General features: G+C 47.9%; 2 protein-coding genes across 4 annotated transcripts; one reads left to right on the forward strand and one right to left on the reverse strand.

Annotated features, from left to right (window-relative positions):
• Positions 1 to 16,654: 16,654 nt before the first annotated feature.
• ITM2C (integral membrane protein 2C) lies at positions 16,655 to 46,923 on the forward strand. 3 transcript variants are annotated; one of them, XM_064516956.1, is made up of 6 exons: positions 16,655 to 16,673; positions 36,418 to 36,555; positions 38,465 to 38,653; positions 39,903 to 40,013; positions 42,713 to 42,863; positions 44,435 to 46,923. In XM_064516956.1, the coding sequence occupies exons 2-6, from the start codon at positions 36,481 to 36,483 to the stop codon at positions 44,524 to 44,526; spliced, it is 618 nt and encodes a 205-aa protein (XP_064373026.1). In that variant the 5' UTR covers positions 16,655 to 16,673; positions 36,418 to 36,480; the 3' UTR covers positions 44,527 to 46,923. The 3 variants fall into 3 exon arrangements, with proteins under 3 accessions (XP_064373026.1, XP_064373025.1, XP_064373027.1); XM_064516955.1 differs by lacking the exon at positions 16,655 to 16,673 and adding an exon at positions 20,810 to 20,956; XM_064516957.1 differs by lacking the exon at positions 16,655 to 16,673 and adding an exon at positions 27,533 to 27,551.
• A 13,498-nt stretch (positions 46,924 to 60,421) lies between these two features.
• Positions 60,422 to 63,761, reverse strand: LOC112988899 (G-protein coupled receptor 55-like). Its single transcript, XM_026109730.2, has 2 exons — positions 63,627 to 63,761; positions 60,422 to 61,770 (listed from the first exon to the last, which is right to left on the reverse strand). Exon 2 carries the CDS (start codon positions 61,755 to 61,757, stop codon positions 60,840 to 60,842), a length of 918 nt encoding a protein of 305 aa, XP_025965515.1. The 5' UTR covers positions 61,758 to 61,770; positions 63,627 to 63,761; the 3' UTR covers positions 60,422 to 60,839.
• Positions 63,762 to 69,747: the final 5,986 nt, after the last annotated feature.

The raw sequence follows: 69,747 nt of genomic DNA on the forward strand, positions 1-69,747 counted from the left end.
TTATCTCAACTTCTCAACTATAGGGAATATAGAATTCTGGTTCTTGGCACCCCACTTTTTCCAGGCTTCCCTCATGCTCGGTGATCAGCTAGGATATAGTCATTGTAAACTTACTTCCCAGTGATCTGGACCCCTAACAAGCCTCTGGAATAGTCTGTGACTCCCTTTGCAATGCTGCAGCAAGTAAAACAAGGTGTAAAAAGAGGTACCCAGAGGAGAGAGGGAGCATTCTGGATGTCTGTACTTCCTCCACCAAAAAAGCATGCGTGTGCAATGTGATACTAGGTTTTGATTCTCTTGGGTGATCTTCAACACCATGAGACCAGTTGGCTTTTGAAGCACTATGGAGAGAAATAATTCATATATTTCTTAACAAATATTACAAAGAGACTTGCTGTCATAGTAGATATAATCAGGAAGATTTGCTTTCGCATGATGAGATAGGATAGCTGACTTCTCTAGGTCAATGAGATGGGATAGTCTGGCTGCAGCTGCTGTTGTTCACCAGTGCTGCAGTAATCAACTGGAACCATTATTTCATTTATTTAGGTCATGCATTTGGGTCTTGCTTAGCTTTTTACTTTTCTTTTCTTACTACTACTTTGAAATCTCAAAATATTTTTCCCTTTGTATCTCTGAAACAAGAGAATAAACTGAAAACTAGCATGGGGTAATTTAAACTTCTCTACAAAACCTTAAAAGAGCAATAAGTTGTGAATTCACTTCTTTTGCTGGATGTTTCTTCTGAGCTATATTTTTTCTTTTAGCCTTGACAGGTATAAATTAAATTTCCCATGACTACCTATTGCACTTTTGGTAATTAGTAACACATGACAGCTATGCACAAGTGGTTTTATACTTTGTACTGCACTCTGTTAGTGGGAAGTTTATATGTGAAACAACGAGGTAGGCCAGATTCATGATAGCATTGAGTTTTAGAGTTTTTGACAGATTTAGAAGTCCCTGTTCCAAAAAGAAAAAATCTTTTTTATTTTGTTAAAAAGAGCCTTGCACAACCCAGGATTTGCTAATAAATGTATTAATATATATTTTGGCTGATTGCTCTTCAGAAAGAATGGTAAACCACGATCTATTCTGGAAAAAATCTGCTAGAAAAGTAACACCCCACGGTGCAATACTGTCGTGTGGCTTGTGATTTCAGCTCACTTCCACCAGCTGGGTAGGCTCTGTTGCCAGCTCCTTCCTGGTCAGCAGTGTCAGCGCTGCTGCTGCTGCTGGTGCAGCTGCCCCTTGCTGAGGGATCAGCTTTCTGCTGTCTCCTGGCTGACCTGCTTGTGCCTCATCCCACAGATGCAACTTCTTCCACATCAGACAAAGATCTCCAAGGAAAAAAGAACATGGAGTGAGATAGGGCAGTAATGCAAAGGATCTGAAAAGAACCAGTCTTGCAAAAGAGCTGGCAGCATTCTCACAATGCTGCACTGCAGTATGAACAGTGGTTTTGTTCTACCTATCTTCGACTCAGATAACAGGTGTTAATTCAGCCATGTTAGCTGGACTGTTTCTGTTCTGGGGATATGATGCTTTGTAAATCATCTTTATTTCTTCTGGTGCTCCTGCTCCTTGCTTCTGATCTTCCAAGTCCATTTCAAGGATATTTTCTGCAGCTCTGTTTTCTGTTACGTAGACCCTCTCTTACTGAGTCTGATTCTTTACTTACAAATTCCAGTCCTTGTGACAAATGACTTCTTTCTCCTCGTCTTTCCCTTCCAACTTCTGCCATTTGTCTTTTCAGTTCTCTTCCAGGTGGGAGGTATTTTGAGAAATGTTTTCTAATTGCTGAATCTCATGTGACAAGTGTGGTTATTCGTGTCTAGTCATTTTTTCCAGTTCTAGAGATTTTATCAGTATCGTTGTTTCAGGCAATGTGTGATTCCTGTAGACCACTATCTGAATATCATTAGTAAATAGCAAATAAGCAAAGCAAGAGTAGATGATAGCAACAGCACATAAGGGCACTGTATCAGGCATGACAGCAACAGCACATAAGGGCACTGTATCAGGCACATGAGAATCCTGACAGCGATTTGGAGAGGGGTGGGAGTAGCGCTAGATTAGGCTGACCAGGACAGACTTTACTAATGGTGGAGATGCCACAGCTTTGGGATGAGGGTGGGTTGGCAAGGTACTGTTAGGAAGCCTGGTTCCTTCCCCCCCCCCCCCCCCCCAACTGTGTGAAGCACTAAGTCCCTGGAGTTGATTCAAGATTTATAAAGCAGCCAATATTTCACCTCTGCTTTGGGAATGCTGCCTGTTTGTATAAAGTCTGAGATGGACTTGTTCCTTTTGTATTTGGGTATCTGGTGTCAGTAATGGTTTCTGTCAGTGAGTTTACTTTTGTAATCTTTCTTGTCATTTCTGTACAGTAGGTAGCTGCCTGGGACGGTCTCCTCATGATATAGGGCTAGCCGACACAGTGCTATCACGGATGAACCTTGATCCTCAAATAGTCAGATGGTATCTGTATCATCTTGTGACTGGACAGCAGTCTGCACTGAGTCTTCTGAACTCAGCAGAAGAGATCTGATCTTTGATTTCCTGTTCACTCAGTCCACTAGTCCTAGAAAGACTTGTTTCTGCTGCAGTAGTTTGATTTGCTATGCTACTACCAGAAGTGACAGGTTGTAAGGACTAATCGATGCCCCTGATGCCCAGGTTCAGATTCATCCTTGCTATTTGCGTGCAGCATAAATATTTCAGCCAGGGCCTGTTTCCCTCCACTGCTGTGTGGCTTATTCATTAGCATGCTCAGGATAAGGAAAGGCAATTGCAAATCAAATGAGCGCTTAAATTGATACACTAAAGGGGCAGACGAGTTCAAACGTTTTCCAGACAGCTGGCTTTGTGGCCTGACACAAAGGCTAGTCTCAGGACTGACCTGCAGACCTTGCCATGGAGCCCTGGGTGATGATATCCATGTCACTATTATTTATTGCTTGGCTGAAATTGTCTTTTGTGCCAACAGTTTCACATCTTTCCAACCTCATCTTCTAGCAAGTTTAGAGCTGTTTGAAGGCTGCTGGAAATAATGGTCTCTGGAGTAATCTACTGGAGCAGAGTCCTTCAGCTTTTTGTTGCTGAACCTCTGGGCACGTATGATCATCTTCTGAGAGGTCTGCGGTATCTACAGGTTTATGTTCACTGTACAGGGATGTGTTGTTTCCTTTGGAAATGGAAAAAAAGTTAAGAGTCCACAAATTGAGGTCAAAACTCCTGTCACGGCCAGGGGTTTTAGTTTGATTGTGCCTTCCTTGCAGCGTGACCTTTTCCTTCAGGATGCAGAAGGTATGTGAGAAAGTATCTCTACCAAGTTAGAGGACTGGCTGTTTCTAGTGTTCTTCTTGAAGAAAATTCCTGGGCCCAGTTTGGGTAGTTCTTTGTCTCCTTTTTGCCTCTGTAGCAGCAAAAGGCACAGAAGAACAACTGGACTAGGCACTGTTTGTTCATGGTGACTTCATTAGCTTCAGGTTTTGAAACTTCCTGATCCTATCCAGGAAGTCCTGCTAGACAGGTGTCTGCTGCAGAAACAAAGTACATCCTACATCAGTTGCATCTTATGCATTCAGAGGACCCAATTCCACCCCAGTCAGTGAATCTGACAGACAGCAACTGTCAGCAAAGGACAGCGTGATGAACCTGCTGCAAGGGAAGTCTGCAGCTGCCTTTATTCCTTCTGTTCAGGGCCATGTTTTGAGGTTCTGCTAGGGAGGTGAAGGTGGAAGTAATGAAACCTGGATGACAGAAGCTGCTGCAGAGCTGTATCAGCTTTGCTGCCTCTTATACTGGCCATTTCCTTAAAATGGGATGCTTTTTTCAAAGCTCAAAGCATTAATCAACGTAGAAGACAGACATCAGCCAAATCTGGTTCTCAGATCATTCGCCTCCTCCTTGCATGGAGTGTAAAAGAGTTGGTCTAAATTGAGTTCATTATCCAAGCAGGGCATCATTCCCATTTTGCAGGTGGCCGAGTCTCATGATATGTGTTGTGCTTATGGTTAGGAACCTTTGTGAGCTGGCAGGGTATCTCTTACAGACTGAATATGAGAAGTGGTGACAACATTAGTTCTAATATCCAGGTAGTTTTACTTTAACTATTGCTCTAGAAATACCTCAGATTGTTGTCTACCTGCCTGTTTAGTATTTTCCAAATTCATAGATCCTAAAAACTATTGGCTCTCTTTGCTTGCTAGATTTTCATCTTTCTCCATTCTGCTTTTGGATCTGGCTTTCTTGATGGTGCTATGCATATTGTGGCCTGATCCAGAGCCCCCTGAAACTCCAGGAAGATTGCTGGTGGCTTGGAGGGCTTTGGAGCTGGCCTCTAGGATAGTCCAGGTCTCAAGGCCATTCCCAATCAGTGTTGAGTGGGCGAAGGAGAGCCTCCTTTTAGCCAAGTACAGGAGGTAAGGCATGTTTTTTATTTTATTCATCATGCAAAAAGAAACCAACAAAAATAAGCCTTGGAACGTTCATGGCTGTAAGAGAAACTTTTGCTCCGTGAGCGAAGGAATGAATGAAGCGTGCTTTCCAATGGATTTGTCTCTTGTCTGTGCCATTCGCCGTTTGTGATCCCCGTGACAGGCTTACGGGCAGGAAGCAGCATTGAGGTGACCGCTGCAGCTCTGTGCGTGTACATTTGCAGTCTGCTGTTGCCAAGTGGACTTTTTGCCTCTATGTGCGGAGCCAAAGGATGGGTGAAGGCAGCCAGCAAAAGAAGTGGGATGGGGACAAGGAGATAGCTGCTGTCTTCTTGCCAATATAGAAGCGGAGTTGCTGAGTGGCAGGAGCCAGCAGGTATGTTACTCTGAAGTGGGAACTGGGCAATGAGCACTGAGGGAGCAGCAGTGGGAGCTGAGTGAGGAAGGGGCTGGGAGAAATGAGAATGCTGTGCTGCAGGGTGGCTGGGGCTGAAGGGGATTGGAGAGAAGGGGGGGACAGGGAGCTGGAAACACTAGCTCAGAAATCATTTGGAGATTACCAAGAAATGCCTCCTCCACCTCTAGAGAACTCGATGCTGGGGCTGTGTCTTGCAGGTAGAGATCTGTGCTTGGAGCTGCGGTAACCTTTGCCCTGCTCCGTAAATGCAGAGGGTTATGTAGCACCCGCTGCCCTGCACAGCAGGCACCTGTGGCTGTTGGGTGCTCACTGCTGTGGGTGTCAGAAACGTGGCCATCTTTGTTCACACAGGGCCATGTGGACTGGTAGTCACTGCCCTGGTGTTTGGCTGGGTTTGGGATCTCTGACTGGGCTGTCTCCATCTGAAAGCATCCAGAATTGATGCATTTCCTCTGGGGCATCATGCAGTTTGGTTAAGTCCATCAATTCAAAAAGAAATACTGTGTTTTGATCCTCTTGATGAATCAACAGTTTGAGTGATTTTTGTTTCTTGTTTTTTCTTTTCTTTTCCTTTTTTTTTTTTCCAGAAAGAACCTTTTGCCTCACGGAAAATTTCCATTTTGTCAGAAATGGAATTCTCTTCCAGCAAAACTCACCTATGGAAAATTCCCAACCAACTCTAATTCTAAAGCTCGATGCCAGAAAACATCTAGTAGGCTTTAGCAGAGGGTGACTCAGGGTGTAATGTATCATGTAATCCTAACTAGGGCAACGTATCCACAGAATCTGAGAACATGTGTGCCTGCCCATGCATCCCCAACTCAATGTGCAGTAGGCAATCCACCAAAAACACACATGCAGAAGAGAAAAAACGTGTTGTGATCACTTTTCAATTTTGAAAGCTCAGTTCTACCATGAAAGAGAAACTGGCAAAATGTCCTCAGGTGGCCCAAATCTGCTTCCTCTTAGTGATGTCTAAATCCAAAGTGCTTGCTTTAAAAATAAAAAGATGCAGATTTTTAACAAATAATTTCACCAGCAACCAGTCTGAGAGACAAAAGAGTTCATTCCTTCTTTTATAAAAATTATGTCGTGGAGAAAGTTATCTGGCATTTTTACAGACCCAACAGATTTGAATGTTGAAGTTGATTCTGTAGATGGACAAGAAATAATCCTCTCTAGCCCTTTTCCCACAGCTTTGCTGCTCCTGAGCTGCTACTCAGAAAGAGGCCTGCCAGTGGGGAAAGTGCTGTTACCTTCAGCAGAAAAAGCATTTGGGATTCAAACCCGTCTCAAAAGGTACCTTAAAGCCTGTTCATGGAAACATAGCCCAGTTTAGCAGACATCCTGGGGAAAAAAATGCAGGCTTCTAGACAGGAAACAGCATGGCTTGGCAACTGTAAAGACAATTTCATGCTGCGGAGGGAAAACAAGGGAGAAAGGCAGGTAAAGTGCTTCAAGATGTGGTAATGCTCAAGTATCTTTCCACTGTGTTTTGATGGTTGTCTTTGCTTCTCAGACCAGAGCGTATAGACTCATCTTTTAGGGCTGAGCTCACAGGTTGTGATTAAGCATCTCATGCTTGTGTTCCAAACATGGACTTTAGCATGTGTTAAACCTGTCCAGGTATTGGAGTGCTTTTCCTTTTCTAGCTTCAGTATAACCTGCTGGCTTGCCCACCTGCAAGAGGCGCACACATACATACATAAAAAGGAAAAAGTAATAGAAAATTAAGTCATCTAGGGTGATGTGCAAACTCGAAATGTTCCTTGTTTATCTCGTAGCTTTGCACTGAGTGCAATATTGCATGTCACAAGTGCTGAATATTTTGTCTGTCAAAGCGATGTATTTAATTAAATTTGTTGTTTAAATTCAGTTATTCATGAAAGGGACTCAATTGTCCAGAAAGACATGCTGACCTTAGATATAAAATCCTCTAACTGAAGAGGGCTGTTAAGGATATGGATTAGAAAGATGTTATTTCACATAAATTCACAAAAAAGTGGAAATTTCCTTGGCCAGTTAGCTGCATAGATGTATATTGATCCTGACTTTATTAGTTCATCTAAAAATTTCAAAATGACACTGTTCACCGTGTCTGGTATCAACAATTCAGGGTGTGCATGTGTGTGTCCTTCTGTTACTCCATGGACTCTGGACATCACTGCTGTTATATCTCACAACCAGGACTGAGCCTTAGACCCTCAGGTAGCTTCAGCCTCTGCTTTGACCAGGCGAGAACTCTTGTGGGTTCTTGGTTTGCAGTTGACCCCTTTAAGGGCCTTTTAGTGGTGGAAGCAAACAGAGAGGAAAGCTTTACAAAACTCAAGCTGTTTTTATCTATGACAAAGAATATACAGTGCTCAGCAAACAATAAAACATGTATTCATTTCCATGCTCATATTTTTTGTTTTCCACTGCTAAAGTATTCTCTGTGTTGAGCTTTGAATCTTTCTGTGCCCAGCAGCCCTCTGCCAGCAGATGTCTTCTTTTCTGAAACAGTCTCTCTTTTCTCCTAGCATGTTTTGTCTTTGTCTGGTGTTAGTCTAAAATATTCGTTGCTGTAAAAATATGCTGTTTGTTCCTCTCATCTGCTTAAGGTTCCTTTGTCTCTGAATTTCATCTCTTCTTTGATCTTCTAAGATCTAGGACTAGTTTGACCTTGTTTTCCTCTGTCAGTGTTATCCCATCCTCAGAGAGAGAGAGAGAACGAATATAAAAAGAAAACTTTTTCAAGAACATGGTTAGTCTTTTGTTCTCCAGAATTACATTGGGCTTGGCCTCTAATGGTCTTTGCTTAATCTATGCATGGATAAGCAAGGTAAAGACACTGCGCTTGACCTAAGGTAAGGAACATGAGGCAAGAGGCAGTGAAAGATGGTCAAAAGATAAGGAAGCAAACACTTAGATTTCAGATGAATAAATTAGATTCCAGTGGTTGCCCTACCTGCTGGAGTCAGTGAAGCTGTAACATTTTACACTGCTTATGGAAAATTTAATCTGTGGCACAAAATCCAAGTATGCTTTGGTCAGGGTAAAGGATTGGCTTGAAAGTTACGTCTTACTTTTGTGTTTTTGTCAAGACAGTGTAATCTCTTACTATCTAGGAAAGCGTGATCAAAGAAACCCTGTCTTTTGAGGTTGCAGGTATCTGCAGGGCTAGTGAAGAAGTGATGTTTAAAGATCAGAGCACTCTGATGAGAGAGGTATTGAAAGGGCAAAGAAAACATACAGAGGACTAATTTCAGTTCTTGTTTCATTTCATCAGGTGCTGTATGAAGTTGATAGAATAGTTGAACAAAGCAAGCTACAATAATGACTGGATATTTAAAGCAAAATTGGAAATAAATGAGTCATCTGCTTTTGTTAAAGTGGGGAGGAGTAGATTTCTGCCTCAGTTAATTTCTTTATGGAATATAGAGCCAGCCTTTAACAAAAGGAGAAAAATCCCAATTCCTTTTCCTTCCTTCTAATTCCCTTTAAAATCCGTTTAGACTGTGGAAGTTATCCATAATGTGATGTTATTACCCAAAGAATCCTTATCTGTCAGGAGACTCAAGTTTAATCCTTCTTTGTAATTGAAGTGATGGACTTGGTTGTTAATCAACATATCTGTATTCATGGGTGTATCTCGGGTATCTAGAGTTAAACAGGCATTAGCAAAACCATGTAGTACCTGTCACTGAGGGCATGTCCTCAAGAATACACAGTGCTGTGTGGAGACACCCAGACAGACTTTCTCTGAGTTATGTCGTGAGTCTGGTTACTTAATGCAGCTCTCCTGCTCTGTTTCCTAGCTAGTGTGGTCAGGGCTAGCTCATACATTGCTCTGCTGTGAAGACTCTCTAGTAAGGCCTTAAAATAACATGGACAGAAAGCAAAGGTTTACTTGGAGTAGATTATCCCCATATAATGAATAATGTATTGATTTGGAAATGTATTTTATTGGATTTGGTGTTCTCCAGCGAAAGGCTGAGTTTTCAAAAGGAATGCTTATTGGGGGAAGACCCTGCCACTGCATTTTCCAAGAGATTCCTGCTGTTCTGTGCAGGTTTATACTTCACTCTCCATATTATGTTGAGTGGCCTCTTTGCTCATCAGAAGCATTGCTGAGTAGTTTTTATGCAAGTTCTGTTGCTACTTGTTACCCTGGTAGTAATTCAGACTGCACGTGCTGGATGCCTAAGGTGCCCAGCTCTCAAACAGGTGATGCCTCTCAAAACATCATCCTTAACAATATAGGCTGGTGCTGTCAGGAAAGCTCACTCATAACTGAGATTGTCCATATGGTCTGTTACTATCCAACTGTTGGTATGAAGACAAACGTCTTGTGAGAAATGGAAATCTGATAATGTGCATAGTGTGAGTGTGTGTGCGTGGGGGGGAGGGATAGGCTAATGTTGGTATCATTAGTGCTTGGTCACCTAGGTGATGGATCTTGCTGCTATAGTAACCTGAAGGCTACATTACTCATCAAATATGTATTTTAACAAATAGGAATTCCTTAAGGTGTTTGTATCTTCTGTCTTCCTGTAACTGTCTGCTGCCCTTTTAAAATATTTACAGGAGTTGTAAAACAATACTCTTAAGTAAAGGTTTTATTTATTTATTTATTTATTTGAAACTGTATCCTGGGAAAGACCTGTCTTTTACGCCCAAGTATTCAACTTAGGATATTTTTGAGGAGATCTTTGAAGAAAGGTAATGCTATTGCTTGTTGTAGGCCTTCTGAACTCTTGCCTCATAGGATGTGTCCTTCATGAGGGATGCTGCTGTTCTGGCTAGTATCCAGAGGAGTATGAGCCAACTCGATGCGTCTTTAGGCATCCACACTTGCACCATCGTGCATACCTGCAGCCATGCTGCTGTGTCAGGGTTGTGTCTGGAATGTGGATATTTGCAGGGGAGAGGGGGAGAAGGAAGAGAATGATCCACGTTGGCACTCTGGAGAGCAGAGCCTTTCTGTGACTGGTTTGTGATGGATTGTGGGACGCTGTAACTTCTCATTTGTGATCCAGAAATGAGGTGATGAAGGCAGTCTCTTCTAATCAAGGCACAAGGTGCTTCCAACTCCTTATTACCGTAGCCCCATATATTCACTCAGGGATGCAACCTTATGTGCCACTGGGTAAGAAGCTTTCTTGGATTCAGACACCAGTGTGTTTTGGTGTACCTCACTTTGAGACCTGTGAGAGATGATTCTGAAGTCACAAGTGCGCACAGAGTGGCAAATCAGCTCGTAAGAGGATTGATTTATCTTTTTAAGGATTGTATATACAAATCAGCTTTGTGTGTCAAAGCTTTCAGGAGTAATACTATATATGTCCTCTATTACCTGCTGTGCCTCATCTTTTTCACTTGTCCATTGTAGATAGTAGGTAATTTTAAAATTCCTATATGGAGGGACATTGTCTGTGCAAGAGTGATTTTTAGGTGCCTCTTGACAAAGTAGGAGGGGTAAGGGGAATATGATCTGATGACTTGTGGTGGGACAAACTGGTGTATCCTGCTCAGACTGACCTGGCTGACTGACCGGACTTTCTGCTCTATGGAGAGTTTTACAGGAGATGAATAAACATATGGAGGAACACTGTTAAAACCATGTGTGGTTAAAAACTAGACTGCCAACTTCCCATCCCACTTATCTGGAGCCCTCTATACTTACCATGAAAGGACAAGGTTGGGCCAGTATGTATAAGAAGGACTTCAACAAGATAAAAGACGGTATCTTTGCGCTAATCCCGCCACCCCCTATCGCTGAAGGATATCTTCGGCTCAGTCAAGCCATGTGACCTTTAAGGCTTGGGGAGTATTCGCAGCATCTAGTGTAGGCACCAGGAGGGGCCTGAGCTTCCCCTGTAGTCCGTGAGGAGTGAGATGCAGCTCCAGGATGAACCAGGACTCTCACTATCTACTCCTAACTTAGTGACCCTGACGGGCCCTTGGCAGGTGCTGTTTTTCTGCATTAACTAGCTGTTTGGTACTTTGAGTACTACCTCCCTTCCCATTCCTAACCTGGTAACTGTGACCCTAAGGCTAGATCTGCTGTCCAAACTGATAAAGCAGATCTTCACAAACAAATCCCATAGCAATGAAAAAAAACAGAACGGCCCATTCATCAGGAGTAAATCTGTGGAAAGGATAACTGCATAGAGGGTAACCTGTAGTCATGCTCAAAATGACAAAGAGTGCTCTGATGTCCCATGCTGCAGTTAATGATGTTTTGTCTGCTCCTGACGCAGCCAACTGCATGGCTGTTGGTGTGGCTCTGATAGAGCTTTGGAAAAGCCTGAGAAGAATATATGTTTGTGGCAGTCTAGTTGTAATCGTAACCCTGAAAATCTTTCCTCTGGACATTAACCATACCCTTTAAATGCTTGACTGACCAGTTCTGTCTGAGCGGACATTAACCATACCCTTTAAATGCTTGACTGACCAGTTCTGTCTGAGCATAAGGAAAAACTTCTTTACTGTGAGAGTAACTGAGCACTGGAACAGGCTGCCCAGAGAGGTTGCAGCTTCTCCATCCTTGGAGATACTCAAAAGCCATCTGGACAGGGTTCTGGGCAACGAGCTTTAGGTGACACTGCCTGAGCAGGGGAGTTGGACTAGATGATCTCCAGAAGTCCCTTCCAATCTCAACCGTTCTGTGATTCTGTAAGCTGTGTCCATATAATCTGCTAGCAGCTGATTTCTCAAATTTAGGGTTAAAGTGTTATGCAACTTCCTGGGAATAGGAGAAACTGGGGTGCTAGAATTCAGTAGGCCTTGAAGATAGAAGCACAAGGAAATGTGGGCTGCCAGTGGATGACCCTCTGTACATTAGTTGTCTGGATACACTGCATCCATGCCACAAAGAAAGAATGGAGAGAGAAACAGATTGCAGCTTAGTTTGGTCATCTACTTGTATTCATTTGCGCGGTCTTGCTCCTGGGCAAAAAAAAAAGTGTAAAGGAGTGTGGCTGGACAAGAAAAGAGCGTGCAGGGAGCTTGCTCTAGGTGCATGACTATTGGTCCTGTGTAATTAACTGGTGTGGAGCTAATCTCATTATATTTTTCTTTAGTTATCCATTGGCACTCTTGGCTCCTTGTTGTGGTGATGTTCCGCTTGACCGATGAGGCAGTCTCTTCTAATCAATGAGCAGCTGCCCTGTATGTCATATGAGATTAGGTCAGCTTTAGAAAACACAGCAACAAACAGTGAAGTGTGTGTGTTTGTGTTTGAGAAAAGTTTCATAGCAGCTTACTCTTCTGAATGTTTCACCATGACATGTTATTTCTTCTTCAGTCCCTTAGGAGGGAGACTGCTGCTCTAGTAGAAAGAATTTGCCTCCTGCAGGCCAGCTGAGTAAAGATGAGAGTCCTGGAAAAGCATCTTCCGTGACTGAATGCCGCAAGGGGTCCAGCTCTCAATCCCTGTTCTGTAAGACTGCCAGGCCAAGATGCAGCTGCCATGTTGGTGAAACTGCGAAGCCCTGTCATGTGAGTGTACTAGGCACTGTGAATAGAAGTGAGTTACTACAACAGTCTTTTTCCCCAAAGGAAATCCACCCACATTTCCTTAATCTGTTGGAAGATAAATCCAGCTTCCATGCTGTCAGCTGAATTTCAGATTCTACCTCTCATCTTAAAGCTGGTTAGGATAGTGACTAATAAAATAAGGGAAGAGGGAGCAACTGTCATGGGTAGAGTCTCTAAATTGCTTATACTTTTGTGGAACTGAAGCAAAGGAAAGCTGAAGGTTCCTATAGCAGGTGTTTGCCTTCAGTGCCTTTAAAGCTTGAACAGAAATGTTTCAGCTGGTAAGTGCAAGGAAAAGCAGGCAAATCATTCCCATAAACTAAGAGTAAAAATAAATTTTGGTGCCCTTCCTCCTCTCAGCAATTTTCCTCTCTCAAGGTTGGGAAGCAGTAGCTGACAAAGCAGTCCTATTTGTTCAACAGAAAAGCTAATTGGTGAGTGGGCCAGCCACATCGGTAGGAGGAGTGGTAGGTGAAGGTGGAGCTAATTAGGCTATGCTCAGTGCTATGCAAAGGTAGCTGGCCTCGGAATAAAAATGTCTTCTGAGTTAAAGAAATTTGCCGTCCCAGATCTAGGTGTCCATGCTCAGTGTTTGAATGACAGTTATTTTGGTGAAGGTCTTCTTAGGTCTCGTCTTTGTTCCCTTCTCCTTGAGGTCTTCTGAACAGGAGCATGGCAATTGCTAGATGTGGATGAATTTGCTTGCTTTAGCTTTTATTTCATTTCAGCTGCCAAGCAGAGGACACTTACGTAGCAAAGGCTAGATTGATTTCTGCCAGTTACTGACTCCCAGCTTGCTTGAATTTGTATAATGTGTGCTGATGCTATAAATAAAAGCAGCTCTGTCTCCTGCACTGAAAGCTCTTTGTCAACCACAAAATACTGAGATTTTGTTTGGTATTAGTTACGTTACCAGTATTTATAGGATGCCATGTGTCGCTAGGAGGACACCCTTGGGGACGGCTGGTTCTTCCTGGTTGATCCAATTTGCAGTATTTGGGTACAACAAACAAGGCAAAGGCAATTTCCCAAGTGTGTGAGCAAAAGGGTTGTTCGTTGAGTCTTTTCCCCCAAAGGAGGACAAATCTGAGGATTTTCAAGCAGTCGTTTGGCTTGGTTTCTCAGTGAGACCTTTTTGTCCACATTTCTAACGTGCTGGCCATGGTTTTGCTGTTCTTCTCTTTTTCATCTTTTCTGAGTGTGTTTTCAGTACTGGGTTCAAAGGCAAGAAACCAAAAGAAGGACCAAACCTAAGGAACTGGAGTGAGAAGGCCTGCTAGAAATTTTGCAAATGTTTTGAGCAATGACTTGACATCATGCAAAAATTTCTATAGAGACAGAGGAGATGAAAGGGAAGAGGGGAGATACAGGCTCTGTCTTGCTCAGTCCTACAGCTTATTACCATTGAAGTCTCCATCTCCTAAGCACTGCTAATAGTAATACGGTGTCTTGTGATACTTCATTCCTATTGAGTTCAGGGTAATGGTAATTTTCTAAGCGTGTAACACAAAACCTGGAGATGTTTATCAAGATCTGCTATTTGAAGAGACAGTGATTTAGGAGGATGTGGCTGTCACAAAGCATCGCAGCACTTATCTCTGAACTTTGAAAACCAATTCTTCAACAGCCAAGCTACCGGAGAGAGACCACCTTTTCTCTCCCTCCCTGCCTAAAAATGTGCTGGAGAACTGGTGCTGATACTCAGTTTCATGCCCCTTTCCCTTCATTGTGTTCTGCTCTTGCCAGAAAGCATTTTATTCAAGCTGAGCGTGGTCACTCACTCATAGCAAGCTCTGTAGGGGGAACAGTCATCTCTTCTGCCTCATTGGTTGCTGGCTTTAAAGAGGAGAAAGATCAGGAGATAAGAAAATGAAAATAGGAATCACTAGGTTGGACTGGACCACTGCCTGTTCAGCTTTATGTCTAATGCTTACTGAAGCTGAGCTTACTGCTTCACTTGGGTTTGATGCAGCTAATTGGCCGTACAATGCTGTGGAGGGTAGGGTAAGTTTCTTTTGGCTGTAGTAAGTGATCAGCTCATGTTACAGAGGTAGAGACTCGCTTGCTGCTGCCTTAGCTAGCTGTGGGTACGCAGAGAAGAGAACAGCCCCCAGCCTGTGATTTGCCAGCAGACGCGCCTGAGACTGTGGCAGTGGTTGGTACTGAGGCTGGTGGGTGGGTGGCCCTCGCTCACAGTATGTTCTGTGCTCGATTCATGGGCATGAGCTGGTGAAAACTGGGGCTGCTGGCGTAAGCTTATACGCTCCTCTTGAAACTACCCAGCCCTTCTGTGGCCAACTAAAAAGTGCATTGCACAGAGAACTGTAACTGCAGGCACATTTGCTTGGAGCCAGACATCTAACACCGTAGAAATTGGAGTCAATGGTGCTTTACTCCCCACATTTAAGGCTGATGTTATGCTACATCAGTACTAAATAACTTCGTATGATGGCTCTGTTGGTTCAACCACTACTTTGGCTGAGCTCATTACCAGGGCAACGCTTGCCTGCACTAGGCAGAAGATAGATTTTGCCAGGCCTAATCACTTCATGATACTGGTTGGTCCTTGTGGTGAGTTGAGGTACCAGCCAGCCTCCCAAGATCCCTTCCCACTCTGTTAGTTTGCAGGTCCTTGGCAGGGAGGAGGGGGCTTTGCTTCAACTTGTTGCTTGCAGAGAATATGTATGCCCTGGGGTTTTCCACCTCAGTTGGCCTCTTGCAACATCAGACAAGCAGAACACTATGAAGTGTGTGTGGGTAAAGCAAAAAGTCCAGTTCTTGAATACAGAATGGGAGATGAGGTGCCAGAAGGGAAGAGGAAAGTGTGAGCTCAGTTTTCATCTTCTCTTGTACTTGGGAATTGCTCTTTGGGAACCTTTGGGAGCTGGGGGAGAAGGTAGCTTTTTCTTGGAGCTGAACTCTGGTGTGGGGCCAAGACTCCCACCTGCCTTCTCCCACAGCACTGTTTAAAGCACCAGCCCTCTGAGCTAGTCCTGTGCCTTTTATCTTCCTGAACCAGCATCTCCCCCACATCCCCTTTCTCCTGCTTGTGTTCGTAATATGCATCTTAATATTTGCATTCAGAAAAAAAGGTAAAAAATAGGGCCTCTCTCACTTCCTGGGCCACCTCTGTTTTTATGCTTCTATCCTGTTCTTTGATTAGTGCTTTCGCATTAACTTGAACGCTCTCCCTGCTGGTCACAGCCTTTCTGGAAGTGATACAAAACAGTCTCTGCAGGGGTTTTCAAAATATTTTAATTTGTGGACTCTTTAACATGTTTTGAGTTAAATTGTGCATAACTCTATAGGCAAATGCCCTCTGAATCATAAGGAGTATTAACTATACAGCAATTCTGTTAATTCTGCTGGCTCCAAGATGCTCCCTGTTTTTCCTCACTCACTTTATATGTCATAAAAATATAGATTGGGTATTTAGAGTGCTGTCTCCAAGCTACCTTTTTCCTTCCCTTTCTCGCCATCCCACCCCAATTTTTGCAAGTTAGAGGAGTTTTGGTGCCACGGTGGGCAGCCAAATAAAAAGAAGCATCTTGGCCCTGGGTTCTGACAGTCCCGCCAGCACAGTGGTTCGTTGGACTGAGCGGTTCCTGTCAAATCCATTGTACATCTGGTCTGTGCAGAGCGGTCATGGCAGCGTCTGGTTGCTTCCTACAAGGTGTTACCGTTTGGACTGAGTTTTGCCGCGTGTGGCCAAGCCTGAGCTGTCAGCAGCAGGCAGAGGCAGTTCCTCCACGCCGAGGGGGACTGCGTTGGCTGGGGACCTGCGCGCGCCCGTTTTGCCTCTGCGGTCTGTTGTAGGAATGGTACCCGTAGGTTTCGTCAGTGTTGTGATCTGGGCACGCCGATGTCTTTGCGTGGCCTTTTTTTTAGTTGAAAATACCGCCTAAAGGAGGGTAAGAGTTAGCTTTTGATAGACTAGAGTTTATGAAAGAGACAGATCTAGAGCTTGATAGTTTCCAGGAGCGAGGCTGAGCCAGGATAATTCTTAATATTAGGAGAAAATTGCTGACCTGTTATTTTTGAAGTACCTAATGGTAATAGACTTCCATTCACCCTCTTAGGTGCTTCCTGCTGCTACTTAACCATCAATTTGATTTGAAGAAGAGGAGAGAAGGAACCAAAGACTCCATCTGTGTTAGATCTAGCAGGGATCGAGGTGCTACCCCGGCCGGCCGGAGCGTGCACACCCAGGAGCGGCAGCAAACGCAGCTCGGCCGCAGGCGGACGCGGCTACGTCCCAGGGAACCTGTGGGGCTGTTCTCTGCCCTTGGCTGCAGGTAATTGCTTTGCCTCACGCAATTATATGGGGTAGTTAAAAGTAGATTGCACAAAGCAGAGCAAAACTATCAGTACAACTTCCCCATTTGAGGAGATGGTATAGGAAGATAAAGGTATACTTTTAAACATTATTTAGTTCTGTGCGTTTTTACAGCACAACTAGTACGAGCCACTATTAGAACTGCAGTGGGAAAACAGAATGATTTAAGGGCCATAAAATTCACATTTTCTTCCAGCCTGATATAGTGATGGACTATTAATACACCAGGATGAACTCTGAAATAGATGCAGCTCAGTAGAAAACAAATTCTGGTTGGCTCAGCATATATTAAGGCATTAAGTTTTGGGGGGGCTATTTCTTTAATCATTTGGATTTTTTTTCCCCTACATTAAGTGGGTACATTTTTGAAAGGTGAAAAGTGGTAACATAGTGGGCAGTTTCTGTGATAAAGGTTGATAAAATTTCTACTGGTCCATTACTTTAGAAGTGCTATCATGCTGCTATGCTTAAAGAAAGATCAATCAAGTAAATTGTTCCTGGGATTCAACTTAATTACCTGCAACAGAGAGAAACTTCGTTATCGAGGTCTAATAAAATATCAGGTGGTTTTAATAATGTCAGTAAGGTGGCAGTTTTAAAGTGAAACCTGCTTGCTTAATAATAGAAAAGATAGTAGATTTGAGAAAGGTCTTTAATGAGCAGCATGTCTGTTTTCTACTTCAAGGAAAGAGACACATGTTTTAAGATGTGCTAGTGAGAAACTGTAAATTTGTGTCAGTGTTTATCCTCTGAGCCTCAAACTAAAGGGCCTATAGCTGGAGGATATTTCTTATTGAAAAATTATTTTAGCCTGAAACTTGGTGTATGATGACTAGGGTGATTTTTCTTAATACTTTTAAAGGAAACCATTCTTCCAGATACATAATTGAAATCAGAACATGTTTCAGTGTGACATGGCTGTGACTGATACTACATTTTAAAGCTTTAAATAAGGAATGGAGCTAAAAGTTTTAGATTTGTAACATGACCCACTTTATAATCTTCTGGATGCTTTCCTATAAATTAAAAAAAATGCATTTTGGGTTCTTTGCTTTCTTTTCCTTTTTAATCTGCTACTCTGAGAATAACTTGTCTCCCCCACCAATACTGCAAATTTTTTTGTGATACAGTAAAAATGATACAAATATTCTAGTTGTATTCATAAACACTGCAAACCGGTAGATTACTGTGTGCATTTCCATTAACAGAATCGCAGAAGTGTGTGGGGTTTTGGTTTTGGTTTTTTTTTTTTTTGGAAGTGCATGTTAACATCAGGAGCATCCCACAGGACTCTTGACCTGCCTGGGGAGCAGCATTTGTCAGCTCCACGGTGTGTTTGGGGGCTGCTTTATGGGGTGACGTTAAGCTGTGCCTAGGCAGCAGCAGCCAGGTAGGACAGTGGGGCTTCAGAGGGGCCTTCCTGGGGGAGAACAGCAAGACTGATCTGAGCAAGCTACTGTGTCCGCGCCAGACACAGCGTTCTCCCCCAACACACGCACCCTGATGTCAGTCTCCCACGTTTGATCAATACTGCTTTCCATTTAAAACAGGAAATTAATTGTTTTATTCCGGAGAAGATCCAGGTTGATTCAGTATTTGGCTCTGGCCAGCACCTGCCTTGAGTGAAAAGGGGAGAGATGTCATCACTGCTTCCCGGTGCGGTTGTGCTCACTTGGCCTGGTGTGGTGCTGCCTTTCGTTTGATTTGCCTCTGCGAAAATCAATAGAGTAGCTCTGCCAAGACCCCGATGAACATGGGGAGCCTCGTACTTATTTCTCTCAACGTCTTTCACAAGTAACCCAGGTATTGCCAGAGCGTCTTCGCTCTCCTGAGCGTGCAGGCTTTTCCCACGAGTCCTGCAGACTGACTGATTTTTTGGGGGAAGGCATATTTTCTGCAAATGGAAAGAATGAAACCCAATTTTTGACAACAACTGCCTTTAAACTAAAGATCTTTGTGTCAAGCACTTTCTACCGTTTATCAGAGGTATTGAGAGATTTCACATGATTTTTTCCCACCTGGCATCCCTGGGTTTAGATTTCTTTGCTGTGATGACAGCTGGGTGCTGGATGCCGTTGGATTGGAGACAAACTTTGTAACGTAGTGTTTCTCTTATGGAAAGCTGCATGGCAAGAAGAACATAGCCAAAGCTGCCTAAAATAGGCAGGGACAAAACTATGGCCGAGGTTTATGAATGGGGCAGAGCGCAGGGTAAGCTGGTGGATTGGGTAGACCTGGCCTCGACTCCTCTTCTGGGCACTTCCTTGGCCTGAGATGATAGGCAGCGTCATTTAGGATAAACGTTACTACAGTAGTTAGCACTTTGCTTGTGTTTTTTGTTATGGGAGATTCTGGTGGTGTCTCTTCTTTTGCATCGTGAATTGGAGATGTCTGGATCTGGTTGTAAGCGCTCCTGAGGGCAGAAAGTCAGGACCATAGCGGCTCGGTTTGCTCTGCTCACATCAGTGGCCGTTTTGGAAAGGCTGCTCCGTATTTGCCTGTGAGATAAAATTTGTAATGCTGATGTAACTTTTGCCGCACAGCGGGATGTTGGGAGGATTTAATGGCTCTGAGGACTGAACAATGGTAAGTCAGCACTACGAGCCACTGCTGTTGTGACTCAACTTTGAATCCCTGCCAAAGATGCCTTTTGCAAATAAAATTTAGCACTGATTTATCAATGGGGTTAGTTCATAACATGATGTAAATCACTCAATCACATAATGAATCCTTCTGGATCGAAAGAAAATGTTCCTAACAACTTTATTATAAATAAATAGTATGCTTAAGGGGCCCAAATCAATGTTAGGGTATTGCCGTGTTTCACCACTGACAATTTGCTGCTCTTGCTACTACCTGCTTGTGCCAAAGAGGCAGGGGAGGTTTTGTTAATGGTCTTTCCTCCTTGCTGTGCCGGTGCCGCGGTGAGTCCTGCGTACGGCAGGTAGGGAGCAGCTGCTGCTGCGCCCGGGAGAGGCTCCAGCCCCCGGCAGCCCCCAGCACCTCTGCTCCCTCCTGCTCAAACAGCACAAAGCCAGAATCGGTGGCACAAGAGCAACTCCACAGCCGCCTCCCCTCTTCTCTCCTGCGTGTCACGCTCTCTGCTTTGGTCAGGAAAGGCTTTTTCTAGATCACTGTCCCCATAATGAAGAGAATCCATGTGCTGTTGTGCTGCCCAGAGCCGGGCCTGGGGGAGAGGCCACCTGCATGCTCTGGCTGCTGCCACGGCTTCTGGTCTCTGGCCTTGTAAAGAGCCGCAGCTGGGTTCTTCCCAGTTTCCCCAGCATCGGTTCCTCTCCATGTGCCTCTGCTCCGGTCGTTCCTTGGGCGTCCCTCCCTGGCTGAGCCCCTGGAGGGGGTGGCCTGGCCTCTCGGGGTCCCCCTTGCTCCCAGCCTGGGAGAAGCCTGCAAGCTCTGCAAGAAGCTCGAGGAAGCACCACTTGCCCTTCTACGCCCACCTTCTCCAGGCGGCTTCACTGGGGCAAAACTGGCAGGTCGCGCTGGCTGTCTGGTGCTGCGCGGTAACAGCCGGGGTCGCGGCGCCCTGTGGGAGCTGGTCCTGCGGGCTGGGGCCCGGGAGGGAGGTGCGGCGGCCCCCGGCTCTGTCTGCGGGCTGCGTTAGGCTGCGGTGCCACACAGCTGCGCGGGGAGGCAGTGAGGCCTCCGGGCCAGGCGGCAGCTGCCAACAGGGAGGGCTGCAGGCAGCTTTTCTGTTTCTTTTTCTCCCTCCCCCCTTCCCCCCCTTTTCCCCTTTTTTTGTTTTTTCCCTTTTTTCCCCATTTTCCCCCCTTATTTCTTTCCCCCTTTTTCTTTTTCTTTCCCCCTTTTTCTTTCCCCCCTTTTTTCTTTTTTTCTTTCCCCCTTTTTCCTTTTCCCCCCCTTTTCCCCCCCTTTTCCCCCCCTTTTCCCCCCCTTTTCCCCCCCTTTTCCCTTTATTTGCTCCCTGGATTTCAGTGTCACCATTCGAAAGAAGGGGACTTGGGTGAGACGGACCCTACACCACCAGGCCGCCGCGGCGGGGGCAGCGGAGGGGCTCGCGGGGGCGGGGGCGGCGCGGGGGGCGGGGGGCGGTGCGCGGGGGGCGGCGGCTCCGCCCCGGGGCGTGCGCGGCGGCGGCGGCGGCGGCGGCGGCGGCTGGCGGCGTTGGGGGCCATGGTGCAGATCGGCTTCCAGCAGGCGCCGGCCGCGCTCAAGGCGGAGAAGGCGGCGGCGGCGGCGGGCGATGGGGCGGCGGCGGCGGCCGTGAGTGCGGGGGCCGGGGCGGTCCGGGGGGCCCGAGGGGCCCGCGCCGCCCCCCTGTGCGCTGCCCCCGCGGAGCGGCTCGGTGCGGTGCGGTGCGGCCGGGCAGCGCGGAGCAGAGCGGGGGAAGTTTGGGAAGCGGGGGGCGGGGGGGGGGGAGGCATTTTGCGGTCCTCCGGCGGGAGCAGAAAGCCCCCAGCAGCCCTCCCCCCCCCCCCCCCCGAGCCGTAACGCTGTTCTCACGGCTTTCTCCAAGTTAGACCCTACCAGAGCTTTGAGAAAGGTGCGCGTTTAAGGCTTGATTTATTTTTTACTTATTCTCACTTGGACACCCCGGAGAGGTAAAAAGCGTATGAATTTGTTGATATTCCCGTGTGTCCTAGAGAGTAACTAGACGTGTAACATTTGGGGCAGCAGGGAGGGGATGGGGCAGGGTGGTTGCGGCATTGCGCGGAGCTGCTGTGGTCCTTGGGCACGGCAGCAAGCGCCTGGTGCACGCAAGTGGCTGGGGAAGTCATCCGTCTGCTCTGAGCTTTTGCTTGGGGACTGTAATTTGGCATCTGTCATTCATAGATGACTTTAAAATTATAGCGTCTCTTGAGGTCTGTAGTTTACATAGAGAAGAGAAAAGAGGAACAAAGCTGCCAGGAATGAGATTAGAAGCAAGGGGAAGGAGCTGCTGATAAAGATTATCTAAGAGCGTGACCCGGTTCTCTTGGCAGTTTTCAAGACGGGAACTGACACTCTCAAGTTCAATTTACCATACTGGCTTCAGGTGATGGGTAACCGAGGAAGAAACGGCTGGTCATGCCTGCAGAGACTGGGACCCTGCCAGGCACGAAAGCGGTGGAGCATCCCTGGCCGGTCTAGAGGAGGGCTCAGCTCCTGGGGTAGTCTTGCAAGTCCCCCTTGCAAGATCTTCGCTGCCTGGGTGCTGGCTGGCTGTGCCCCATGCGCACCCGCTGCGGTGCGGCTGGTGCCCTTTCGAGGAGGGAGGAATCGCTCCAAGAAGGAAAAAAAATAGTGCTGTCATGTTTGGCTAGGAGTTGAGGGCTCCCCAAATTTCACAGCCAGTGGGCCCCAGCTTACAAGTCCTTCCGTAAGGATGGACTGGCTGGCGTAAATAAGACAGAGGGAAGGCTTTGTCCATGGATGGCCTGACCCATGGAATTGGGTCTGTCTTGCTAAAACACTTCTATATCAGAGCATGAGATTTAAATGGCGTTTCTGTATTCTTCACTGCTGAGCATCCCTCCTCTTGTGCCTTACCGAGAGGGTGGGAATCGTTTTTAGTAGACTGCTCAATTTTACAGAGAGCTCAAGGAGTTGCTTATATTGTAACGATCTCTAACATCATGCACTGATGTGCTTCTAACTCTATTAAATGTGCTGTCAGGGTCTGAATGTGCTCCGTGTATTGTTATTGCATCTATTAATCTACCTCCCTAGAAACCGTACAGGAACCTATAATGGGAACGTGGCCAACTATGATCCCTCAGTGATTTCCAGACTTTCATCTTTTTTAATTACGGACCAAAGGAGGTGGTTGGTTTCTTCCCATCTTTGATGTCAAACCCTGAAAAGGCAGTCTGAAAGTTAAACATCATGCTGGACTTCTGGCTCACACTGCCATGAAAGCAGCTTTCTGCAAGTGGGAAGTCGTTTATTCTGCTGATCACGCGCTAGCTCAGGCAGGACCTGGCTCCTCCTCATTAGCTCGATGAGAACAAGAGTTAAAAAATTAATAAAAAATGTAACAGAAACTTATTTCCATCATTAATTTTGCCAGACTCCAGCAATCAAAATCATTCCGATTCAGGTCCTGCCAGGTGAATGAAATTGGCTTGAATAGCAAATACTATTTTTGGGGCTCCTTTCATTGCCTTGGGTTTTTTTTTTTTGACTCTGGGGAGTGCTGTGTTGTTCTTTGAAGTCCACGTAGTCTACAAAGGAACTTAAAAAAGTGAATTTCAAACAAATTCTTCAGCGATCTCTGAAGTTTAGCAGGTGGACATGGAAGCAAATTGGTGTAAGATCTGTAATGAAAGGGCAGGAGCAGGCTGCAGTGAGCCAGGGAGACATGCCGGTGTTCAGGGAGTGCACCTGCTGACAAGAAGGTGATCTTTCTGGAGTTATTTTTCAGGATATTTGGGACACTAGATTCTTGGGTAACGGTCTCCTGGGTGTAGTTTGTGCTTCGCTGGGCCAAGCGAGCCTGCACCTTCGTAACGCATCAAGCTCGTGCGGCTGATCTTTCAGCAGCTGGGCCGTCTTGCAGTACGCCCTTGTGCTGCCAGTAATTCCTGTCTGCGTGTGTCTTGCTCTAGCTGCCTTGCAGCAAAATGGCATTGGTGGCATGCAAACAAGATGCTCGGCATTCCTGGCCCTTTTGATCTCTGAACTTCAATCCCAGTGATAGGAGGCAGAGCTGGGAAATGATTCAACTGGGGCTTCCACAGCTTATGAATTTTGGCAGGTTCTCTGTAAGTGCAGTGATGTGGCACGCAGGAGGATGTCTGTGACACTAATGTGTCCCCAAAGGTGGTAGATGAGGAGGTCTGACACAAGATCCCGTGTGAGGTACCTTGCGTCTCTCTGCTGTGCAGCTCAGTTTGAGTTAGCAAGAATAAGCAATTTAAACAATCAGAAAATCCATGTAATTTTGAGGCAATTTCAACATTTTAAGGGCTTGTAATAAAAGCAATCTTCCTGTCATTAGAAGGTGGGAGAATGGAGCAGCCTTGAGTGGAAGACAGTTTGAGGTTATGCAGTCAGCAAAATAATTTTTCATACTTGTTGAAAAATATTTTCTGATGTAAAATAGCATTCAGTGAGTTTTAATTGAATTCCAGGTTTACAGTCTGAAATGGAAATAAATATATGTGCATATGTCCTTCATGGTACGGGGAAATACACTATTTGTATTTGTTAAATCTACAGGAACAGATAAAACTCAGGTGGCGATAGCTCTTCAGTCCAAATTTGGTTTGGGGTTTTTTTTGGGGGTACTTTCTTGTAAACCACTCTAATATTAGTAATTAAATATTCTGTAGTGGTTGCACAGGAGCCAGAGGAGAAGGGGTTTCATTAAAATCTTCTGCTTTCTGAGGGGTAAATGCTAAAATAGGGGGAGAAAGACATCGCTGATTCTCCTGACTTTGTACGCAATGAAGACCAGCTACTCAGTTGTCCTCGTCAAGATCTCTGCTAAACGCTCGTCCCTGCCGACCGGAGGTGAAACGTCTTACGGCGAATGCTCTGGTGCAGCCTGGGCGCCACGTCAGATGTCTGCGGAGATCCAGGGCAGGTTGCCGAGGATGGGAAGATGGCTGTGTACATCGGGAAACACGCTTGCACATAAACCTTTTCAGAGAGAAGCAGGAAGCACAGCCTGTCGTGATGTGCCTGGAGAAGACCGTTCTGAGAACGGCACGTGTGATCGTACTTGTCTGCTGTTTCCCAGAAGGATGAGCACCAGGAGGAGATGGCATCTGCTCAGGGCCTTGACTGCTGGATGTAACCGGTGAGGTTGACGTGCTTTGTGCACAGGTGGGGAGCCGGGGAGGACTCGAGCCGTACCTGCAGAGAGCCGTACCTGCAGGTACCAGCAGCCCAGTAAAAGCCTTGGCAGTGGGTTAAAGGCACAAGCGCTGTGAGGGACTTTCCAGTGCGCACCCAGTGATGTCCTGCACTGTGACTGGTGTTTCGCTGTTGCTTTCAGTGCTGCTGGGCTTTGCTTGCATGCCTTTCATCTCATCCCGCTGCCCCGGGACTCCACGAGACTCCTCCTTTCAATGGGCTTTGGATCGCGCCCTTCCTGTTCGTCTGGGATGCAGCAAATGCATCTCGTAACGACGCGTCTGCTTCTCGCGGCTGGAACGGCGTGACCTTTCCGTCTCGGCAGAGCGGAGCCACAGGGTTGCTTGTTTCGTGCTCAGGGTGTGCTCCCGCCCTCAGAAAAATCCAGCAGCTTTGGTTTTCCTGTGCACCAGCCCTGCCATTTTGCCAGCCTCCTTCGTTTCCTTGGTGATGTGGGTTTCCCTTGCAGGTGACAGCTAATGTGAGCACAACATTTTGTGCCGCTCTGCTTCTGGCCTTCCTGGCTGTACGGGAGGTACTGGGACGTTGTAAGCACCGATGCTGCAGAAAAGCAGTGCCCTGGCCAGGGCTTTGCGTGCCCACGATGTCGACCCTGCGGTATGCACAGGAGCAGCAGCTCCATCGGGCCGCGCAGGGCTCTCTGCTGCCCGTTAAAAGCAGGATGGCCCCAGCGTGGTGCTGGCAGTTGTGCCAGTGTGATCCTAATTCCCTGTGTTCATTTTTATGAGCAACTTCACTGCAGGATGCTATGAGATAAAAGGCAGATGTCTGGGGAAGGGAATATGAGGAAAAATCTTTTAAACAGACCTTTTTTTCAAAGCAAGCTGTAAATGCAGAGAGAAGGAGAAAAACTAGCTGGCAGCTAAGTGCATTGACTATGCCTGTCTTGATTTGTTTACAGGCATCAGAGTCCTGGCTTCATGCTTCTGGGGCATGGGTGTTTTCACCATGTTGAAGTCTTGATTTAAGGATCTGAACACAGTAGGTCTTGATTTCAGGAAACTGACTCCTGTATCAGAAGATTTTTCCTGGCCTTTTCTCAACCCTCCTATGTCCCCGTGGGCTGAAGTGACTTCTCTTTGTGACCTGTATGGGGCCATCAGCTTAAAAAGAAGCATTGTCGCTGGTTCTCTGTGGTTTCAGGGAGTCTTGGAAGGGGAGGAGAAGGACTGAATTGCAGAAGCATTGCTGGAGAGCCTGTCCCTTACAGGGCTCGTTCCAGTGAAATGCTGGACTTGAGTAGCTGCTTGTGTGAAGCACTGGACTCCAGGCATTAATATTTGACGTTCCATCTGAGCATGACAAAGGATCTGGCTAAAACTGGAGGGGCAGCTTAAGAGAGAGAATTACTATTTCTAGCAGAAATGTTAAATGCTACTGAATTTGGAAACACAGAGCTCTCTTTCAGCAAAAAGATGCAGATTAAAGAGCTAGAGACAGGAAATCTTGAACTCTCCATCTAAAGGTGTATATTCTTCAAAAGCTGCAGGGGATCTTAAGTCAATACAGCTTTCAGTGAGTTGAACGTGGGCCAGCAACGTGCCCTTGCGGCAAAGAAGGCCAGTGGTATGCTGGGCTGCATTAGGAAGATCACTGCCAGCAGGTTGAGGGAGGTGGTCTTTCCCCTCTACTCAGCCCTGGTGAGGCCTCATCTGGAGTGCTAGACCCAGTGCTGGCTCCCCAATGCGAGAGAGACATGGACCTGTTCAGCCTGGAGAGAAGTCTAAGGGAGATGTTATTAATCTGTATAAATATCTGATGGGAGGGCGTAAAGAAGATGGAGCCAGACTCTTCTCAGTGGTGTCTGGTGACAGGACGAGAGGCAACGGGCACAAACTGAAACACAGGAAGTTCCACTTGAACTTAAGAAAATGCTTCTTCACTGTGGGGGTGACTGAGCACTGGAACAGGCTGTCCAGAGAGGTTGTGAAGTCTCCTTCCTTGGAGATATTCAAAACCCAGGTGGACACGGTCCTGGGTGACCTGCTGTAGGTGACCAACTTGAGCAGGGAGGCTGGACCAGATGATCTCCACAGGTCCCTGCCAGCCCCAGCGATTCTGTGGTTTGGTGGTTGGTTTGCATGTAGGTGGTGTTTACGGAACGATTTGCTTGCCTGCCTTGAGTGTTGGTGATGCACAGAAACACTGATAACCAAGAAATGTCTTTAAAAGACAGTGGTTTTAAAAGGAACGAATGAACCAGATGAAAGCGAGAGGCAGAAGCTGAGCTGCATGTGCTGAATGTCTTAATACTGTAACACTATGGGCCCTCTGCACGGGACAGGAACCCTCCTTTATCTGCTGGAAGGAGCCCGTCCCTGCGATAAGCAGGACGCCAGCTTTCCGATCTGTCCTTGCACTGTGCTATTCCTGTGACTGTTCGGGGGAGAGATGGGCTGGTAGTTACAGTGCCTTGCTGCTCTGCAAGGGAAGCTCCTGTACCGCAGAGAAAAGCAATTACGGATCTGGAAAAACTGAGCTTTTAAGGAGGATGAGTTGTCCTTGTGTGCATTTTTGCAATCCCTGCTTTTGTGCTACTGAGTCTTTGGGCATCAGTGGGTTTACAGGAGATAGAAAAGGCATTTTCCCTTCTGGTCTGGTGTTTGATTCCCAGGTGATGTGTGGGATCCTTGGCGTTTTTGTAATGCTAGTGCTCTTAGAGTTTGGGGAAGGACAAGCTGGTAGGGTTTGTGGGAGGGGGGTTGTTTTGGTTATTATTATTATTTTTTAATCCATCTTTCTGAATTTGCTTTGCAGAGTTTTCTTCCTTGTTGCTGTGGCCTACCTTCCAAATCAGTTTGAACAATAAAACCAAGAAGAGTTGGCATGGCCTCTCTCTTGCTGTTGTTAAACCAGACGCTGTTTCTTTACGTGGTGAATTTTCAAGTGTAAGGCCGACTCTGTCAGGGTTTTCAGATGCTGCTGCGGGAGGAGTAGAGATAATCGCTGTCACATTTCCAAAAGGGAGCAGTGATTTCATTTTGCGGATTGACATTGTGTAAGTCCTGATTTGTAGGGAGCAGGAAATGTTGTGGCTTGGAAATCTGATTTCTTGTTTAGGTGCCTCAGCTTGAGCTCGGGGAAGCTCCGGACTCTGCCACTCTGGACCTCTTCTTTGAGCAAACCGTGCTGATTCAAGGCACTAATTCCCCTCTCCCATCAGCAGAGCCGTGAAGGCAGCATGTGCCTGTGCCTCAGCTATTCCTGGTCCTGCACGTCGCGGGTGCAGCCGCGTGCTGCTGCCTGCCCGCCCAGGGATCTGTCGCCTCTCGCAGAAGAGTGAGGTGGGCACTAGGGACAGCAAGGGCTTAGTGTGTCACAGCCAGGTCAGCAGAGCTTGCCTGGCCCTTTGGGACAGCCAGAATGGCTAATTTGCTCTTGATCCTCTCAGAAGATGCCCCCTGCCCTCGCTCCATCAGCATTCGCAGCTGTGGGCGGATAGCTTGGCGTGGCATGGTGTGAACCTTTCCACGCGTGCAGGACTCCTCTTTGCCCTGTTTTCTGCTTTCAGATGTGATGAGACAGCACATGATATTTGCTCTTTTTGTAAACTTAGATACTAGCTCTCTTGACTAGTGCCCAGGACTCCCTGCTCTCTTGTGCAGGTCGGTGGGTGTTGCATATCAGAGTGATCGTCCAGTTTGGGTTTGGGAAAAAGCAAGTGTTTGGCTGTGAGAGTGGAGGTGTGTCCAGCTCCTTTCCGAGTGCTCGGTCCTGCTGTCCTGCCACGTGACAGCTTGCTGCTTTGGCAGGATGTCCTGTATTTTAGGCTTCTTACTGTGGAGCCTTAGACCTTTTCATAGCTTGGCACAGACTTGAGCATATGGATAAAACTAGCCCTTTTGCGTCCTTCCCCAGAGCTGTTTCCTGAGCGCGTTGAGCCCAAAGGACCATTGCATCCTCCCGTGAGTGCAGTAACTCAAGCACGAGGAGAGGCCGTGCCGGTACAACGGACACCCAGGCGTGGATGGCTTTCCTAGTGACGCCTGAAAGCGGACTAAAGCAGGGTGGTTTTGTAGACCCTGCAGTAGCAGTCGCTCTTTACTTCACTGGGGATGAGGAAGAAGGCTCAGCTGCGCTAAAAGCAGAGTGGAAGCTGCTGGCGTTTCCTTGCCTTGGTTCCTCGGTGTCTTGAACGTTTTTGTTGCAGGTTGAAGAGGTGTTTTAAGGTGTCAGGGATCTTCCCACATGCACGTGTCTGAATGAAGTCTCCGTGACTTTGCCAGCCCGTTGACTGAAGAGCCCTCTCACCCCCGAGCAGCCGCCCTGCTCCTCTCTGGCTTGCACTGCCTTTTGGCGTTCATTGCTCTGGCTGGTTTCTGAGAGCCGATGCCAGAGCTGAACCTTGCTTGTGCTCCTGAGGAAAACACTCTTTTAATACCACCTCCCACATCGGGGTTGCAAAAAAATGGCTGCGTTTGCTTCTTTGCTCCCCCAGGCGAGGTGCGTTGAGCGCTCACGGGTCTCACACCGGCGGCAGCAGTGCCGCTGCCCTGCCGGGGCTGGGGTGGGTGGGTGGCTTCTGGAAATCAGGCCGCATTTATCACGCTCTGTATTTTGGCATTCAGACTGTGAAACACCTGGGTTGGGACTTTTTTTGCCTCTTCTCACAGCCGTTTATTTCCCCTGTGCCTGCCTGTGCTGTGCGAGGCTCGAGCTATGCGCCTCGTAAGAACGGCCCTTTTCTTACACGGGGCTTTGTTGGCTCTGCTCATGCCCTGAACAGTTTTGCTCCCGGGAGATAGGGGAGGGAGGCTGGAGAAACTGCAGCTGGAAGTTGTCGTGCCTCTGCCAGAAATAAAATAAAAACCTTATGGAAACGAATTCCTCACCTCTGTGCAAAGAGGGAGAAGAAACAGCCCCTTAGTCCCAGAATCAGATGGAAAAAGGCGAAAAGAGGAGGTCCATATCTCTCTTGCTGACCGGGGGGAACGAAAATATGATCACTGAGCACTTGAGAGCTCCCACATGCCAGGCTGTGTTTTTAACATCCTGCTGTCTTTGTCATATAGCGACAAAGCCGTAGTTTTTAATTAGTCAGTGGCTGGTTTTGATATTCTAATTTCCAGCACTGCGAAGTGGCTCCTGGGGCAGGTGGCTTTGTTGCTCGTCACATGTGGCAGCGTCGTTCAGAGATGTAATGAGATTCACTTATTGCAACCTTTTTGTCTTTGGCTGCGATAGTCTCTTAATTACAGCCTTTGTTTTTTGGATTCTGGGCGTCTTTGAGTCCAAAATCCATCGACTGCGTTCCCGTGGCAATGCTGCTGCACGGCCCTGCACAGGCGCTGCTCAGGTCCTGTGCGCTGGAAGTTCGGTTGCCTTGGAAACTGTATGCCCTATTGACTGTATGCCACATACGTGTGTGTGTGTATATATATACATATATACATGCACACACTTTTTTCCCTAAAGCCTCAGAAATGCTTTGCAGTCTGGGATGGCTGTCCTATTTTGTTGCAGGTACCCAGCTTGCTTATAGACCTTTTGTTGCTGGCGCTGAGCGTCGGCCCCTATGAGTCTCTCCCAAGGCAGTAGCCAAGGCACTGTTCCCCACTTAGTGTCACCTGGTATTTCTCCTGATTTCACTCCCTTTCTTCCTCCAAGCTCAACTGCTTTTGGGGCCAGGACTCATTCTTTCTCGTCTAGCAGAGGAGACTTCTTGGAAGGTGGGAGATGCTTGAGTGGGCTCAGGGGTGAGCTGCCTTCTTGTAATAATTCCCCTCTTCCGCTGCCTGTCTTCATGCATCTGCCTTTTCCCTGCACGCAGTCTCTCATTCTCGTCTGCAGAGCTAGAGGTTGGCAATTGCTGCAGTCCTGAGCCCCGACTACCTCTGGTGGGTCCTGGGAGCTGGTAGCCACCAAGCGCCTCTGCGTTTGAACACCTGAAGATGAGAGCGGTCGTCTCTTAGACCTGGGCGTCCTTGTCCTGTGTTTATGCCATGGACTCTCTGGTGCTTCCTGCTGTGCAAAGCAGCAGCGCTGCGCTCGCGGGCCAGCGGTGCCCGGCCCCTGCGTGTGGGGCGCAGCTGGTGGGGTGACGGGAGGGTTTGCGTCACGGGCAGAGAGGAACGTGCGTGTCCCTCTCCCAGGAAAGATTATACTGAAAGCTGAGTCTGGGGCATCAGAGGAGAGGTCAGTGCACACCAGGTTACACCAACTGAGGCAGCATTACAATTTAAGAGTAACCAGTTCTGTGGGTTCCCCTCCTCCATCTAAAGTCAATGGAGGTAGTGTTAATGTAGGTCCTTAAATTCTGTAACTGATTTCGAACCTGAATGTGAGACTGTCCTGGAGATGGAGACCTTGAAGTTCTTTTTATTTTCCCGTTTTGGCCTTTGGTTGCCTGACATTAGTAAAGAGCAAGATCAGTTGCATTTTCTGATGTGCATTTCTCAGAACCTGCTCCCTCTGAGGAAGCTGCGGTTGCCTGCGGTGTGGCTGCAATTACTGAGCGCACCTTCCTCTTCGAGAGCTCGTGCTCTTCCCTTGGAACAACAAGTGGCTTCCTTGAGAGGGATGACTTTCCATTACCATGTTCCTTCCTTTCAATAGCATTCCTCTCAAAACTGTGTCCCACCGAGTATTTACCCTGTATCATATTTCTCTCCTCGCTTGTCAGTCATCGGAATCACGTCTGCTATTTTTAGTTTCCGCAAGCTTCTCGTCGGAGGTGTATATTTAGATACTTGCCAAGCTGTGGCCTCTGTTCATCAGGACCTGCTAGATCTAAAATGAAAGATTGCAAATCTGCATGTTTCATAAATGTAGGCAGAAAATGGTTCATGGAGAACTCGACAAATGCATCTGTTAATCAGCTAGATATGTACAAGCAAATCTGGCTTTAGGCTTATTTGAATACTGTTATTGATATGAATGTATGTGCCTATTTTACACTCATTGCATATAATGCAGAAGTGAAAGGAGAATGGCTCGAATCCCAGAGCGAACAGAAAGTGGCAGATTTTGAGGGAAATGATGAATGTGCTGTTTCTCTGTCGGTGTAATTAGATGTCATCCTGGTGGGAATGGACTACTGAAAACTGATAAGCTCAGAAAAGCTGAATGCACTTAACTCTTTTTCCGGAGGAGTGGTTAGGTGCCCCGTTTGGATCGCCTGGCAGCAGCTGGCAAAGCAAAGCAGACAGGATGGTCTCAGAAGCTGAAGAGAGCCCGTGAACAGGGATGGAGCTGAGCCCCTCTCCGCTGAGGTGGCGTATGGCTTTGGAGGGAGCAAGGCATGGCACAGCACCTTGGATTTCCTCACTTGTGTTTGTCATCTTCAGCCCCAGGTTGGTGAGGAAGCAGCGACCGAGTCAAATGCTTATTTTTTGTAATAGGCCTTTCTAAGCAATGTCAGAGATCCCCGCAGCAGCCGAGGGAACTGGGTGCTGCACCGGGCTTTGCCGACAGCTAGTCCGACACTGAAACTTCCCATCCGTGCGCCGCTCAACCCTGGCTGCTTCTTGGAGAGGAACCCGGTGCAGTCGGATGTCCTCCAGGCGGTGGGACCGCTGGTGCGAGCCTCCCCGGCTTCTCAACAGCAGCACCGGTACCCCGACACCCCCTTCTTGGTGAAACCAGCCTCGCTCCCCAGCGTAATTCCCCCGTCCCCAATGCGCTGTGCGGCTTTGGGGCTGCTTTGCCCAAGGCCTTGCTGGTGGGACCTGGCGGGTGGCACCAGCGGACGGGGTGCTTCCCCTGCTTGGTGTTCCTCTGGCTGCTGGACCTGACGTTCATGCTGGGGACCGGTGGCAGCGCCTGCAGAGCGCGGCCCAGGCGTCTCTCCCCCAGCCTCTCGCAGTAGAGCTGCTGTTCAGCCTTTCGGTAATGCGGGTAACAGCACGCCAGCCGTTATCGTGTCCTCAGAGAGCCCTGAAGTTCTGAAGAAAATCCCCCAGGGCTCAGTCGGCATTTTTTCTTCGCTGGGCTAATTTCCAGCCTGCTCTTCCAAGCGGCCTGCATCACCACTTCCTCCTCTCCCACCGCGTGCCCGCCGCCTGCGAGCCGGCAGGGCACTGGCGCGTCTGGAAGAGGCTGCTTGACCCAGGAAGAGGAGTTCCTAGCTTACCCCTGGGCTGGGACGCCGGCAGAGCGCTGGCGCCCGCGGGCCGCGGCCAAGTTATGTGTCTGGCCGGTCAGGACTGCGCGCTGGGGCCGCCACTGCCCCTCGCCGGCGGCACGAAGCATTTTTGGTGCAGTCAGGAGCCCCGTGAGCGCATGGCATGGGCGTGTGTCCCTGCCGGGTCCCCTCACGTGGAGACAGGGACCCGCGGGGCACCCTCGAGTGACCCTCGCCGTGGAGGAAAGGATGCGGCAGGGTCTCCCCAGCCGACATCGCAGCAGCGGGGAGCTCGGCCGAGCCCCGCGTCTGCCTTTGCTCCCTCCTTGCTGGTGCCGCAGCGGCGCGTGGACGCACTCCCCCGGCAAAAAGCCGCTCGGTTCGCTTGTGGCTGTCGGTTTTATGTCTGGTCAGTCGTGGAGGAACACGTGAATGCTCCTTCTCCACACAGCCCAAGCTGGGGAGGAAGGACTTTATTTTCTCTGTCGTGTTTTTTTTAAGTATGCCCATTTGTTGATATGTCATGTTTGAGAAGAGTTTCCAACAAGGGAGAAGAAAAAGAAAAGCCCATCTGCTGCACTGACGTGCCTGTCCCTGCCTCTGTCCAGTGCCGTTTGTGACCCTGCCCTTTCCCGGCTCTCTTGGCTGGAAATAACAGGGGTAGCTGAGGCACGAAGATTAGTCGGGTGACTTGTTGCAAGAAGAGCGTGTGGTTGATGAATTGTTACGGAATATTGTTAAACATCTGGTGAACGTCGTCAGACAGCATTTTTGCATGTTAATATTTTGGTTTTTATCCTCAATGCAAATGAATGGCTGAAAGGCATAATCGTCGTTCCAGGAGAACCAGGCTGTTGAATATCCTTCTTTTCTCCGTGGCAGAAATGGAGGAAGGATAGCGATGCTGCCAGAGCTGCAAAATCTGCAGGGCAGCCTGCGTGCGGTGGGTGGTTGTGTTTGCCCTTGGCGTCCTGCTTCTTCCTAGTGCATATGTTTTTCCTGCATCCGACTGCTGGCATGGCCTGCTTCCCTTCATCATAAGCTTAGTTTAAGGGAAAACTGCTTCCCTGTAAGGGAGCCAGGCAAGAACAGATGGGAATCAGCTGTGAAGGTGGGGGTTTTTTTGTTTTTGTTTTTTTTTTTTTTTATGTTCACGTTTCGACCGCAGGAAGCGGCCGTCCTGTTGGGAAGGACGTATGTTGTGTCAGGAGCAAGGCAATAGCCTGTGGAAGAAGCTTCATGGGTTTTTCCAGTCTGGTGAAGGTTTCTCATCCTGGGTGAAATGTTGTTAAAAGCAAGTCGTTCCTTCCACAGCTTCTCAGCGTCGGAAGCGCCTCCAGCCTGAAGCTCAGATGCCTATTGACTTTATGATTAGTTGCTTTTAAGTTGCGCTTCATTCGCAGTGGCAAAGGCTGCTCCTTGCCTGGTGGCCTTTTAATCTGGTGGGCTGCGGGGAAGAAAGGCGAATGGTAGTGAAGGTTTTTGCAGGTGATTTTTACACAGTATGTGGTGGGATTGTGGTTAATTGTCCCCCTTAGCCTGGCTGACAGGATTTATAACTTCAGCGCCTTAATCTCTGTTCCATCAGAATGGTTGCTGTTGAGTTTTCCTTTCCTCCCTTAGAATTTGAGGAGTTTTCTTCATTTTTTTCTGGCATTTTCTAGCTTCTCCGAGGACAAAGTTCTGCTTAGCTTCCCTCACCTCTTCCCAAAATGCCAAACTTGGGCATTTCTCCCCAAGTCAGGAATGCTTTGTAGAGACCCGAACTCGTCTGCGTTTGCAGCGAGGGGCAGGAGGCTTCGCTGTGTCTTGGGCTGTGCAAAGAGCACAGACCTGCTCTCGCAAACAGCAAAGAAGTACGGGCTTATTAGCCCTTCCCTCCTGTTCTTCAGACCAGGTTTTTGTTTTTAGCAGGCGTATTTTTTTGATTGCCGTGTCCTCCTGGGCCCCCTCCCTGAATCTCCCCATGGAGCTAGCACTTGCAGTTTGCCGAGGAAGCGAGTGGCACGTTATCCGCCTGGGAATCTGGCGTCTTCTGGGTGTAACTCATCTGTGGAGCGTTTAGTGTTTTCTCAGCCCGGCCTCAGCATTAGCAGCGGGAGCTTTCCTTTCCCTTTCACCTCCGGCGCCTGCACTGCTGCTCTGCTGACAGCCATCGGGGGAAATCTGGTTTCATGGAGCGCTTGATGTGGAGCGTGGCTTTCCCACCCCAGCAGCTCTGGTCAGAGAGCCTTTAAACTTCCTTGATGAATGTGATTTTGTGTGAGTGATCTGTCATAGTTGCTGGCCCTCATCTGTGAAGGGAAGGGAAGGAAAGAGAGAAAGTGAACTTAAAGTAGTGGTATTCTTCACCTTTCTCATGCCCTTATTTGCAGGAGGAGCAGCGAAGCATTGGTTAAGCACTGATGCTTTGGTGTAGGGAGCTGGCAGGGGATCGAGGTGCTGCAGGTCTTTCGAAAGCTGGGATGAAGGGGAAAGAAATATAGATTAATTTCTCCCAGAAGGGTGCTGGGACAGAAGCTCTCCCAAAGCTCTTTGGTCTTTGCAGGTGCCAGTCAGCTTTGGTGGCGTTTTGTTTGCAGCGTGATTTATGCCGCGTGTGAGCTGCAGCTCTGCGGGGGGCAAGGGGGGCTTTGGCCGTGTTACTCTGCAGAAACCCCTCTTCCTTTGCTGATGTTGCGGGTGATAGATCTTAGAAATGAGATCTAGAAATGACAGATCTTAGAAATGAGGGGTGGTTGTTTTCTTTTAAATCAGGTCTTCCATCTTTTAACGTTGCCTAGCTGGCCACCAAGGGACCGTCTGTCTAAGCAAGCGCTTCGGCTCCGGCTGCCGAGCGCGCGGTGGCCCTGCAGGCGTGGTGCTGGGCCATCGCCCCTGTCCGCCGGCGTTGCTCAGGGTAGCTTTGAACTTTTCTGCCTGAAAACGGGGGTTTCTCTGAACCTGTTTCTTTCATCTGCTTCTGAAAGGCCTTACATCTTCCTGCTTCACATTTTGGAGAGTTATTTTGGTTGTAAAAATAAGAGCATCTTAGGCAGGGATGACTGGTCCCCAGGAGGTAAGCTGTCCTTTCCAGGCCCCTCTTTTTGGGGGGTGTAATGAGGTGGTCTGACTCCTGCCCATCAGGCAACACTCTGAAACAGGCAGATTTATTTTCCTGTGATGCTGTGACCGTCCTGCATGTTCCTGGAAGGTGTGCAGGAATCTGGAGCTTGAAAATGAAGCTAAGGCAGTCGACATAGCTGTTTGGGTGGACTCGCACAATCATTCACCATGGCTGATATGTCCCTGTCTGAAACCAGTAATTCCCACCTCAAAAATTTCCCCTGAAAAATGCTGCAGCAGTGGCAGCATTTTAACAAAAATCTTGGTCATAAATAGAAGTGCAAAGACATTCACCAGTCAGTTAACTGTTAGTTCTGCGGACCTGGTCCTCCTCCTTGATTTCCTTTTTTTGGTTGATCCCCATCACCCACAAGAAGAAAGCCTGACTTCATTTTGAGCAGTTGATGGGAAGTAAAGTATGCATATACATGTGTATGTACACAGACAAGCATGCGTGCGCGCACATACACACATGTATATATATATATATATGTACACACACACACAGGAGATAGTGGGAGGCGTAAGTGTATAAAAGTGTCCTTGCCAGAGTGAGCTGTCACATGGGAGGTCACTTTGCAGGACCGTGGCCTGCATTCTCCAGCTGCACACCACAGACTCCTGCAGAGGCTTTGAGTAATAAGTTGTAATACATCACCTGTAGTTAGCTGACTAACGCTCTGTCCTTGTCTGGCAGGAGGAGCCGCCTGCGGCGGTGCAGGGCCGGAGGGCATCGCTCAGCGGGGTGTGCTACCTGACCATGGGCCTCCTCGTGCTGCTCCTTGGCTTGGTCTTCGCATCAATGTATGTGTACAGATACTTCTTCGTCGCCCAGGTATGGGAGCGTCTGCAAGGCCTGAACTACTCCAGCCTTTGAAAGAGGAGGTGCTACTTATTGCTTTACATTGTCGTAATTCGGGACGTCTAGGCCCTGCAGTGCTCTGAGAAATGGGGCATGCCTGAAGCGGTAGGCTCAGGCTCACCTCCGTCTGACTGCCAGGAAGGGTCTCACAGAAATTCTCCTCTTCCCCCCCTTGTTTATAACTCCATAAAAATATACTGCCAGTTCTACCTTGTAAGCCCAACCTTACTGCTGTTAGCTCTAAACCAGTTTTAAAGAGTGGCTTCTTGTGGGGGGAGAGGGAGCCCTGGAGAGAACAGAGCAGTACAGGCAAGACACAGCATCTTTTTGCAACCTATTTTTTGTTTTGAGCCCTAGCACAGCAAAACCCTACGCATAACAAAAATAGGTATCGCTATTAATAAAGCAAGTGGAGAATAGATTTAGAAAACTAGGTCAGAGACTACAGAAGTTGGGCCCTCAACCTAGTTAAATTCAGCAGCTCTTCTTCTGAGCAGTCTTTACAAAGCCTAGCCTAGCCCAAGCACTGCGCAGGCAGCATTGTGAATTTAAGTAGCAGTGGGTCAAAACATTAGGAATGAGACAAGGCAGAGCTTCTTTTTAGGCAGGAAACTACTGAGCTTTGTGGCTTGCCGAGTGATTACCCAAGAAACCCCAGAGCATTGCTTTAAGCCCTCGTTCTGCTGCAGAGCAGCTGTTAGTGAATGAGCTCGCCCAGGTTGGCAAGGTGGGCTCGGTCTGACTGCCAGGGTTTCTGTAGCCAGCACTTAGCCACTCAGCAGTACAGTCTTGTTTTATGTGCTGCCTTGCTTTATAAATTTTATTGCTGTGAAATTAATCTGCAATCTTTGTTTTCAGACCTATAAATTCTTTATTACCCAGGCTTATTTATAACTGATCTTTAAACCCTTTAAGAGAAATGTAGAGCTGTTCATCCCCTCCCGCAAACACGCACACACACACACATTTTCGTGTGATGGGCCCTTTTGCTGTGCCTTTAGTGGAGACGCTCATTTATGAAGAGGTGGCAGTGCCCTGATGTTGAGGTTGGGTTGTTGGCTGGGTGGTGGACAGCCCTTGGTGTTGGTTGTGGTCAAGCAAAAGGTGGTGGGCCAGAACGTGGCATGGTGCTGGAAAGCAGCAGCTGGTCCATTTGGGACCTCCTAGTCTCAGCCTCTCTCTGGCTGCCTGTGATACCAAAGCACAGCTTATATCCAATGGCACAGCAAAGCCTACACACGTGGACAGAGGTGCTTTGGGGACCAAGGCTCTAGGGCCTTTCTGTTCCAGGTCTGCAAAGGCTACCTGTGATCCTAGTGGCCAGACTTCATCCCTCGCCCTGTGCTAGCTCTCCGGCCTGCAGCCTGTGCTCCTGGGCTGCTGGTGAGAGCAGCTCCAGTACTATAGTGAGGCAAAGTTGCTGCTGGTTTTGGTGCCTTTGCAACGTACATGCTATAGGTGCGCTTAGAAATGGTGCTTTGCTCATCACGAGCTTATATACCCTGTGTGGAAAAATGCAGTTGCTGGAAATTATCTATGGAGGGATGTGAATAACCCAGATATAACATCTAAGACTGGCAGTTTGCCTTTCTGAATTACCCCTTGTGGAATCCCACAGGGAATTTAATCCATTTGGATCTGGCTAGTGGGAAGGGAGACAGTGCTGCTTGGATAGGAGGCAGAGGTCCTGGACATGCCACAGGGGGGTTTTGCCCCACCTTCATCACAAACATTTTCTAGCTGATAGGATGATCTTGAAACATTCCCAAGTGTCCGTGGCTGAAATGGGTATGTTTAGCTTTCTCCCAGTGTTTGCTGTGGTTGCAAATGGGATGTGGGGACGTACGTGTGCGGCGTCTGCCCTTCGGTCTCATCCCCACAGCTTCCCCGCGAGAGCGTGTTCCACTGCGGCGTCCTCTACGAGGACTCCCTGTACTCGCCGTTCAAAGGGCAGCTGGAGCTGCACGAAGACGTCAAGATTTACCTTGAGGAGAACTACGAGCAAATCAACGTGCCTGTACCCCAGTTTGGAGGGAGCGACCCTGCAGATATCATCCATGACTTCCAGCGAGTAAGAATATCTCTTGCTGCCTCCATGGGGTGTGAAGCGGAGGGTGGAGGAGGAGGGCAAGAGCTGGGGTGTGCTGGCATGATGGTGCTCATGGTGTGGTGCAGTCGCTAGTGTCACGTAGGTCTCCAGTGATCTCGTTATTGAGTGTCCTCCTTCCCAAGGCCTGTTTGAGATTTTCCAACCTGCTTGCCTTGCCTGTTATGCCTTGGTAGCGAGTTCCTCAGACGGATTTGTTGCTTAAAGCAATTTACAGTCTTCCCTGAATTTCTGTTTTGGCTGTTTAACATTTGAGTGTGAGGCCAGTCCCCATCTAAGAGCTTAGAAATGCTCAAGGCCTGGTGCTTCGGCTGCCCATCGTGGAGGCTCTGCTCTCTGAGCAGCTAACGCAGCAGTGGGAGGGGCAGGTAATCACCAGCCTTCAGCCCAGTGCACGTGCTTCCTCGCCTGGCGGAGGCGGGAAGGTGGCAGTGTGCTCGATTGCAGGGAAGTTTTAGTTTTCCTTCGTAATTCCCGGTGCTGAAGGCCCTCTCCCCAGCCTCCCAGAGACAGCGCGGCTTTGATTACGCTCTGTCATCGTTTCTTTGTGTTGGGGCTTTGCCTTCCTTTTACTGGCTGTTGCAATGAAGAGGCCTCCCTAAGTCTCATGTTGGTGCTATTCCTGTCCCCAGGAATACTGGGAGATTTTTCCAGTTCATTTTTGGGTAGTCCGAAGAGCATCTCGGTGAGCTCTGCAAGGCTAAGAGGGCCAGCTGGAGCCAGAGGCCTCGCTGGTGCCAAACAGCTGCCGTCCTCGGAGCTGCGCTGCTTTACCGTAGCTCGGGGGTCTGGCTGCAGGCTGCCGAGCGTGCCGGTCCTGACGTGGGGGCCGCGTTTCTTTTCCCTGCGCGTCGCCCAGCCCCATCCCTGTGCCGCTGCAGCGCGGGGCTCTGCGGCCCCGTCGCCCCCTGTGTCGCTGTCAGTCCTGCAGCCCTGGACATTTCTTTCTCCGCTGCATCTCTTGCTAGAGCTTTTGAGGGGGGCTGAGCGTGGAGGCGAAGGCGGTTGAAGGGCGTTTTTGATGCCAGGAAGGGGGTAGCACTGTTGGTGAGATCTCGGGGGGATCTGAGGCTGCTGTCCTGGGAGGCACCCTGCTTCGTGAAGGATACCTCTTCCCTGGCCTGTTCCTCACCTCGGCCTCCTTTCACACACCTGCGTGGAAATGTTTCATCGAGAAGTGCTTAACTCCTCGATTTCTGTGCCTGGAACGCAGGGCCTGACGGCTTACCATGACATAACGCTGGATAAATGCTATGTCATCGAGCTGAACACCACGATTGTGATGCCTCCGCGCAACCTGTGGGAGCTGCTGGTTAACGTGAAGGTACAGCTGGCATTGTCTTTATTTTGTATGCTTCTCCTGAACTGGCTCCTGGGTGCTGGTTAGAAACGCCTGGGAAGCAGAAACTGCTGTGTCTGTAGAATAAGCCTTGGCCCTGACGGGGCTAAGTCCTCATGTTCAGCAATGGCTTCAGGGTTTTTAGCTGAAATACTAATTTTGCAGGCAACACACTGGTATGAGGGATGAATCTGGCCAGGGTGACATGGAGAAGCAACAGATTCCTTCTTTCTGGTGTTTACTGATAGTAGGAACCAGGCAAAAAATATTTTCTCTCCCTCTCACCCTAGCCACAATTGCAGCTGCAAGTTTGCCGCTTGCAGAGCTCTCAATATCTCGCAAGGCGCGAGGCCTCTCGGTGCTGCTCCCTGCGCTGCACCGAGGGCTGAAACGCACCGCCTGGTCTAACAATGGTTTTGTTCACAGCAGGCCTTAACTAAGTTTAGTCCCGGCATTTACTTTCAGTTCAGAAGCCTGTGCCGGGGTATTGCAGTGACCCAAAACAGCCCTCTCAAAATAGAGCACAGTTTCATCTTAACAGCAGGAACAAAGCCAGATTTGTGGGAGAAGGGTTTGCAGGATTGCAGAAGGCGCATATCTGTCTCAGGTAGGGTCTTCTGCAGGTCCAGCAAAGCACTGAGAGTCAGCGTCTCTTGCTACCGTCCTTGACGGTCTGTTTAAAACAACAAAAAGATCTAACTCATTCTCACGTTCCCTAGATTGCACTTGCTGCAGCGGGCAGTGTGGTGGACTTTGCAGGGTTAGGCTGAGGGGCAAAACGTTGTGCCTCCAAGGGAACTTTGGTAATCCCTCCTTTGAGAGATGCCTGCTCTCCAGTCCTCGTCACGCTCCCGCTTTGTTTGCCAGCAGTCCTCGCGGTTTCATCCTCTGTGACCATCTGGTAGATGGGCTGGGAACCCCTCTGGGGGACAGCGCACGTTTATCTACAGCTCGTTCCCAGCCAGCCACAGCCTCTGACAGTGGCAGGAGGCCGGTCCCTGGGGCAGAAGAAAATGGAAGAGCCTGGATCACACAGGCTGACAGCAGAGTCTCCGAAAAAAGTGTGAAATTGGGAACGCTGGTTGCACTTAGAATAATAAACATAAGATCACAGTTAACAAAAATAATACTGGTCTTTAACAGGGATTAAATTACTAAGGGGATAAAAATATAGTTAAATTGGTCTTATGTGTCTGATTCTTAAAAGAGTGTAGAAAGCTGATGTGGGTTGAAATGGCTCACTGGTTATTTGGATGGGTAGGTGTCCAACCTGTCTACGCAGTTTTTAACGTGCACCTTGGAGACAATATTTTTAAGTGTTTAGCTTGGTCTCGAGCTTGGAAAAAGTTTTCCACCTTGAGGACAGTCAAGCAGTAGAGAAGGCTGCCCGGAGATGATGTGCTGCCTCCGCCCTTGAAGGTTTTCAAGGCCCGACTGGGTTGAGCCCTGAGTAACCTGTTTAAAGCTCTATTTTTCTTGAAACTCTGCAGAGACTGGACGGTGTCGTGCTTGTCACACAGTCCTGCGATGGAAAAGCAAACTGACTGCTTCAGCTCCCAGAGCTATTTAAATCTAAAAGGCTGAAGGGAATGAATAGATTGTGTCCTCTCTCAACCCCTCCCACCATGCCAAGGATACGGCAAATCCTGAACCCCAGCCCTGTGATGAACCTTCTGATGCGACAGCTTGTGCCGATGACCGCGCATCGTGTGCCCTCTCCTGCAGTTTCCCACAGAGAATCAATGTTCAAACTCTTACAGAGCTGCTGTGTTAGCGTAGTACCAACTTCCACTGATAGACTAGTTCTCCAGCACGAGGGGAGAGTTTCATTGATCCGTAGGTTATGCCAGCCCAGCATCATGGTGCGAAGTTAAGCCAGCCTGTTCCCTGGTGCGTCTGTATGGAGGTAATCAGTCCTGCGGTGGAAGGCAGAGATGATGTTTGCAGTTATGCTATTATTGCCTGCTTTTCCTCCCAGTGATATTTATATTGACCTCTTTTTCATAGTCTGTTAATTCTTTTATTTCTTTGAATCTTCTTAAGTGGAAGGGACCATAAATGAGTCTTCACTTTTGTGGGGGTGATTGAGAAGTGCAAAATTCTGCCTTTTCCCCGATTGCTCAGCACTCCCCAGCAGAGCGTCATTGCTCAGTGTGGTGCCCAAAGGACATTTCTAGTCCCCATTCCTGCAAGCCAGGGTAGGAAACTGTTATATTCATGATTGGGCTGAACCAGTCAAGGAATAGGGGGAAATGTGGAAAACTTGTGCCACTGTTGGAGTCTGAGCAGGGTTGGGGGGGGGGTTGTCTTTTGAAGCAAATGTAAAATGCACATTTTTGATGGAGTTTCTGGCATGTTGGTTGAACCCCGATCCCTTTCCAGATGGGTTCATTTTGCTCTCAGCCTAGCCTTCCCTCCTGTGAAACATGGTTTAGTTTATAACGATGGTGATCCTGCAATGACTTTGCCCCCTACATGTGAGTATTCGATTTTTGGATCCAGTGTGTTTTGTGTGCCCCGTCTGGGCGCTCACTGCATTGGGCGGTTACAGCACGGGGACAGGGAAGCAGGTTAGCCAGCCTCGGCAAGGGGAGTTTGAGCCTTCCAGTAATTTAATGAATGGGAGATCACGTCACATCGCTGCAATGACTGCACTTTATTTTGACGGAACGGTGTCATTTCAGAAGGGGACGTACCTGCCTCAGACATACATAATCCAGGAGGAGATGATCGCGACAGAGCACGTCCGGGACATGGAGCAGCTCGGCTCCTTCATCTACCGCCTCTGCAGCGGCAAGGAGACTTACCGGCTGAAGCGGAGGAGTGCGAGGCGACGTAAGAGCCTTGCCATGTTTGGCCATCCGCAACCCACCTCCCCAGTGCACCGCAGTCATTATCTGCTGTTTACAGCCGTGCTGGCCTCTTCATGGCCAGAGAGGAGGTTTCCCTGGGAGTATAAGCCCATGGGAGACCGTTTAAGATGTTTCCCCACTAATCCAGCTGTGCCCACATCTGTGGCAATGCTACTGCAAGCGAGTGCTGGCTATTTTAAGTATTTCTATTGCTGTGTCTATCAGCCTAATAGAAACATTGATAAAAGTGCTTGCAGGAGCCAGCAATTCATTTACACGTGGGCCTCTGGGGCTGAACTAATGGCAGTGCTGTTGGGAACTGCTTGGAAAATTTCCCTGATGGAGACACCCGCCTCAGTGGCAGCTATTCAGAGTAGATTAGATCTGCAAATTGCCTTTAATTAATTGGGTTCCTAGTAATATTGAAAAAGTGGTGAAGAGGGAGCCTTAGACTACCTGATAGCAATTTCATGAAAATCAGCAATATGCATCTTATATACAGATGTCAATGTTGCTGCAAAAACTCTTTAATCTCAGTATTTGTGTGTATTTGTTTTTAGATACTGGGGTGTTTAAAGCCTCATTGGAGATGTTAACCTGTGCTCAGTTTGAAACTCTGGGGAAGCTGCAGGGTGCTGAGAGCCTGTGGGTGCCGGAGTCACCATGGTTGTACTGCCTGGTGGCTTTTCCAGTGGGAGACACAGACTTTTGGGTTTTGCCTCCCTCTGCGCCACCTCCATGCAAGCGCTCAGTGGCAAACATGTGGCATGCAAGCTGTGCGTCCGGCTCGGGGGAATCGCCCTGCCTGCCTTCCTCTCTCGACCTGTTTGCACTTCCCCGGGTATCGAGAAGACGCTGTAGCTGCGAGATGCTGATAGGTGTCGGTAGGGAGTGGAAGGGTTTCTGCCTGCCAGCTGTGTGTGCCACCTCGCCCTGCCTCTGGCCGGCCTGCTGCGCTACGCGTAGCTCTGGGGCGCATATGGTGTTAGCTGCTCCCGTGCATCAGACCCCCTGGGTGGTGGATGGACGTCCCCTGCCACGTGCAGCCGTGCCGGCTGGAGTTGCTGCCCTCTCCCATCCGCTCATCTGAATGTCCTGTAGACCCTTCGTCAAAACAGGATGGATCGGTACACTGAGTGGAAGGCTTCAGTTAGCTGCACTCGTCGTTTTTGACTAAAACTGACTGAAGAACCTGAGTGGCTCTGGCTGCAAATCCGAGGGTGCTTTGGTGGTAACAAGGGGCGCAGGGGACGATGCGGTTTCTTGCCTCCACAAGTGCAACGCTGAGGTGCTGTCAATTGACATCAGCCGTTTCCATGTGGCTCCATTAGCTCATGGTGGTTCTCACTGCAGGCCGGTGGCCTCTGGAAGAACAGCCATGTTATCTAGGAGACTAGAGTTTGCTGCTTTCTATAGGGGCTGTGTTGTTTCTGCATCTCGGTGTTCAGTGGTTGCGTCTCCTCTGCTTTCCTTCCTCCACTTCATGCAGCTCTTGTAAATTAGTACTTGTTGAATTTCCCCCCCCACACACTCTCTTTTTTTAATCTCTTCTAGGTATAAGTCGACGTGAGGCTGGAAGCTGTCATCGCATTCGTCACTTTGAAAACACTTTTGTGGTTGAAACTGTTATCTGCAAGAAGTCGTGAAGCCCCTGTCCAGCTGTACTTTTCCTTGGCTTTGCTTGCACACACACGCACACAAATGCTCTCAGCCCTCTCGTTAGACACAATAACCCCTATTACTCTTTTTTTTTTTTTTACTCCCTCTCCTGCTTGTGCAGCTCTAACTTCTTGGGTCCGCTGTGGCCTTGCAGTGGATTCTCTTCTCTCTGTACTACCTACTTGAGATGTTTTGCTGGGCTTAAATTTATGCAGTGATCAAAGATGACCTGTGAGTAGAAGCAACCTCCTCAGCACCGCAGGGGTAGCAGGGGAGGCCGAGGGACAGGAGCACTGGAAATGGCTGCTCTTTTCCTGGCTGGCGTAATGCTTTGACGCTGCCGTGGCGCAGAGACGCGAGGTGCACCACAGAAGGAGGGCTACCGTTTCGATGCTGCTGTAATGACTAGAAACATGTAATCAGATGTGCTGAGGAAACATGTAGTTGTGAGGCTACAATCAGTGTGATTTGGAAAGCTCAGCAGATGAGAGGGTTTCTGCCCAAACCACGTAATGGTGGTCCTAGCCTGCAGTGTGCTCTCTCCCCAAAGACCAGGTCCCCACCGTGGGAAGCAGCCTCTGCCTGCTCTTTCCGTGACCGTCTCCTGGACTCCTCCCTTGCCGCCGGGTGGTCTCCCCCTGTGCGTGGGTCACCCACCGACTGTGGTGGGCCCCTCTTGAGCTCCGCACCTGGCTGGTGTCAGGGGAGGCAGGAGGCCAGGGCACAGGGCGAGGAGATGGAGCGGGAATGACACGAATGAACGTCCTTGCACCCTGGCCATGAAGCAGAGGACGAGGTGCAAGTCCTTCTCCATGTCCTCGCTGTGAAGGGACCCAAATCCTGGCTGACTGGGGTGGCGTTACCTGGAGAATACGATTCCTCAGCCTTTCTTCTAACACACATCGCATCTGTGGGTCCCCGGCAGATCTGCCGTCACTTGCCCAACCACACAGGTGAATCTCTGAGGGATGAGAGTTGCCAAAACTCCACCGATGTCCCTTGTCTCAGCCGGTGGAGCAGCAGTTCCCTCTAGCCGGGGTGTGTGCTGGCCACCTCCAGTTCCAGGGAAGGTCAGAGGAGGGAGGACCAGCTACGTTCACACAGGTCTTTCTTCCTGGGCTGTCGAGATCCCACGTGCAGGTAGATGGGCACGATACGTACGTACGAAGCTGTGTCAGCAGCAGCGCTGGTAGTTAGCGGCATGTGCAGAAGCAGATTTTTTTGTTTGTTTTTAGAGAGAGAGAAGTAGTGTATTCTTGTGTAACCCCTCTGTTGAAAGCTGTTTTGATGGTAATTACTGTAGCCATGTTCGCACTGTCTGCAGGCACTGTTGTAGTGCAGATATGTGTATAAGGCCAGGATTCAGCAGATCAATACACTGCAGAGAAATTGTGTGAACAAAACTGCATTTCTATTGATCATCAGAGGGAGAAACTGTAGAGCAATTATATATTCTTCCCTCTGTTCCATAAATGTAGTTAAAATTAATTAGGCTCTTGAAATGCAGGCATTTTTTTGGCTTGAAAGAACAGGGTGAATTTCAAATTGGCACGTTCTTGTTAATTGGTTTCCAGCAAATCTGGACTTGTTCACCATCTGTTGAAATGAGTTTATTGTTTCAGAAAGAGAAAGGAAAAGGAAACGCAAGTACAATCATTAACTCAGCAGAACCAAAAAAGTGAATATACTTTAGTATAAAATTTTTAAGTAATAACGATGTGAGCTAAGATATGAAAAACAGAACGGGATCTCAAAATGATCATCTAATACAACAGGATTACATCCTTAGAGGCTGAGAATTGATTTTTGTATAATGTATAGTCAACCATAAACTTTAAATTTAAACAGAGAGAGGAGGCGGCTTTGGTCTTGTTCTGCCTTAAGCTTAATGTAAAATGAAGAATCACAAGTGCTTCATTCAGGTTGGTAAGGAAAATTTCTCGCTGCCAGAGGGGCATTTGCTTTTCTATAGTACCGTTGTGCTTTTCCAGATATAACTTGCTCTTAGCTCTAACCTTCCGTTGCAAAGTGGGTGGCAACAAGTGAGATGGAGGCTTGGTTCTTGTAGTGGAAGTACAGGAAACTGGTAAATTTAAGCCCTGCATTTGTTTTGTTTCTGGGAGGGGAAGCCTGCGCCCGGGCGAGCACACGGACCGTCTCCCCTTCCTTCCAGCTCTGCATGAATTTGCTGGCATTGAGTACGCTAGCTGTGCAATCCCCAGCGGTCAGGGTGGGCCGTAGCTCTGCGCGAGGAGCTAACGTTTCACGGGACGAGGACGCGACTGTCTAGAAAGAGAACGTACAAATGCTCTGTGTATTTTGTCTGGTAGGTCTCTTACCTCTTAGGAAACATCGATGGGATAAATAAAATCTTTTACCTCTGTTGTGCGGAGTGTGTGCTCATTCGGGGTGGAAAGTGAGGGTGCTCCGGGTGGCAGCGGGACGGCCACGGAGGAGGCAGGGGAGCCATGACCGGTGCACCCCGAGGTCTGCTTTTCTGGTGTCCCTGCGCTTCCTCGGGAGACCCAGGAGCGGGAAGTCGCTGAGAAACTGAGGTTTGTGAAGGGGCATGTTATCCCTGCTCCTAGGGCTGGCTAGCTGTCCGGGGCTTGCAAGCCCCTTCAGAGGACTTCCCTCCTCTGACCGCTGCGTTCAGGGACGTGGCCGATTTAAGGATGTTCCCAGGGCTCTTTCCTGCACTTTCTCTCCCCTTCCTTCATCGTTCTGGTAATGTCAAGAATATTCTTCCTAAACTGGAGGTATTTTCTAAAATTGGATTCTAGTTGATTAGCGAGGAGGCTAACCTGAGAAATTTAGGTTGTTATAGTCATTTTTATTCCACTTTATGTAGGTTCTACCACTGGATTTACCTCTTCAGCATCCTCATGCTTTTTCCATTATTCGGTTCTGCAGAAGAGATCTGCATCTTACGGTAGCTGCATTTGCCAAAGCCGGTTCTGGAGCTGAAGCTAAGTATTTGTACAGACATAAAGGCGGGAACGCTGTGCTGGCAAAGGTGCTTTTTGGAGCTGTGTCTGGAAAATGCACTGTTCCTCTGTGTCTGTCCCTTGGGAAATTCCTGTGGCTCTTCCAGAAGAGAGGACAGTGAGTAGGAAGCTGTGATTGATTGTGCACTGCCATGAGATTTACTATAAAAATTAAAACATGTTGTCCTAAGAAATAAATATTAAATGCTGAGGAGGTGATTTCAATATGTACCTCACAGGACCATATATCACGCTATTAGTCAAAACAAGAAATATCCAGGTATATTTTGCCTGTTGACTACCATTGTCTGCAATATTCTTCATCACAGCTACTGATTTCTTGTTCTTACATTTAGATCAACACTTGAAGGATAAAATGATTATGTGAGATACTACTCTGAGCTTAAAATTCATTCGTTATGACCACACATGACTAAAAGTTTGCAAGATAACCGTTTTAGATGATAATTTCAGGCAGTGTCGCTGTCGAGGGACGTGAGCAGCCCGTCCCAATGCCCTGAACACCTTCCCTGGAGGTGCGTTTGAGCACGTGCGTCCTGCGGGTCAGCCCTAAACGCGCTGGGTGCGAACCCATGGGTGATGCCTGGCCAAGCTGGTTTTGGCGCTGTTACTCAGCCGGGCGCTGGGCTGGTAAGTGGTGCCGCTCTTGCTGCGGGGCACGTGCCGCAGGGCCTTGTTAGCCGGCCAGAGGGACTCGTGGCAGGTTTTTATGAATTGTCTGTGAGTACAGTTTGGGGCTTGTTTAGCTTTGCCAGGCAATGCTGAGTCAGTCAAAATTTTGGTTTAAGCTGAGCAGCATCAGCTTCCAGGCTCTGGTAGATGTTTTTTTAAAATGTACTGGAAACCTGTGAACTTAGCAACTGAGGGGAATTTTTAAATGCGGTAATGACGTTGGTGTCACTTCTAAAGTGCAGATGAGCTCTTGGTCTTTCACAGGTCTCCCAGGGCTACGTTGGGTGCAGTCCCCCTGATGAAGAGCAGCCCCTGGGGATTTCTGCAGACCTGAGACAAGGCGTGTTTGGGTCAGGGTGGGCCGTGCGGCGTCTGGCAGAGACACTGAAGGTCGGTTTGTTCCCCCATGCTGTAGAGAGCCTGTTTTTGGGGGGGAACACATGGTGGGAATGCCGTTCAAAGCGGTGGTGTCCATGCCACAGGGAAGCAAAGGAGATGCTGCCGCTCCACCGGAGGGAAACGTCACCGGGTGAACGGAGCAGAACGGCGGAGCACAGGGCAGAGAGTCGCCCCCGAAACTGGGCTGTGTTCGGTGAAAAGAAGCATAACAAGGTGGGAGGAAGCAGCTTAAACTTCCTGATGTTAGGTTGAAAATTTTGTTTTAATACTTCAGTAAAGGAAGTTACTGTTTTTTTGTTTTGAAGCAGTTTTTATCTAATTAATGCTGAATTAACATGATCAGGTAAATGGGAATAGAACAAACGCCTTTCATTTCGTGTTAAATGAAACATTTTTGTTGACCAAAAAACTTTCTTTTTTTCTGCTGAAAAACCTGAGATAATGTAATTTTGGTTTTGATCTGAATCTTTTTTCTTAATCGGGTTCAGTCACTGATAGGACACGTCCATGGTTATGTATGTAGTATCCAGCTTTACTTGCAGCAGGGCCCAGCGAGACCGAAGAGGGAGTCTGAGCTTGAAGTGTCATCGGGACCATCCAGCTTGTGATGTTGAAGTCAGGAGCCTTAGCTTCCTAGAGAGGAAGGGACCTCGCTAGAGGGTGATTTTGAATGCTCAGTTTAGGAGTTTCTGCATAGCCTAGTCTCCTGAATTAGGCAGCGCGAACACTGCTGCGTGCCATAACGGACCACCCTTCGTGGTGCAAAGCGGGAGCTGCTGCGCTTGGGTCTTCCCCGATTGCCCCAGCCTGCTGTGATAAACATCAGATTAGCCCGGCAGTTTGGCTGCACACGTTTTTAGTAAGATGCCCAGTATTTTATATAACAGGACTGACTTTAGGACAGGGAGATACTGGCCACTGCTTTTTCTGGCAGCTGTGTGCGTAGGACATGCGCGTTTCCCTCTGCGTGAGAGTTAGGGCTGCTCGGTCCGACTCGTTTTCTCTGCAGGTAGGTGCTGAGCAGAGAGATAAATAGGGCTTCACCAACCGCTGGCTTGTGGCTGTCAGGTCTGGTGCCACGGGCTCAGTGAATAATGCGGTAGTGGATGTGGGATTTGGTTGTGCCAGCTCTAATTAACCGTCCTTGCTAACAGAAATACGTTCTCCCGTGGAAGCCAGTAAGTTACTCTATTTGTTTGGATTAATTAATCTGCAAAGGCCAAGTATGTAATTTTATACTCGAACTTTTAGATCTGTATTTGAATTGAATTGAAATCACACCATGCAATGCTTGAAACATTGTCTGGCTGGGGAAAGAAGTTTTGGAAAAGGAGACAACCGATGGGAGCACGTCGAAGGAAACCTCTCAAATTAAAGTTCATCTGCTTTTGAACAGATTTCTCTAGGATGTCACTCTGTTCCCCCATCTGTTATTCACGAAGCAAATTGTTTTTATCCTGCTGTCGTGCTGTTTTTCCTCTCCTCCCTCGTAAGGCAGTGACGGCCGACGGCTTTGGACCCCCACTAATTTCCCGCGGGTTTCACAGGATGATATCCGCGTTGCCGCTGCTGCGGCAAAAGCCCATCAGCACGGGATGTTCTCCCTTCTTCATAAATTGTCATCTGTTAAAACTTAAGCTAAAGAAGGTACAAGCTTGCTGTCTTTGGCACCGTAAATACACGGGGCCTGTCTGCTGCAAGCGCCCCGGTGCCGGGCACGGAGGTGTCCAGCGCGCGGGGAGCGGCAGTGCGGGGGCTGCAGTCCCGGCCGCGCCGTGGCGGTGCCGGCTGCCCCGGCCCCCTCTCCTGGCAGCGGAGCCGCGTCCAACGGCACGGACGAGGCCGGGCAGGCGTTTGTTGGCGAGGGGCAGGTCACCTTGCAATGCACGCCGTTAAGAAAAGTGCAAGCTGGATTTGAGAAATGAAAGAAAATCACCACTCTGTTTTTGAGCAGTAATGGTAATGCTCTTTGCAGCTTCAAATCGCCACCCCCGGCGTGACCGAGCCCTCCTGTCGTGCACCTGCTGCCCCTTCCCACATCGGCCGCTGGTTTATCCTGGGGGCTGACGCGGTGGTGGTGAGCACCCGGCTCGTCCAAAGCCTCCCGAGACTCTGCTGTCTGTGTCCTGGTAAAGCACTGGAAGAAGAATCGCCTAATAAAGAGCCTCGAGAAGCGTTTTAGAGTGTTTGGGAAGGAGACACTTAAAGCTGATGGTAGTTCATCTCTTCAAGGAGACCGAGCCCTATGAAAGCGCAACCAGTAGCGATGTAACTCGGGAACGTTCAAAACATGAGGCATGTTTGCAATAAGCCTTTTGGACTATCTCACTCTGAGCTTTATAACAGCTTTAAAAGATTCAATTAAGATGTCACGGATATAAATGTTTCCCCATGCTACTCTTTCCCCCACAACCCCCCGCAGTATTTTTAGTGCTTGGCCAGGAAAGGTACAAGCAAACACCAGACAAAATCAAACCTAGTTGCCTTTATAATAGCAGGTACCAAATAACAAATCTGCTCTAGCTGAAATGTTAAAGTGGGGAGAGGAAGGCATGTCAATTCGGTAATGAGGTTTGCAAAGGAAATGCACTTTGCTTTCATTCAGCACTTTTGATGAAGTTGTTTAATGGCACTAAAAGGTAAATATTTGGTATTAATCTCCTTGGCAATTTGAATGCATTCAGCATTAAGTGTAGCTGTACCTGAAATGCTGCTTCTCCGCAGAGGCAATGCTTTGTGCTTGCCCACAGGGACTTCAGGCCTCTTTATGTGTGCAGTTTATTTTTTGCCCCAAGTTCTTCATGAAGTGCTCGAGTATTTTAGTGTTACGACTACTGGAAAAGTCATTCCACCTGAGACTGCAGAAGTTGCAGCTCAGACTTTAAACTCATTAACGCATTTTAGTATTAGTGACCTCTGAGTGCATTCAGTTTATATGCTGTAAAAATGTAGGAAGGGTAACAGCCCAGGCATCCCTTGCCACAGCTTTTGCCTATGCTGCAGTGGCCTGCTTTCCCCAGCTCGGGCTGTTTTACCCCCAGCCGGGTCACGAGGGCTGTGCAGGAGGTGCGGCACGGGCAGCCGAGCCAGGGCTGCATGGGAAGGTGCATGGAGGAAAAATGCTGGTCCTAGCGTCTTGTTGTCATTCAAACAGGTTTGTTGATTTTTTTTGCCACCCAAAACCACCCTCTCCTGAAGCTATGTAAATACTGAGCGAAACAAGAAACTCGTATGCGTCTTGGTTGTACAAATAGAGATGGTGTGGGCTATCCTCAAAAGTTGGGACCTGACTGTGGCCAGGGATGCCAGCGGTCCCGGCAGGGCCTCCACCCAGGGAAGCTCCTCAGTGTGGGACAGGGGTCACGATGCAGGGGCCGGCTGCTGTTTTATCTCATCGGGGCTGATATATAAAAAATTGTGATGCCACTGAGAGAAATACATGCAAAATTCATGATTAATCCTAAGAACTGTCATTGCATATACCTGTTATTGACATTCTCCCTCTGCAGCAATTTAAAGGCTGGAGTTTTCCCCACCTATTTAAGAGAGCATTTAAGGCCACGTTCAAAGTACTCTTTCTGCTGCAGGCTTTGCTGGTTATTAGCTCGTTGTTCGCAGTTGCTTTGGCTCTGAGACATTTCCTTATTCCCGTCTGGTTCCCCACGTTCAGCCTTTGCCAGGCAGCGGCTTGCGCTAAGGCAAAGATGCTCTTGTCATGAGCTGCCCCAAGGACCTTTTCAGAGCTGGGCATCTGCCTTGGAGATCTGCTGTTATTTGCTACCACTGTTCTTTTTAGTTCGTTATCTTTCCCTCTTTCTTTTTTCTTTTTAAAATTTGCTTTCTGCTTTAAAAATTTGGTAATAGATGTTAAAACTTGCTCCACCTCAGGGTGTGAATAGGAGTTAAGTGACAAAAAGAAAGTTAAAGCAAATCTGACACTTGCTTTTGGCTACATCTGCTGACTCTCACCTAAGGATGCAAAAGCACATCTAAAAAAACTTTAAAATTTTTGTTTACTGTTCAAAAAGCAGCTGATGCCTCTTTAGAAACATTCAGCTGAGAGGCATTCTGCTGCTTTGTCTCTTTGTCCTTTATTTCTCCTTCATTATTCTGCCCCATGAATGATATTTGCACGAAAACAAGACCTTTTGTTTCTCAAGAGCTGATCTATCTCTATTACTTTTTCCTCATTTGGACGCTGCGCATTGAAGTCTGAGTCTGTCTGGGGAGTGCAATGTGTGAAATCAGACCCTTCAAACGCTAATCCGCCGGGACGCTAGCCTCATTTCCACAGCAACTAATCGTGGCAGAGAAAAGGGGTTCCAACTTCAGGTGGATTAACTGTGCAGCAGAAGTTGAGGGAACGTGGCTGTAATAAGAGCAGGGTGCAGCAATACAGATGTAAGTTATATTAGTGAGCTGTCTTTCAAACTGAGATGTTTTCCCAGACTCCAGGGGGCAAATGTAGCTGTTAAGAATTAAAATTTGCATGTGCTATTTCGTATCATGCTTGAAACCCTACTTTCCCCCTAAGACTGTCCATCTGTTGGGCCACTGGTGCCTGCTCTGCTGCCCGGCTGCTGCAGTGGTCAGCTTGCACCCGCTGCTGGTCTCTCTCTCGCTCGTGACTGTCTGTGGGCTCGCGGCACCACTTCTTCAACTCCAGCTTCTGGAAACTTGCCTCATGCTACTTTGTGCTGAGTTCATTAATACTCCAAATGTCCCAAGACTTTTCTAGGTCCCCTCGAGCTGACCCGCAACATGCTTCCTTCCTCGCAGCTCTGCCAGGGTCACACGCAAGCTCTGCTGCTTTGCCTGACATTTTTTATTTATCAGAGAAAATATTTGTATCCTAAACAATTTTGCAATACTTTGCAAAGAGAGATGGTTATTTATGGGGGTTCTGTTCACAGCTGTGTTTAAAGGACATGCAAATGTTAGCTGAAAGCTGGATTGTAGATGCAATGTGCTTAGTAAGAACACTGAAAATAGGATTCTTAGAAGTATGTAGCCGAGTCCTGGAAAAAACACCACTTCATCTGATGCAAACAAAATAGATTTCAGCTGTCATGTTGCAAAAGTTAGACAACCTGATAGACTAAGCAGGGAAGAAATGTTAGCAGGGGTATAACTTACCCGCAGTATCAGATCTTTGTAAGAAAGAGGGAGAGAGATTTGGGACTTCTTTTAAAGATGGTTTTAAAGATGCCACATAACAAGCATATGTGGGCAACCCATGGCGAGTGAGTGACACAGGCTGATTTAAGAGAGAATATTACATAATAGCATGGAGTAAAATAATGATGTGAAAGGCATGATTATGTCCAAAGATGACATCTAGGATAAGACTGAGTGAGATTGATTTCTGCCCTGTTGGTCCAAACCAAGGGAACGTGTTATTCAGGCATCTGTATTTCATGCTGCAAACGTGGGAGGCATTGAAGGTCTCGCTACTGCTAGCAAGAGCTGTAGCTGCATGTGTCGCGTTGAATTTTGTCTTGCAGCCATAAATCCGGGCTGGCTCTTCTCATACAATTTTTGTGTTCATTTTTGTCATTGATCTGGATGATCTCACTGATGATATATGAGACTGTTCAAAGTTCCCCCCCATGGCAGCCAGGGCAGACCAGCCCCTTCTGTGTGGTGACAGGGGACCGGGGCGCAGAGCAGTGGGGACGTGGCGTGGGTGGGAGGGGGCATCCCCCGCTGGCTATTGCTGCAGGAGGGGGGTTGTCTTAGCAATTTTAGTCTGCAGGAAGGCAACAAATCCATCTGCGGGGTTTTTACAGCCGTGTTGACCTTTGCCTGTGGAAGGTCCCCGTCATTTATTTCGCCCTCCTTCCACCCGTGATGTTTTCGAGCCACTGCACTTCCCATTAGCATGGACGCAGTCAAGCTGGACTCTGCTGTCCAGCTTCTCCTCATGCTTTTCTAAGCTCCTCTTCAAACTGAATAAAGGTGAAACTGAATCTGAAACTCAGATACTACAGCTGACCAGGGGAGATCAGGTCAGATGCTGGTCTGTAGGAGATGGTTTTGCTTATAGTCACAAAGTGAAAACTTAACAGGGAACAGTTGGGATTGCTTTGGCGTATGCGGAAGTGAAATCTAAACCGGATTTCCTGGGTTTCTCATGCTTAGTTTTGGATTAACAATTGTCTTGTAGTGTTTATAACTAAACAGCTGATACTTGCTCTCAGGTATAATCACAGCTCAATGCCTATTTGTCTTGGAATAGAGAGAAGAATTAACAGGAATCCGTGGAGTAGAGCAGACATGAGGTTTTACATCCTTTGGTACCTGTAAATGGCAGTGATTCAGCTTTTCTTCATGGGAAACAGTTGTGATTCTTTACAGTTTTTTGGATTTTTATGATCTTGGAGAAGGGACTGTTGTATCCTGGCCCAAGTCCTGCCCTTCGGCTCCACCTGATCTGTTCAGGATCGTAGCAGGGACCTTCTCTCAAAGCAGCGATGGATTTGGCAGGCTGTTCCTTCTCCTTTCTTCATCTCAAGAGGACGTTATGGGTCAGGCCAGACCTTGTTAAAGCCGATGGCCATTGTGGCCGCTTTACATTCTGTCTGATGGTAAATGGAATTAGTTGTCTTTCTGGAAAAAAGTGCTCATTTGGCAATGTCCCAGAGCAGCTGCTTTATCTCACTGAGAGTGATGTTTGCCACATCTTCAATAGAATGGCAGTGCATAAAAATTAAAAGAATAATAAATGAGATAAAAATGAAGCAGCATTAACAGGGAGGTAGTAGGTGTCCTTTGCATGTGTCACACTAGCTAAAAGACACTGATTCACTGGCATTTGTTGCCACGGTGGAAATTTATTAGCGAGCAAGAAACCCAATGGAGGGGAAGGTCTTCCTTTTTCCAGAGAATTCAGTGCCTGTAAATAACTGAAGACAGAGCCGTGGCAAAGGAAAGGGAGTGTGAAGATGGGCCTGTGCCAGGAGGGCTGCAGCACTCAGAGCTGTGGTTGTACGCTGGCCGGTGACAATAGACCTGTTACAATTACTCTGAGAGGAGCTTCTGCTTGTGAAATTTTCTGGACAGGTCTACACAATCCTCTTGAGACTTGCTTCCCCCTGGGCTCTTTTCCTCATTATCACTGACCATAGATGCAGCATCAATAATTGTAAATACGTTGTTCTGTTCATTGTATGTGGATGTCTTTCCTAAAACATAAAAGGCAGTAGTAAAATCCGTAGGAGATGCTGCATGCCTGGGACCTGCACTGATTCTTTCTTTTGGGGGCATAAACTCTTTGGCTGGGATGTTCTTGGTCACATGCAAATATTATCAGCAATGTTTTCTTATAACCTTTCTACTTCCCAATCCCAGTAGGGCCTGAAGCATGAGTTGATAACTGTACTAGAAAAAAATTAATTTGGAAAGCATAGGACAGATGCCCGGAGTTGACAGGTGAGTCGGAGTCGCACTGCTTTCCCAGCTGAGCGAGGACGTTTGGGTTGTTTCATGTGTGAAATGCTGAAGACGTGGGTGAGTTTGAAACTGAAACGCAACAGCCTGCCTTTCGGTGAAGCATGCAAATAAGTGAGTAGGAAAGCTGCTTGGGTGAATGAAGCACTTAAGTGGACGAGTGTTTGCAAAGCTGGGGTCTTGGCAAGCAACTGGCAGCTGCCAAAAGCATTTTGTGAAAGGCCTCTCAAGCAAAGTGGCTTGGTGAGCCTGGAAAGCTACGGCTGAGAAGAACCGTATTGAACGCTGTAGCTACACCTGAGGGATGACATTAGGGAAAGGAAACATCTATTTCAGCTACCAGAAACACTGAAGTAAGAGAAAATGGGTAGGAACTGTGTGAGGGGCTTTGTCACAACTGCAGGTTGTCTGGCCCCCGCACACCAGGAGCTCCCTTCGGGTGCATCCACACTGCCTGAAGTCCCGGGACACAGGTGAGGCTCCCAGCAGCCCATCCCAGATGTGGTGACCCACTGCACTTTCAGCGCTGGCTTCACTTCCCTGCCCCGGCCCCAGTGAGTGTCTCCATGCAAAAGGAAAGTGCAAGGCGGGGCAGGGAGGAGGAGGAAGAAGAAAAGGTCTAAAAGAGCTATCCCTCCCATTGCCATTCTTTCAGAATAAACTAACTTGGACTGTGGCTAAGAACTGTGTTTGTTAGGAATGAATCTCCAGTTCTTGGGGAGTGAGATTTGCTTTCTTTTTCTTTCGGTGATTTTGTTGCCTGTATTCTGGAAAGCCTGTGAGCGCTTTAGGTTGAAGTTTTCAGTTTCTTTTTCTGTTATTTCCAAGCACTGCATGTCTTTAATGTGCTTTTTGTGCAAAGAGAAGTCACTATAGTCTCACTAGGTACCCAGTGTCATGCTTTGGATATAATGCTCCACCAAGTGAATAAGCTGTTGCAGCTTTGCTGTTGCTTTACCCTACATTGATAATCATGCTTGATCTCTGATTCCTGATTTGAAACATTTTGGGGAAGGAAGATGTTTCCATTTTCATAGACAGGTTTAATAATGATGATGTCCAGCCATTCTTTTCAAAAGGTCCCTTTGTAATCCTTGGCAAAACTGATAAAAAAAAAAAAAACAAAAACAAAAAAAACCCCACCATGTTAGGCAGCTAGATACTGCTTTGGTGGACTGAATTCTAACACCACAGTCCCCACCTCACAAAAAACAGCGAAAAGGCTTGAAAAGCAGACCAGATGCTAAGGAAGAGTGGCTCCAGCCATCATTACTTCTCAAATATATCCAGTATTGCCTTGATTCTTCATTTCAATCAGAAATGCTAGAATAAATAGATGAAGACCTCTGCACGTTTCATATAAGAGCTTAACGGAGGAGCTATGTGGACCTGAGGCAGGTGTATGGAGACCTTGCATCAGAGCTGCTGCTTAAACCTGGCAAGCAAGCAGTGTTCATTTCCAGAAAAGAGCAATACTGGGGAATAATGAGAATGGCCAAAAAAGCTAGAAAAAAACCATGGGATGGAGCTTGAGAGAAGAAATGCCTCAAGCAGTTTTAACTTGTCCTTCATACAATTTTAACTATGGTTAATTTGGCCAAAATTCCTGCCTCTTCCAAGCGGTGTGTTATTGGTGAGAGAGGAAGCCAAGGGACCAAAAACTCCTAAATTTAGTATGAGTCTTGTTACTGTCTACCAGCACTTTAAGTGAAATTACAGTACAAATTACTTTTGTATGATCTGTGAGACAAAGAACAACGGGATAACAAACAAATAAGAGCAGGTGAACTTAAAAATGAAAAAACGCTGAGCAACAGAGAATGTATAAAGCTCCAGGTCAGCTTCTGGTCTCAGTTATAGCAGTGTAAGCCCAGAATAACTTCAGTAAAACTAATGGAGCTGCCTCAGGCTATAGAAATGCAATTGAGACCAGTTTCCTCATAGACTTTGGCATTTTCTGCCTCCTGATGTACTGATAAAATCCCTGTTCCCTATGTGCAGTCATTATCAGGTAAAGTGGAGTCCCCCCTTGGCATGGCCCACTGCCTTGAAATGTAAAATAAATCTTCTGCATCAGCACTATTTTGTTCTATTATTTTTTCACCCTGCTTCCAAAAGGAACCTGAAATCTCAGTAGTTAAAACCTTCATGTCTGTTGAGATATGGTTAGTTAAGGGACATGTTATGAACAAAGCAATGATGACAGTTCAGTGTCTGCCGACAGGGGAGCTACACAGATATTGTCAGTTTTTTGAGGGAGCCAATGCAAACGATCTGCAGAGGGGTTTCTCGCAGGAAGCTCCTGATGAGTTTGACCTCCACGCGCTGGCAATGTGCGGGAGGCTGTTAGCATGAAGGCACAGCCCTCGTACCCTCAGAAGCACAGTTCATCAGCCAAACACTGAAAGGATGCTGCGAACACCAACATGCACGTATGTCTGTGTTGGGTCAGTGTTTCCTTCCTCAGTAAATGGATTTATTTGGTACAATCTCATACATAGATGTAGCGACTTAAAAAAAATCAATTTTACAGGCTGGAGTCTCCAAGTGCAAAGTCACTAGCTCTGGGAGCAAATCAGTACACTGCGCATTATCCTTCACAAAAATGTACAGTGAAAAGAGAGTTCAAAGGCTGCGATTAGTCTGCCTGCCTAGAGGATGTATTGCAGGGATCTAGCTCAACATGAATGTGAAAACTAATTGCTTCAGTTAATGAACCATGGTAAATCTGATAATCTCTTTTTGATGAATACCAGAGGCAGGCACTCAGTGCTCCTTAATGTCACCTTTTCTGGGTAAGTCGGCGCTTGCGGATGTAAGGTTGGGCTGCGGGGCTGGACCTACGCCCAGAGCACGTGCACTGACTCAACACCAGAGACTGCCATGGAGCCGAGGGCTGGTGCCCGTCGCAGAGGGAGCACGGCCACGGGGCTTGACTGGAGTCCCCTGCTGTGTCCCGGCCCGGCCAGAACGCCGGGAAGCTCCAGCCGCCGGCGGGGTTGCTCCAGTAGGAGCGAGCCCGTCTCTCTGGGCTGAGCACAGATTGCTGTTTGGGTTATCTGCATGCCTGGGAGCACTGGTAAGAAGTAACTAACCGGCAGATTATTTTTTATTGCCTTGTTTGTTGGTAATGCTCAGCTTCCTCCAAGGTCCTAATGGTTGTTCTCCCCCAGGATCCTATGTTGCTGGCTGCTGCTCGGGGGATCAGGGCTGCTTTTGTCATATTGCCCAGTAAGGTGCAGATTGTTCTTTCACTTTCATGTGTTAGCCATGACATTGGGCTCAGGCTTTTTATTTTGGGCTCTTGTTTGGTTCAGCTGTGTTCATGAAACTAGGTTTTGTAGCCAAATGGGAAAGAGCGGGCATGTGAGCAGCCCGCGAGCTGGAAAGAGGAACTGATGAGACATGTGCAGGAGACCAGGCTAGGACTGGAACTGACTGCAAATCTTAGCTCTCTGGGGATGTGAGATAGCGGGAATAGTAGAGAAAAGAGGGATGTAGTAGGGGCAGGACCTGTCATGAAAGAAGGGGCGCATGTTGCACAACAAGGCACGCACTGGAGTCATGGCAGGACATCCTTGCCATACTCACATTAACCTGCAGCTGCCCTTGCATTTACAAACCCACTGTTTTAATCAGCATGTGCAAAGCTAAGCCTGCCAGGTGTGTGTGCATTTGTGCAAGCGTGTGTGATGAGGGGGGAGAGACAACAGAATTCAGTCTGAATCTTTCTACCATAAACTCTGAGTCTCTTTTTTCTGCAACCCAAGCCTGTAGTGACCGAAGACATGGGGAGGTTTGCAGGTGAGGTGTGGACAGGGAGGGTAAAAGATGCCCCCACATATTGGCCTGGGCAAAATGAATTTGGTGGCCTAAGTTTCCAAAGGAGTCTGCAGAAAAAACGCAGACTGGGTTCAGCCCAGGAGTAAACAGCCTGTTGCCTGCAAAGGTACTTCTGTTTCCTCTGCTGCAAATTAGACAACACAAGACAACCTTGCTTTTGGTGAGAAATAATCCCATTCTTACTGATTTTAAACAAATCAATCATATACTCTGTTGTTCAGGAGGCAGGAAAGGATGTGGCTGGGGGATGTTGTCCTGCAGGTTTCAGGCATGGGGCTGGATATCTGGGTACAAATCTAGAGCCAGACTTTGCAGCCTCCTGTATATGAAGTAAAATTGCATTGCCCAGGACTGCATGTTGGCCAATGAACCTCCTTGCAGAGTAAAGTGCTGTTTGGTGCGAGAAGAGGGGCAGAGCCATGCCCCAATGCTGTCCTCCCTCCTGCTTCCACTTCTAAGCGAACAAAGCTTTTTTCAAAGTAAAAAGGAATCACATCCAAAGCGATATGTATGACCATTTATAGAAAATAATTCAATTTCTTTTTACCCATAAATGCCAACACAAAACATTATGGAAGATAAATAATTTAGGAGCAGATACTTGGGAATGGTCTTAGTTCTGTTTTTCCTGAGATATTTTCAGACCTGAATATTTAAAGTAAATCACTTATCTAAGTGGTTCAGGACCCTGCAGCATCTACCAAAGCATCTTCATGTATCAGGGATATTTCAAGCAGTTCGTTTTTCTTGAGAGCAGTTTTTCGTCTGTACCTACGGAGCTGTGCTGTTTGCCATGCGGTATATGTCAGCCCGCCCTAGGACGTCAGCCGGTGCTGGCCTTCGCTGTGCTTGCCGTGAGTGGCAGGCCTGCCCGGCGCAGTGACGCTTTCCAGGCAGGCATCCTGCACGACCACCGTGCAGCGTCTGGCTCAAAGCCCTCGCCTGGCTGTTTTCTGACTGTTTTGCAATGAGTCTTCCAAAGACTCCTTTAAGACAAAATAATAACAGATTCCATCCAGACAACAGTTCAGGTTTGCCCAGCAAAGCGTGACCTGAAGGATGGCTCGTAGGGTTTGCTGAAAACTGTTGTGAATGACATTATTTTTTACCAAGAAATACAGGAGGAATGCCACGTGGTAAGGAGTGAAACAGACCAAAAACGTGACGAGGTTTGTCACCACTATCTTCTCTGCTCTGTTGGTGTGCATTTGGGGGTTATTGGGTTTTTTGCGCTTTCTCAAACATCTGACGGTCTGGATGGTGCAGTAGGTCATCGTTGCCATGCTGCAAAGGAAGGTAGTCTCCAAGGCACTAAACAAGCCTTTGTTTTCCCATGTACTTTTGGAGAAGTTATGGAAGCAAGATGAGAAATTGTTGTCCTGTCCGTGTAGTCGGAAAGTAGAGGCGGTCCCGGCTGAGGTGCCCAGGCAGATGATGGCACAGACCATAGCGGCTTTCTTGGTGGATCGCAGGGCGGGAGCCACAAAAGGGTGCCGGATAGCGATGTACCGGTCTATGCAGATGCAGAGGGAGATGAGGATGCTGCCATACATGTTTACAAAGTAAAGACTTTCTAAGGCTGAGCAAAACACGGCCCCCAAGTTCCAGTTCTTCTGAAGGCGATAGGAAATGATTTTAAAAGGAAGAGTAAACAGCAGCACAGTATCCAGGAAAATAAGGGCTACCATGTAGACTGTAGATTCTGTGAGTTTTTTAACCTTAAAAAACAGGAATGACAAAGCCATCACATTAAACAGCACTCCCAGAGTAAAGGTGGGAGTGTACATGATTAGCTGGAACAGTTCCACCATAGCACTGATATCGGTCTGAGTGTGGGTATCATTCATATCTCCACGGGTACTGGAAGAGAAGAAAATCATATTCACCACAAGGAAGGATGAATGTCACATTTAAGACTTGGCACAAAGGCTTGGTGAAGTCAGTAGGCTTCCACAGACCTAGAGATATTTTTTTCCCCTTGGACTGTTTGAGGTCTCAGTAATGTGGAGCTGCTCTGTGCCAAGGGATCTCACTTTAAGGTCCAGCCCAGAGCACTAGGGCCCCTCAAATTCATTTGTGTGAAGACCCCAAACAGTCGTTGCTACCCTGTGCGCCTTCCCACCACTCCTGGGCTGTGGTTACGTCTGCCCCTTCTGCAAGACTTGCTGAAAGGAAGCAGTCAGGCTATTTCTAGCAGAGGTTAGGTCTTTAGAACAAGAATGAGATTTAATAACCCAAGCTTCTGCCTATAACAGCCAAACTTAACACAGCTGGCGAACTGCTGTCTGTGGAGACCGAGGTGGCAGCAAACATGCAGCTTGTTTCCCCTCACCAAAGAAGTGACTAAAAACGTTGAGATAGGTAACCTCTGGCTAAAAGTCTTGAAGAAATTCACTCTTCTTCTTTGGCAAGGGGTTCTGGTGTGATCCCATGCTCACATGCTCTCCTGATGGGAAACAGGGAGGCTCTCATCTGTTCCCACAATCCTGCTCTCTGGCAGAATCACTTGCAAATGCACAGGAAAATCTTGTCATTTATTCTGGTCAATTCTTTCACAGCAACTGTAACCTTTAAATGAACACTTTTAAAGATCTTTTGTTGCTTAGAATTACCTTCATTTGCTGCTCTGAGACTGTTATTGCTTCTACGTAATGCCTTTTCTACTTGAGTTACTGATCTTGATGCCGTTTCATTTCAGATTTGGCAACCTGTTGTCAGCTGGGATGTAAAAGTCCCTGTTCCTCAAATCAAGTCACTCCCACAGTACTTCAAAGGTAAGCTCTCCTGCTCTGTGGTTTGAGAGAGGTTGAGATCAGCGCAAAGGAAATTTATGTTACCTAACTAACTAAACTAGCAATCATTGTCAGAGTGCGAGTGCAGGTTTGCCATTTGCTCCTTTAAGAAAGCACCGATGCAAGGTAAACAATGCTGGAAGTTGTTAGTTTACATTACAGAAGTGAGCAAACCAGCCCCAGAAACACAGCAGGAGTAGGCAAATGGGATGTTGGCATGGATATGGGTGCACAAAGGCAGGTTTCTGACTGGGTCAGGTTCAGGGACCCGTAGCTTGTGCCTTGCTGAAGCCAGTACAGGTTTTATTCTGCTTCCCTGGCCAGATGTGCATCTACCCCAGGGGCTGGCGGTGCTGCTGCCTGCCCTCCTGCAAACACCTCTGCGCCCCTAAGGCACGGCGCGGGACGTGGGGCAGTGCGCCCTCCCAACCCGCCGGCGTCCCATGGAGGCCCCCGCCCCAGAGCAAACCCTTCGCTGGGCCTCCAGGGATGACGGAAAGTTAACTTGGGAATTGCTGCAAAGTGATAAATATTGATAAAGTCTTCTACTCAACTGCCTGTGTAGAAAACTTCAATAGTATTTTCTTTTTTTCTTTTTTTTTTTTTTGGTATGACAGCGTATCTAGAAAATTCTGAGTCTAGAGGAATAAAAGAAATAAAATTTCAGCTCCGTAGCAGGCTGTCCGCTGGAGAGAGATTTTGTTATGACAGAAAGGCATTTTAGACTAGCATCTGTTTTGAAGATTTCTAAACAAAACAAAAACAGTTTTAAAGCATAAATGCCAAAGCTCTGTTTGTTCCTGGAAAAATGAGAAGCTAGTTATGTAACACATATATACTTGTCAGATCTTGTGGCAAGAAGAAAGCTTTTAAGGCAAGGCTTCGCTATAGTGGATGTATATAATGTCTATGTTGCTGCCTTACCTTTGGGCTGTCTCTGGTCCTGGTGGTTGACTCTTTCCCCTTCGCTGGCTCTGCCGAGTCTCCTGTTTTCTCTTCAGGCGGCAGAGCGGGCTGCACGCGAGGCGTCTGCCAGGCCGGATGTCAGCAGGCTCGAGGTGCTGCTGCTTTGCGTTTCATTACGTACTTCCAGCACCGCGCTGGCCTCCCCGGCTGCTTCGGTGCGCCCATGCTATGTACGTACTATACCACATGGTGCTCACGCACGGGCGCAGAGGCTGCTCTGCAGGGCTAGCACCTCTGAGTCACTCCTTAAAAACAAGGAGAGGGAAATCCTGGCCGTGCGGTCTGGCCCTCTGTGCAGTTTTATTACGAGGCTGGTTTTTATAGATTGTACTTAACATCTGTGGGTGGAGTGTTAGCTGCCAAAATGTGCTTCAAGCTAAAACCTGAGGTACCGTCGTCACCGTTTCTCTCTTTTTATGACACCGTGCAGGGGTGGAAAAAAAAAAAAGATTTTCGTAGAAGTTTTTGGCGGTGATGTGTTCATTTCACATCGATACTTTAAAGAAAAAGACCAGCGTTGCTGGTAAGCGTGTTCGTACGGTGAGGGCACGGGAAGGGCGCGTGCCAGGGCTCAGCTCCCCGCAGCAGCCGGCCGGGCCGTGTGCAGGGCACTGCTGCCCCGGCCGGGCCAGGCCGCCGGGGGGCAAGAGCAGCAAAGAGGGGTTCTGCCCTACTGTGTGTTTTCACAGTTGCCTTAGCCCAGAGGGCAGAAAGGACCGACAGGTAGTTCTGCTTGGTCCTCTGCCTCCCCCTTGAAAACCCAAACGGAGCGGCGTCCTGGCCGAGTCCAAACCATGAACCTGTGAGAGGTAGAGGATGGGGGCAGAGGAAGAGAGAGGGTACTTGGGCTTGCCCCGTGGTGTTTTAGATGAACTGATTTTCAAAACAAAACAAAAAACCCAAGTGAAGAGCGCCGTGGAGGGCGGGAGCGAGCCTTCCGGGTCGCCCTGGTCTGGGCGGCCGGGCCGAGGCCGCGCGTCCCACTCCACGCGCCTCGGAGCACGTCCCGGTTCCCCTTCCCGGGGAAGGGGCTCTTTCACATCCGCTTTTGGCCAGGCTCGCGGGCTCGAGACGCGCCCGGGACACACGCAAGCCCGCCCACGGCCACAGGCAGTGTCGGCGTGGCCTGCGCTCGCGCCTCGTCCCGTGACTCCCGCCCGCTGCCCGCCGCCGCTCCGCACGTCGCCGCCGCCTCGCCCGGCCCCGGCCCCCGCGGCCCCGCCCTTTCCTGCCGCCTCCCCGCGGCGGCGCCGTTCGCTGGGCGGCGGCGCCATCTTGTGGCCTTGGCGGCAACGAGCGGAGACGCGCGGCCGCGGCGCTGCGGCGGCTCTGCGGCTGCTGGCGAAGGCGCCGCTCGGCCGTGCCCCGGCTCTGCCGCCGGGGCTGAGGCCTCCCGGCCGCTCCGGTTCCTCCAGCGAGGTGCAGAGGGGAGCCCGGCGCTCCGCTCCTGGCGGAGGGGCGCGAGGCACAGGGACACCCGAAATGGCGCCGAGGGCTTTCTTGTAGCACAGGGCACCGCAACGCTGCCCGCCGCGGCAAGGCAAAGGCCCGGGCCAGAGCCCCTGTTTCATTTCCCTGCAAAGGATCTTAGGGCCGAAGGGGAACCCCAGCTTGGCCGTGCGGGGCGCGAAGGGCGTCCCAGCGGAGGCGGATGGTCTCGGGGTGGAGAGCTGGTTTCTGCGCCGAGCCCCGCGCGCTTCGTGCTGAGGTGGCTCGTGTTGCTGAGGTGCCCGCGCTCAGTGGAGAAGCCAGCCGGGGGTGCTCCGTGGGGCTGCGGAGGCCGCTTCGGAGGAAAGGGCGTGCGTTTTCTGCTTTTTTCTGCGCTGACACAAGCTCTCGGCGGAGGGGATGGGCTTTCTGCCCCAGGACACTGTGGAGGCTGGTGGAATTCCACTCCCTACGTTTCCTACAACATTTCAATCTAAAACTCCAGCAATTCGGGCGTTCCTCTCTGAGCCCCTCCTTAGGTCCCTGTCCTGATAAACTCTCAGGCCCCGAATGAGGACCAGTAGCACCAGCTGGTGGCGATTTGGAGGTCTCAGTCCCTCCTGTTGCAGCTTTTGCAGTTCAGGTTATTCTCCAAATCGCCGGAGCAGGTGTCTAAGCGGAGCTCGTGCACCCCGGCTCAGGGCCCTAGATACCACATCACAGAGTCGCTTTCCAGCCCAAGGACTGTGAGTCATTGTAACACCTCTGAGATACTTTTATAACTTTTTCCTACTCAAACGGTAAGTTATGTTTGCCTTCAACTCGTAATTACTTTTGAAAGGCCTGAAACAGCATTTTTCACAAATAAATTATTTCCCAGCAGATCATACAAAACTGCAAAGTAGTAAGACTCCCACCCTCCCAATGTGACAAACCAGCCATAATTTTGCAAGCTGGGAAAGAACCAGTAACTGAAGATAAAGATGACCAAGGAGACTTCATGTTATTTTCCTCAAGGTTGAAATGCACATGCAGCTCTAGGGAAGAGCTGCATAGCTTGAACACCTGTCCAAAAGGTACTTTTACATATTTTGAGGCAGCTGGGCTGCTCGTATTGCAGAGTAGCTGCGTTCAGGCCCGGGTTCGCCCCGGGGCAGCGAGCAGATCCTCGGGCAGGTCGCACGTGGCTGCAGGCTGCAGGCCTGCACTGGAAAGGTCAGACCCTCAACGGGGGATGGAAGATGGTTGCATGTCATTATGAAAGGCAATGAACTAAACCAGAAGATAAGAACACATGTTTAAGTGAGAGAAAAAGTGCATCTAATATGGTATCCTGTCTTTGACAGCAGCCAGCAGCAGATGTGCAGGGGAAGAGCATAAGAAACAGGGATCTTCTTGCTGGCATTGCTCAAGGAAAAAAAAAAAAAGGTTGGTTATAAAGCCTCTCAGTTAAATTCCAGTAGTGACTTCCCTCTTCCCATTTCCTACATTATTTTTCTTATGATATCTTAGAGAGATATGACGTACGTTTAACATGATAAACACGTGTCTATTTAGCAGATAATTCTAACATTTTTGTACTGAAAATACCAGTTTAATTCACACATATTAGCATTTCTTTAGTATTTTAGGGAACCAGTTGGATATGCATGAATTATGTTACGTAACAAATGGTGCTTCAGGAATATATATTTTTAAAATTTTGTATATGACATTATAACTTAAACTTTCCAGCATTTAGTAGAGATAGTTTGTTTGTTAGACCTGCTTAACAGGAAACAGCGGGTAGGTTGTCAGGTGAGTGATGGCTTTTAGTCTTCCTAAAATTGAAGGATAGCAAATCTCTGAGTGGATCTTGTTGGGTAATTAGCATCAAGAGATGTTAGTTAGAAATAAAGTCAGAGTAGTCAGAGTTTGGCAACACTATTTTTTCCTGCACGTACACTGATACCATGTTTTTTGTTAAGATATTTCCCTTGGGAAAAATGCTATTGTTTTCAAAATACTTGAAAAAAAGTAGAAACTTTGTTTTTATTTTTGAAATTCATTTTGCTTTTTATGTGTTTTACTGTATTACTTCATTCTGTCAGCTGTGTATAAAGGTGTTGTGCCAAATGGCAAGTCATAGTATAGTATGACATTAACAGGCCAGCAGTAATGCGTATGTTTACTATATCATGGCATACTAGTTGGATTTAACGTCTCTGCTATTAGCAGAGTTAGAGCGCACCTCTAGAGGATTTGGGTGTTAATAAAATTTCTTTTCTTGATCTTGTTTAGCAGTCCTGAAGGCTACTGCTTTCTACCTGCCTTCAGCTGTGTGTACAGTGTGCAGAACCGTGCTGCTTAGTAAAACGTTGCTGCAGTTGGCTCAAGTCCTGGCAGCAGCCTGGCCATGTGAGTTTGGTGCTTCGCTAACCTTATACCCTATTTATCAAATATTAGCTGTGCAGAGCATTGTGCTGAGGTGGCACAGTGCCTTACTGTGCCCAATCAAGACATTTGGAGGCCGCTTGAGCGTCTGCACATGAAATCGCAATGCCCCACGGCGTTGTTGCACAGTAGAGTTTCTGTGGGTGGGTGTTCCCGTCCTTTCCTAAATATAAGTATCCTTGTGTCATCCTAGTGACATAGGTAAGGTCTGTTATCTTCCCCATTTTACCAATGGGGGAATTGAAGTAGAAAAACAAAAAAGGGATTTTCCAAAGCTGATACAAGAAATCTGCAGTAGAGTGGAGTTTCCCAGATTCAGATACCTTCCTCCCAAGGCCAACACATTATTTTTAGGATGGTCCTTCCCTGGGACCAGCTCCCTTTGTGCAGTCCAGGAGAGACAGCTTTGCATTCATCATTATCTGGACGTTTATATGCCTTCCAGAAGTCCTGCATTCTTCAGAAATGACTGGCCTGTCTGCCATTTCATACAGAGAATTAACTCTTCTCAGTTGGTAAGTGCATTTCTTAACTGTGTTGAAACTATGTATTTGCAAGACAAGAGAAGTAATCAAGAATAAGACAACATGTACTTGATGTCATTTTCTATATACCAAGCCATAGAACAACAATCTCTTAATTCATTTGAGTCTCAATCTATTTAACTTCAAGAACACTTTACTTAGGGTGAGGCTCTTTATATCTGATAAAAGCAGTAGAGTCTGTACAGTTGCGCTGCGTGCAGATTTCAGTGAGGATTAAGAGAAGAATGTGTTTCTCTCCCTCCTTTTTTTTTCTGCAGATGAACTCAGGAAGTGGCCTTCAAGCAGATCTTGCCCTGTTGTAAGAGTGTTAATGGTATGGTGTTTGTGCAGAAGCATTTATCGCTTAGTCACCTGACATATTATGGAAATTTGCTGAGCACTCATAATTCACCATCTCTTTTTTCCATTATTACGCCTATTAAAACCATCCAGCTTGGAGCTCTGTACGTCTAAATATTTGGTTTCTTTGGCCAAGAATGCATTGCGCATTTGACAAAAGGCTTTCTTTTTCTTTTGTTTGCTTGCCTTGCCTTGCAAGCAGAATTTCTCTCATCATAAGCAAAGGTGCTGAAACATCAGTCTGGTTAAGCTAAAGCCTATTGTGGTGCTACTGATGATAGTGTTTAGACTACTGTTAAGCAGTGGTGAATGCACTTGCTCTTTCCCATGTGAAACACGCATGTGACATCCCACATGTATCCGGATCAGTGAAAACAGTCTTGCTTTAGCACATTTTTGCTTCCTTTTCATACATTTCTAATTTGCTCAACTTTGATACAATTAACAATATTTTAAAGTGTCTTTTTTTGTTGGAGCTGCCTCTGTAACTGGTTTTTGTGGCTGTGGTTGCTAGCAACAAGGAGTTTACACTGAAGGAGGTCCAGTCCCACGTTACTTTTGTGCCGATGTGAAATGCTGGGAAAGCAGATGACGTCCAAAGCTTTGTGTTCCTCCTTGGCACTGCTGCTATGTGCATTAGGGTGCAGATACTGTCACAAAGGTTGGCTTCTGAACTACTCTCTCTTCTCAAAAGCACTACTGTGCAATGACTAAATTTGGGCTCAGAAAGGGAACTGCTAAGTTCCGGTCGTACTTTTGACTTTGCTCCCTTCAAAAGCCTTGTGGGCTTTTGCCTCATGGGTATCTTCGCATTGCTTGGCGTAGGGGGAGGTGAATGAGGAGAGCTCCCCATGGAGCTGGGACAGAGGGAGGCTCTTCTGTGGGACGCTCAGGGCAGGAGCCTGGCGTGGACCTCGGTGACATACATCTGACAGGACTTTTTTAGCCAGTTTGAGCAGCAGTTGCTTGGTTGTTTCTGTCTTGCTGGCTGGCACAAGTGCTTGTGTAGCTGTGTGGTAAACCAAATCAGGGAACCAAAGTGCCTAAAAAAGAAGTTAGCAAGCGAATGGTCCGTATAATTTGGTAATGCGAATAATCCCCTTAATGTTGGTTTACCTAAAAATGAGGAACTGATGAGGTGTAATGTTTGTGAGGCTATACGTACAGAATAGCTTTATTATCACATTGTCCTTAGAAAAACATTTCTTGAACCATGTTCAGGACATAACTGACAGACTTAAAAATACGTTTAGAAAAAGAATACAGCAAGTGACATTTAATCCTCTGTGGCCCCTAGTATTGGAGACTGAGGAGAGAAAGGTTTGAGCATTGTC

Source organism: Dromaius novaehollandiae, chromosome 9 (assembly GCF_036370855.1).
Source record: "Dromaius novaehollandiae isolate bDroNov1 chromosome 9, bDroNov1.hap1, whole genome shotgun sequence".
In the NCBI taxonomy this organism is placed as follows: Eukaryota; Metazoa; Chordata; class Aves; order Casuariiformes; family Dromaiidae; genus Dromaius; species Dromaius novaehollandiae.

What these genes read in the sequence shown, in the direction of transcription:
- ITM2C (XM_064516955.1), top strand. Translation starts at nt 20,867, where the DNA reads ATGGTGCAGATCGGCTTCCAGCAGGCGCCGGCCGCGCTCAAGGCGGAG. An exon ending in ATGGGGCGGCGGCGGCGGCC is followed by an intron (nt 20,957 to 36,417) that starts GTGAGTGCGGGG and finishes CTTGTCTGGCAG; the next exon opens with GAGGAGCCGCCTGCGGCGGT. An exon ending in GCGGAGGAGTGCGAGGCGAC is followed by an intron (nt 42,864 to 44,434) that starts GTAAGAGCCTTG and finishes AATCTCTTCTAG; the next exon opens with GTATAAGTCGACGTGAGGCT.
- LOC112988899 (XM_026109730.2), bottom strand. Translation starts at nt 61,757, where the DNA reads ATGAATGATACCCACACTCAGACCGATATCAGTGCTATGGTGGAACTG.